The sequence below is a fragment of the Prionailurus viverrinus genome, chromosome B3, assembly GCF_022837055.1.
Source record: "Prionailurus viverrinus isolate Anna chromosome B3, UM_Priviv_1.0, whole genome shotgun sequence".
Classification (NCBI taxonomy): domain Eukaryota; kingdom Metazoa; phylum Chordata; class Mammalia; order Carnivora; family Felidae; genus Prionailurus; species Prionailurus viverrinus.
The window spans coordinates 70,236,684-70,290,442 of NC_062566.1; the positions used below are offsets into that span (position 1 = coordinate 70,236,684).

Genomic DNA, 53,759 nt, shown 5'->3' on the forward strand with positions numbered 1-53,759 from the left:
CCATTTGTGGAAAGGCCAGGGTTTCTCCTAGGGTTCCATCTTCTCTTCTCTCTCCTCCATGACGAGTTCTAGATGCCACTCCCTCTAGTCAGACCCCTATCCAAACATCTGTTCCCAGTGGGGCCTTACTCAGGAGTTAATACCTTTTCACCTCCCACATTAGCCCCATCTCCTTCTGTTCTTGTTCTGCTGTGAAGACCATGTGCCCCTGAGATCTCTCTGAGTCGTTTCCAGAGCAGTGAGTGAGAAATGAGTTAAGGTTTGCCTTCCTGTGTCCTCTGCCAGTGCTGGCTGGAGTGTGTGTGTGTGTGTGTGTGTGTGTGTGAGAGAGAGAGAGAGAGAGAGAGAGAGAGGAAGGGAGAGGTACACACATAGAGAAACACACACAGAGATTAACTAGCCTTTTGTCAGGCTGAAGGGAAATGTTCATCATGAGCAACAGCTCTTGCACCACCAGAGGCCTCACTAGGCCAGAGCCAGAAGTCCTGTTTCCTCTCCTCTCAAAGGGAGGGCCACCGTCTGCAGACTGTCATCAGTGTTCCAGTCCTGACTGTAAAATGGCCATCAGGAGGCTTTTCCTGGGTTTGCTTTTCCCCCTGGCCAACAGTGTAGCAAATAGATACAAGCAGGAAAAGCCACACCAAGTCAGGTGACAAAATGGTCCTCCTATCTCATGGCCGGGTCATGGCTTACTAAACAGGAGATCTGAAACCCTTAATGGTGTATGAAGAACTTATGAAGGCTTATCTGGTCAGCAGGGACTGAACGGGAAGATGATTAATGGGACATACTTCCAGAGAAAAAGAAGGAGACGGATGGGCAGATGAGAGTTGAAGTGGCCCTGTATGTGAGGAAGACATGAACAATCTTAAAGCAAAAGCTTATATACGGTCTCTGGGAGGAGATCACATTCTCACGGGATTCTCAAAATCACATTCACACATAATAAAATGCCGATTTTATGACACGGCACATTCTTGCGGTTGCTGTAGAAGGCAGATCACCGCCAGATGAACACAGATTATTTATTCACTGGCCTGCTAGAACTATTTGGCACCCTTTTGGGGAACTCTTGAGTGAGTGGGTGAGGGGGTGAGAAGCAAAGCATGTTTTTATTGTTCAAGATGTACTGGATGAAACAGTCAAGGGTGAATGGAAAACAGCAGAGTTCTGGCCACTGTGGATCACCTGACCAGTTCGAAGAGTAAAGAGAGAGGCTGGTGGGGCGCCTGGGTGGCGCAGTCGGTTAAGCATCCGACTTCAGCCAGGTCACGATCTTGCAGTCCGTGAGTTCGAGCCCCGCGTCAGGCTCTGGGCTGATGGCTCAGAGCCTGGAGCCTGTTTGCGATTCTGTGTCTCCCTCTCTCTCTGCCCCTCCCCCGTTCATGCTCTGTCTCTCTCTGTCCCAAAAATAAATAAACGTTGAAAAAAAAAATAAATAAAGAGAGAGGCTGGAGCAGCTGTCAGTTTATTTTCATTTTAAAAAATGTTTTACTTATTTTTGAGAGAGAGATAGAGAGACAGAGCATGAGTGGGGGAGGGGCAGAGAGAGAAGGAGACACAAAATCCAAAGCAGGCTCCAGGCTTTGAGCTGTCAGCACAGAGCCCGACATGGGGCTCAAACCCACAAACCCTGAGATTATGACCTGAGTTGAAGTCGGATGTTTAACCGACTGAGTCACCCAGGTGCCTCTGGAGCAGCTGTTAGTTTAATACGGACTGTACTGCTTGAGAAAGGCTGGAACATGGTTTGTTAGGGTGGAATTGGAGGTGATGTCTTTACCTTGGGTGTGGAACTAGACTGCGGTATAAGCCAGGCCATGTGTAAGCCATACTTTCTTTAGTAATAGTGTTTGTGCCCAATTAAGTCCAACATTTTTGTGGGAGAACAGAGATCACACATAAAACAGGAAAATTAGTTAATGAATAATTGCAAGGTAAAATATTAAAAGGCAACAACCCTGTAAGTTAAGAAATAAGATGTCTGGATTAATGTTTCCAGGCATTAAAAAAAAAAAAAATCCTCATTGGTGGTTAACCAGCATCGTAAAAGAGGCTTCTATGGGTAAAAATCTGCCTTTAAAACATATGGTCAAATTGGCTGGGTGAGGAGAAAGGGAGCTCACTGAATAGCAAGAGTTTTATCTATCTATCTATCTATAGATATATATAGAGTGGGTATATATATAAATATATATAAAATAGAAATATATTAAATATATATTTAAATAGAAATATATATATTTAAATATGTATTTAAGTTCATTTATTTATTTTTGAGAGAGAGCAGAGAGACAGGGAGAGGGAGAATCCTAATCAGGGGCCGCTCTGTCAGCACGGAGCTCAATCTCAGGATCCATGAGATCAACCTGAACCAAAATCAAAAGTCCGATGCTTAGCCAATTGAGCCACCCAGGTGCCCCAGCAAGAGTTAGATATTAACTAGTAATAAGGTAACCGAAACACTGAGAGGGACTGAGAACCAACTTAACAACAACAACAAAAATTCAAACTTTTAACTGCAGTGGGTAACACTACTGTAACTCAGTGAGTTATCACAGAGTGAGCGCGTCTCTGTAACCACTACCCCAGTCAGGAATAGAACATTACCAGCTCTCCAGAAGGCCCTCATTCCCCAACCATGTGCCTTTTCCTAATTCTTTTTTTTTTTTTTAATAATTTAACTTTATTTTTTATTTTTTTAAATTTACATCCCAATTAGTTAGTTTATAGTGAAGCAATGATTTCAGGAGTAGATTCCTTAATGCCCTTTACCCATTTAGCCCATCCCCCCTCCCACAACCCCTCCAGCAACCCTCAGTTTGTTCTCCATATTTATGAGTCTCTTTTGTTTTGTCCCCCTCCCTGTTTTTATATTATTTTTGTTTCCCTTCCCTTATGTTCATCTGTTTTGTCTCTTAAAGTCCTCATATGAGTGAAATCATATGATTTTTGTCTTTCTCTGACTAATTTCACTTAGCATAACACCCTCCAGTTCCATCCACATAGTTGCAAATGGCAAGATTTCATTCTTTTTGATTGCCGAGTAATACTCCATTGTATATGTATATACCACATCTTCTTTATCCATTCATCCATCGATGGACATTTGGGCTCTTTGCATACTTCGGCTATTGTTGAGAGTACTGCTATAAAAATGGGGGTGCATGTGTCCCTTTGAAACAGCACACCTGTATCCCTTGGATAAATGCCTAGTAGTGCAATTGCTGAGTCATAAAAAACTGAGTCATAGTCATAAAAAAAAACAAACCTATTTTTAGTTTTTTGATGAACCTCCATACTGTTTCCAGAGTGGCTGCACCAGCTTGCATTCCCACCAAAAATGCCAAAGAGATCCTCTTTCTCCGCATCCTCGCCAACATCTGCTGTTGCCTGAGTTGTTAATGTTAGCCATTCTGACAGGGTAAGGTGGTATCTCATTGTGGTTTTGATTTGTATTTCCCTGATGATGAGTGATGTGGAGCATTTTTTCATGTGTCAGTTGGTCATCTGGATGTCTTCTTTGGAGAAGTGTCTATTCATGTGTTTTGCCCATTTCTTCACTGGATTATTTGTTTTTTGGGTGCTGAGTTTGGTAAGTTCTTTGTAGATTTTGGATACTAACCCTTTATCTGATGTGTCATTTGCAAATATCTTCTCCCATTCTGTCAGTTGCCTTTTAGTTTTGCTGATTGTTTCCTTCGCTGTGCAGAAGTTTTTTTATTTTGATGAGGTCCCAGTAGTTCATTTTTGCTTTTGTTTCCCTTGCCTCCAGAGACGTGTTGAGTAAGAAGTTGCTGCAGCCAAGATCAAAGAGGTTTTTGCCTGCTTTCTCCTCGAGGATTTTGATGGCTTCCTGTCTTACATTGAGGTCTTTCAGCCACTTTGAGTTCATTTTTGTGTCTGGTGTAAGAAAGTGGTCCAGGTTGATTCTTCTGCATGTTGCTGTCCAGTTTTCCTAGCACCAGTTGCTGAAGAGCCTGTCTTTATTCCTTTGGATACTCTTTCCTGCTTTGTCAAATACTAGTTGCCCATACGTTTGTGGGTCCATTTCTGGGTTCTCTCTTCTATTCCATTGATTTGAGTGTCTGTTCTTGTGCCAGTACCATACTGTCTTGATGATTACATCTTTGTAGTATAGCTTGAAGTCTGGGAGTGTAATTCCTCTAGCTTTGGCTTTCTTGTTCAAGATTGTTTTGGCTATTTGGGGTCTTTTCTGGTTCCATACAAATTTTAGGGTTATTTGTTCTAGCTCTGTGAAGAATGCTGGTGTTACTTTGGTAGGGATTTCATTGAATATGTAGATTGCTTTGGGTAGTATCGACATTTTAACAATATTTGTTCTTCCTATCCAGGAGCATGGAATCTTTTTCCATTTATTGGTGTCGTCTTCAATTTCTTTCATCAGCTTTCTATAGTTTTCAGTGTATAGATTTTTCACCTCTTTGGTTAGATTTATTCCTAGGTATTTTATGTTTTTTTTGTGCAACTGTAAATGGGATGGATTCCTTGATTTCTCTTTCTGTTGCTTCATTGTTGGTGTATAGGAATGCAACCGATTTCTGTGCGTTGATTTTATATCCTGCGACTTTGCTGAATTCATGGATCAGTTCTAGCAGTTTTTTGGTGGAATCTTTAGGGTTTTCCATGTAGAGTATCATGTCATCTGCAAAGAATGAAGGTTTGACCTCCTCCTGGCCGATTTGGCTGCCTTTTGTTTGTGTTGTCTGATTGCAGAGGCTAAGACTTCCAATACTATGTTGAATAACAGTGGTGACAGTGGACATCCCTGTCTTGTTCCTGACCTTAGGGGGAAAGCTGTCAGGTTTTCCCCATTGAGGATGATATTAGCGTTGGGTCGCTCGTATATGGCTTTTATCATCTCGAGGTATGCTCCTTTTATCCCTACTTTCTTGAGGGTTTTTATCAAGAGAGGATGCTGTATTTTGTCAAATGCTTTCTCTGCATCTATTGAGAGGATCATATGGTTCTTGTCCTTTCTTTTATTGATGTGATGAATCACGTTAATTGTTTTGAGGATATTGAACCAGCCCTGTATCCCAGGTATAAATCCCACTTGGTCGTGGTGAATATTTTTTTTAATGTATTGTTGGATCCGATTGGCTAATATCTTGTTGAGGATTTTTGCATCCATGTTCATCAGGGAAATTGGTCTATAGTTCTCCTTTTTAGTGGGGTCTCTGTCTGGTTTTGGAATCAAGGTAATGCTGGCTTCATAGAAAGAGTTTGGAAGTTTTCCTTCCATTTCTATTTTTTTGGAACAGTTTCAAGAGAATAGGTGTTAACTCTTCCTTAAATGTTTGGTAGAATTCCCCTGGAAAGCCATCTGGCCTGAACTCTTGTTTTTTGGGAGATTTTTGATTACTAATTTGATTTCCTTACTGGCTATGGGTCTGTTCAAATTTTCTATTTCTTCCTGTTTCAGTTTTGGTAGTGTGTATGTTTCTAGGAATTTGTCCATTTCTTCCAGGTTGCCCATTTCATTGGCATATAATTGCTCATAATATTCTCTATTATTGTTTTTATTTCTGCTGTGTTGGTTGTGATCTCTCCTCTTTCATTCTTGATTTTTCTTATTTGGGTCCTTTCCTTTTTCTTTTTGATCAGACTGGCTAGTGGTTTATCAATTTTGTTAATTCTTTCAAAGAACCAGCTTCTGGTTTTATTGATCTGTTCTACTGGTTTTGTTTTGTTTTGTTTTGTTTTTTTGGTTTCAATAGCATTAATTTCTGCTGTAATCTTTATTATTTCCTGTGTTCTGCTGGTTTTGGGTTTTATTTTCTGTTCTTTTTCCAGCTCCTTAAGGTGTAAAGTTAGGTTGTGTATCTGAGATCTTCTTCCTTCTTTAGGAAGGCTTGAATTGCTGTATACTTTCCTCTTATGACCACCTTTGCTGTGTCCAAGAGGTTTTGGGTTGTGGTGTTATCATTTTCATTGGCTTCCACATACTTTTTAATTTCTTCTTTAACTTCTTGGTTAGCCCATTCATTCTTTAGTAGGATGTTCTTCAGTCTCCAAGTATTTGTTACCTTTCCAAATTTTTTCTTGTGGTTCATTTCGAGTTTCATACCGTTGGGGTCTGAAAATATGCACGTATGATCTTGATCTTTTTGTACTTACTTGGGGCTGATTTGTGTCCCAGTATATGGTCTATTCTGGAGAACGTTCCATGTGCACTGGAGAAGAATGTATATTCTGCTGCTTTAGGATGAAATGTTCTGAATATATCTGTTAAGTCTATCTGGTCCAGGGTGTCATTCAAAGCCATTGTTCCTTGTTGATTTTTTGATTAGATGATCTGTCCATTGCTGTGAGTGGGGTGTTGAAATCTCCTACTATTATGGTATTACTATTGATGAGTTTCTTTATGTTTGTGATTAATTGATTTATATATTTGGGTGCTCTCACATTTGGCACATAAATGTTTACAATTGTTAGGTCTTCTTAGTCTATAGACCCCTTGATTATGATATAATGCCTTTCTGCATCTCTTGATACAGTCTTTATTTTATTTTATTATTATTATTTTTTTAATTTTTTTTTTCAACGTTTATTTATTTTTGGGACAGAGAGAGACAGAGCATGAACGGGGGAGGGGCAGAGAGAGAGGGAGACACAGAATCGGAAACAGGCTCCAGGCCCTGAGCCATCAGCCCAGAGCCTGACGCGGGGCTCGAACTCACGGACCGCGAGATCGTGACCTGGCTGAAGTCGGACGCTTAACCGACTGCACCACCCAGGCGCCCTGATACAGTCTTTATTTTAAAGTCTAGATTGTCTGATATAAGTATGGCTACTGTGGCTTTCTTTTGTTGGGCATTAGCATGATAGATGGTTCTCCATCCCCTTATTTTCAATCTGTAGGTGTCTTTAGGTCTAAAGTGGGTCTCTTTTAAACAGCATATAGATGGGTCTTGTTTTCTTATCCATTCTGTTATCCTATATCTTTTGATTGGAGCATTGAGTCCATTGATGTTTAGAGTGAGTACTGAAAGATATGAATTTATTGTCATTATGATGCCTGTAGAGTTGGAGTTTCTGGTGGTGTTCTCTGGTCCTTTCTAATCTTTTTTTGCTTTTGGTATATATATATATATATATATCTTTTCTCCCCCCAGAGAGTCCCCCTTAAAATCTTGTGGGTCTGGTTTAGTGGTCACAAACTTCTTTAATTTTTGTTTGTCTGGGAAACTTTTTATCTCTCCTTCTATTTTGAATGACAGCCTTGCTGGGGAAAGAATTCTTGGCTGCCTATTTTCCTGATTCAGCACACTGAATATATCCTGCCACTCCTTTCTGGCCTGCCAAGTTTCTGTGGATAGGTCTGCTGCAAACCTGATCTGTCTTCCCTTGTAGGTTAGGGACTTTTTTTCCTTTGCTGCTTTCATGATTCTCTCCTTGCCTGAATATTTTGTGAATTTGACTATGATATGCCTTGTTGATGGTCGGTTTTTGTTGAATCTAATGGGGGTCCTCTGTGCTTCCTGGATTTTGATGTCTGTGTCTTTCCCCAGGTTAGGAAAGTTTTCCACTATGATATGCTTTCATAACCCTTCTATCCCTATTTCTCTCTCTTCCTCCTCTGGGACCCCTATGATTCTGATGTTGTTCCTTTTTTATGAGTCCCTGATTTCTCTAATTCTTAAATCGTGTTCTTTTGCCTTCATCTCCCTCTTTTTTTCTTCTTCATTATTCTCTATAAGTTTGTCTTCTATATCGCTGATTCTCTGTTCTGCCTTGTCCATCCTTGCCGCTGCTGCATCCATCCGTGATTGCAGTTCAGTTATAGCATTTTTAATTTCATTTTGATTATTTTTTACTTCTTTTATCTCTGCAGCAAGGGATTCTAATCTATTTTCGACTCAAGCTAGTATTCTTATCATTGTGATTCTAAATTCTGTTTCAGACATCTTGCTTGTGTCTGTGTTGGTTAGATCCCTGGCTGTCGTTTCTTTGTGTCCTTTCTTTTGGGATGAATTCAGTCGTTTTGTCATCTTGAAGGGAGAAAAGGAATTAATGAGGTAGAAAAATTGATATTAAAAAAATTAAAGTTAAAAAATATTAAAATTAAAAATTAAAACACACACCCACACAAATCGAATAGATGATGCTAGATCCTAGGTGTGTTTTGGTCTGTGTGTAGAAAGTGGTTTGACAGATTAGAGAAACAAACAAACAACCACAAAAAAACAAAAATAAAAAACAAAAAAGGGGGGAGACAAAAAAAAGGAAATCATTTGAGAATTTGAAAAAATGAGTACACTAAAGTAGACTAAAATACACAAAAGTAGAGAATATAGTAGAAAAAATTATAGAAAAGTATTTTTAATAAAAATTAAAAATAAATATGAATTTTTTTCACTTTCCATGTTTAAGAAAAAAGAAAAGAAATGAAAAAGAGAAAAAAGATAAAAAAAGAAAAAAGAAAAGACAAAAAAAAGAAATTGTTTGAAAATTTGAAAAAGTGAATACACTGTAGTAGACTGAAATAAAATGATGGGAGTAAGATAGAATTTGAAAAAATTTACATAAAGTAAAAAATATAGTAATAAAAATTAAATAAAAATATTTTAAAAACAAATTGAAAGTAAAAATGAAGTTTTTCTCTTTCTGCATTCAAGAAAAAGAAATGAAAAAGAGAAAAAAAGAAAAAGAAAGAAAAAAGGAAATTGTTTGAAAATTTGAAAAGGTGAGTACACTGAAGTAGACTAAAATAAAATGATGGGAGTAAAGTAGAATTTGAAAAAATTTACACAAAAGTAAAAAATATAGTAATAAAAATTAAAGACAGATTTTTTTTTTTAATTTTTTTTTTTAACATTTATTTATTTTTGAGACAGAGAGAGACAGAGCATGAACGGGGGAGGGGCAGAGAGAGAGGGAGACACAGAATCAGAAACAGGCTCCAGGCTCTGAGCCATCAGCCCAGAGCCCGACGCGGGGCTCGAACTCCCGGACCGCGAGATCGTGACCTGGCTGAAGTCGGACGCTTAACCGTCTGCGCCACCCAGGCGCCCCAAGACAGATATTTTTAATAAAAATTGAAAATAAAAATGAGTTTTTCTCTTTCTGTATTCAAGAAAAAGAAAAGAATTGTAAAAGAGAAAAAGGAAAAAGAGAGACAAAAAAAAAATTGAATAGATGAACCTGCTAACAGATTGAAGTAGGACTGAAATTGCTTCATTTTCCCCTAGAGGTCAGTTCAGGTAGCTCTTTGTAGTCCATAAATTAAGCCAGGGGTGAGGTTTGTGTTCTTGAAGAGTGAAGTTAGCCCAGTTGGGCAGGGCTCGGTGTAACAGCTCTGCTCTCCCGTAGATGGCGCTGCTAGCCTACTGGGCGGATTGTTGCGGTGCTCATCGGTGTGCATGCGCATGCGTGGGAGCGGTGAAAAATGGCACCTCCCAGCCACCCTGTCTGTTCTCCCGGATCAGCAATCACGCACCAGTCCTCCGTCTTCAGCTCTCATCCACCCCCTGCTTTTCCACTTTCCGTGACCAGGCCCCAGGCAGTACCTCTCTCCCAAGTTTTGTCTCAGATGCAGCTGTTTTCCCTGGCCCCTTACTTCCGAAGGACTGCGGTTTTGACCCGCTCTGCCCCTCTGTGGGAGGTTCTCACCGAGCAATGGCTGAATGAGCAGTGGCCGAATGTCGACTGCACCCAGGAACGCCCACTGGACCCTGCTGTTGCTGGTGCCCCGAGACTGCGGCCAGGTGCCAGCCCACCCCCAAAAAAGATTGTGAGACAGTGTAGCCTCAGCATTTCAGGGACCATGGAAAATCGCAACACACATCTGGCATCAGGCTTCACCCTTAACGACCTTGTTCCAGCACCAGCGAATGTGGCTGTTTTCTGGGGTCTGCTGGGACCAGGTGGCTTCAACCGTCTCTACCAAATGTCCTTCCATCAGTGGAACCGCTTTTCCCCGTGTGGCCCGTGAGAACCTCCTGGACCCCACTCTGTTCCTGGGGATTCGCCCTTCCCACCAGAGCACCACCAGGTATGGAGATGCGGAGTTGCAGCCTTTGCGCTCCCCTTGTTTACAGTCTTAATGGAATTTAAACCCTTTCCTTTCTCCTTTCTCCCTTTTTAATTTAGTCCCTGTGGCTGTTTCCAATTTTCCACGTTCTCTCCAGCTGTTTTTGGGGAAGGGTGCTTTTCCCGTATGTTCCCCCCCTCCCCAGTCTCCATCCTCTCTCGCCCACAAAAGGGTTACCTACCTTTTGGGGCTTCTTGCTCCCCAAGTTCAGCTCTTCGTGTCGCATACCTGCTGTATTCTGTGGTTCAGGTTGTGCAGATTGTTGTGTTAACCTTGTTGTGTTTTCTAGGTGTGTAGGATGGTTTAGTGTCGTTCTGGCTGTATTTCATGGACATGAGACACAAAAAGCTTCCGTGCTGTTTTGCCATCTTGGCCTCCTTTTCCTAATTCTTGTACCTCCATCCTCACCAAAGGTAACTGCTATCTCGACTTTTAACACATAGATTGGTTTTGTTTCTGAACTTTATATAAATAGGCTAACACAATGGGTCTTCTTTTAAGGTCGGTTTTTTTTTTCCTCCTTCTCAATATTATGTTTGTGAGATTCATCCACGTTCTTGTATGTAACAGCAGGTACTTTTCATTGCAGGGTAGTATCCCATGTAATGTTACCATACCACAATTATATTTATTCATTCTGCTGTTAATGGACTTTTGGATTGTTTCCAAGTATCATGTTGCTATGAGCATTCTTGTTCATGCTTTATGATGCGGGTATTTCTTTTGGGTGTATCCCTAGAAGTGAAATTGATAGGTCAGAAGATGTGCCTATTTTTATTTTGTCAACTGATGCTGTCAAAGTGGTTGAGTGAGTTTACATGCCCTCCGCACTGTAGGAATGTTCCTGTTGCCCTCCTTTCTGGTATTGATATTATCAGTCCTTATTTTTAGTCATTCTGGTGAGTTTGTAGTGGTATTGTGTTGTGGTTTTAATTTGGATTTTCCTGATTGCAATTGAGGTTGGGTGCCTTTTATACGTTTATTGGCCATTTGGATATCTTATTTTGTGAATTTCCTTTTCCAGTCTCTGGTCTGTGTTTCTCTTGGATGGTCTGATTTTTTTCTTATTGCTTTATAGGCATTATTTATAAATTCTGCATGTGAGGCCTTAGTTGGTGTATGTAGTACAAGGATCTTTCTCCACTTGGTGGCTTGCTTTTTCACTCTCTTAAAGGTGTTTTTTGATCAATGGAGGTCCTTCTTGTAGTCCAATATATCAATTTCCTTTGAGGCAATAGTTCTTAACGGATGTGATTGTCAGATACAGGACATCTAGTTAAACCTGAATACCAGATAACAATAAAATAAATAAACAACAAAATAAATAAACAATAAAAAAATTGAATGTAAGTACTTCCCAGGTAATATTTGTGACACATACAATTTTGTTGTTGTTTATCTGAGATTCAAACTTAACTGGGTGTTCTGTTTTTTTCGCCTAAATCTGGCAGCTGTACCCATAGGGGACATTTAACAATGTCTTTGAGGCATTTTTGATTGGCATAACTGGGGTAGTATTGGCAGAGGTACTGGCATCTATTGGGAAGCCAGGGATGATGTTAAACATCTTATAATGCACAGGACAGCCCCCATAACAAAAATTTATCCAGTTCAAAATGTCAGTAGTGCAAGGTTGAGAAACTTGGTTTTAAGTTAGTGATTTTTGTGTGCCTTGAAGAAATCTTTCTAAACCCCAAAGTGAAGAGATACTGTCTTGTCAAATTGTCTACAAGTTTTATTGTTTTACCTGTCATGTATGGATCACCTGGAACTGACTGTTGTTGTTGTTGTTGTTTTTTTAAGTTTATTTATTTATTTTTGAGAGAGAGAGAGAGAAAGAGAGCATGGCAGCAGAGCAAGAGAGAGAGGGAGACAGAGAATCCCAAGCAGGCTCTGTAATGTTGGCACAGAGCCCGACGTGGGGCTTGAACTCATGAACCATGAGATCATGACCTGAGCCAAAATCAGGAGTAAGACACTTGGGGCTCCTGGGGTGGCTCATTCGGTTAAACGTCTGACCTCGGCTCAGGTCATGATCTCACGATTTTTGAGTTTGAACCCTGCATGGGGCTTTGTGCTGACAGCTCAGATCCTGGAGCCTGCTTTGGATTCTGTGTCTCCCTCTCTGTCTGCCCCTCCCCTGATAGTACTCTGTCTCTGTCTCTGTCTCTCTCAAAAATAAATAAAAAACATTAAAAGCTTATTTTGAGAGACAGAAAGAGAGAGAAAGGCAGAGAGAGAGGGAGAGAACTCCAAGCAGGCTCTGCTCTGGCAGTGCAGAGCCCAATGTGGGGCTTAATCCCATGACCTGAGTCCAAACCAAGAGTCAGGTGCTTAACCGACTGAGTCACCCAGGTGCCCCCTTGGAATTGATGTTTGTGTGTTTGTGAGATAGGGGTCAAATTTCATTTTCCCCGTTGATCTTCACCTGGCCCAGCAATAAAAGGACAAAGGACTGTCCTTTCCCACTGCCCTGAATTTCCTCCTTTGCCAGGAAATGTGTCCCTGGAGTTATAGAATGTGTTAATGAGCAGATCACTGCTGTGGACACCTGGAGCTTCATGTCACCAGGGACTTTTGGGAGATGGTGTAAGACACACCTCAGACTTGTCTCCCCAGTAGAGTGATGACACTGGGTTAATCACTCACCAATTCCCATCCCTTTTGCGTTGAGGCCACTTTAGGGGCCACTTCTGGTCTCCTGTGAGCACTGGCTGAGCATGCTTCTCCACCAGAGCAAGCCTTTAGGGAAAGAGTTGTGATGAGCTGGATAAGAAGCCTTGAGTGGAAGCTCCCTTCAGTGAGCAGTTACAGAGTAGGGACACTGTCAGCCACTCTCCTCCTTCTGAAATGGCCGGGTCCACTGCTGCCCCACATTCAGGTCATTTCATCTTGTCATTGATTCTTCAAGGTAGTGGCTCTTTCTTTCTTTCTTTCTTTCTTTCTTTCTCTTTCTTTCTTTCTTTCTTTCTCTTTCTTTCTTTCTTTCTTTCTCTTTCTTTCTTTCTTTCTTTCTCTTTCTTTCTTTCTCTCTTTCTTTCTTTCTCTTTCTTTCTCTATCTATCTATCTATCTATCTATCTATCCTGGCATCTACCTATCTATAAGAGATATTTATTTTAAGGAATTGGCTCACGCCACTGTGGGAGCTGGCAGGTTTGAAATCTGTAGGGCATGTCAGCAGGCTGGGAATTCAGGTAAGGGTTGACATTGCAGTGTTGAGTCTGAACTCCTCAGGGCAGCCATCTGGAGACTAAGACAGGCTTTCTATGTTGTAGTCTTTTTTTTTTTTTTTTAATGTTTATTTATTTTTGAGAGAGAGAGAGGAAGAGAGTGAGTGGGGGAGGAGCAGAGAGAGAGGGACAGAAGATCTGAAGTGGGCTTCACCCTGACAGCAGCCAGCCTGATGTGGGGGTTGAACTCAAGAACCACAAGATCACGACCCGAGAGCCAAAGTTGGACGCTCAACGACTGAGCCACCCAGGCGCCCCTCTATGTTGCAGTCCTGAAGAGAGTTTCTTTTATGTCGGGAAACCTCAGTCTTTGTTCATAAGGCCTTCACCTGATTGGATGGAGCCCACCTGCGGGTGGAGGACGTCAACTTCTGCTGATTTAGATGTTAATCACTTTATAAGGATAACCTACAGTCCCTGCCAGTTGCAGTTGGTCCTGGGGCCATTAATACTAGTTGTTGCCTTCCTCCTCTGGCACCCATTCCCCGCCTCCCTCCTGCTCCACCACATGGCAAGCTCTTCTGTTGGTTTAAATTGTTTACTCAGTAGGGTAACCCAGACCTTTATCTCAGAGGTTACTGTGCTTTTTTTTTTTAAGGGAAGGGTTGCTGCAATTACCTGATAACCAGGTTTTAGTTATCACTGGGCATAAAAGCACCAAAGAGTACCTCATACTCCTCCCTGCCCTTATTACATGACAACTCTATCTTTGCATGATAATAAGGGCGAGTTATTTATGGTAGTGAGGTAAATTCACTGTTGCCTAGAGATTCACTCATTATCAAGACAGGCTTGGCATGACAGCTGGCAGCCATAACTTTAGATTTAGTGGAACCCTTACTATACCCTCAGCCCCGGCGGGAGCAAATCCCCTGGTCTATTTCTGGGAATAGGGCCCTGAATTCAGTAGGTCTGATCACAGACACTTGATGTCCCAAGATCAGATACTCAGTGTCTGTTAGGGTCCAGTAGCTTCCCAGGAGCTACTTTTTGTATGATAAATAACTCTGTGCTAAAGATGGCATGGCTTTACTACAGAACCTTCGAGGTCTGTTCTGTAAATCAGGGCTTGTCAGTCACTTTGTAGGGTCCCCACTCTTATCTATCGGGGGTACCTATAACACCCATGGGTTCTTCTGGGGTTCTTTGAGTTCTGCCTGAACCTGCTACAGATTGCTCTCTTGCCTTGGAAGACTTTCTCTTGAAACTGTCATCAGATTTCTGAGACATCTATTAAATGGGCCAGAACAATATTCTCAAGTGTTTATATGCTGTCTCCAAAATCCAAAGAGGCCTACCATGCACTATTCCTCTCAGTGGCCCATGCCATCACTATAGCGGACCAGTTTTATGTTCTGGGCAATGTCCAGACATAAAGGCCTCTTTGGGCTCATCCTGTAAGAGAACTGGAGAGTTGCCATAATCTTGAGACAAGATGGTGAATGCAGACTGCTTTCCTTCTCCGGTGAATGCAAAGTGCTCTGACCTTTCTGCCTGGTGCAGACTGAAAGAACACGTTTGCCTGATCCAAAGTCACATATAAAATGCTACAGGCTGTGTTGATCTGTTCTTGCAAACATATGACATACAAAATAGCAGCAGCAGTTGGGGCTACTACACGGTGAAGTTTATGGTGGTCCATTGCTGTTTGCCATGGTATATCTGGCTTTCCAGGATACTATCTCCTGCACCTTTAAATCTTAAAATAAATTTTGTTTTTAACGTTTATTTATTTTTGAGACAGAGAGAGACAGAGCATGAAAGGGGGAGGGGCAGAGAAAGAGGGAGACACAGAATCGGAAGCAGGCTCCAGGCTCCGAGCCATCAGCCCGGAGCCCGACACGCGGCTCACACTCACGGGCCGCGAGATTGTGACCTGAGTCGAAGTTGGACGCTTAACCGACCAAGCCACCCGGGCGCCCCTTAAATCTTTAAGAGTGCCACTACACTATGCCATTTCATCTGGGATGTTGTATTGTTTCTGATTTATCATTTTGGCCAGATGTGGGGATGCAGCTACACATGCTTCCTCTTAGCCTTTCTTTTTTTTTTTAATTTAAAATTAATTATTTATGTATTTATTAAAAAATTTTTAAGGTTGATTTATTTTTGAGAGAGAGAAACAGAATGTGAGTGGGGGAAGGGCAGAGAGAGAGGGAGACACAGAATCCTTAGCAGGTTCCAGGCTCTGAGCTGCCAGCACAGAGCCTGATGCGGGGCTTGAACTCACAGACCGTGAGATCATGACCTGAGCCAAAGTTGGATGCTTAACCGACTGAGCCACCCAGGTGTCCCCAAAAGATTTTATTTTTAAGTAGTCTCTACCCCCAATGTGGGGCTGGAACTCACATGCTCTATCCTCTGACTGGGCCAGCCAGGTGCCCTTCGTCTAAACCTTTCTTACCAAAATGGACCTTATTTCATAAATCAGGGAATCATTATGAGAGTTCTGTCAGCTTCTAAGTCCCGAATATACATGCCAAATATGCGCTCGGAGTTCAGGGAATTGACCATAGTGTGGGGTCAAGAACCTAAATGACCTACTGTGACACAGACACGAACGAGGACTTCATTTGTCACTTGGCACATAGTTCTCAGCTCTAACAGATGGGGCGCGGCTGCATATCAGGTTTTCAAGTATTACTCCCCACTCATATCCTATATGCAAGAGCCCTCAAACGTTCTGGACATTTTGTAGGTTTCCTTGGCCAAGGATGAGAAGATATCTCCTGAAGTTCAGATCAAGGGTGGTAGGAGGACCTGAGGTCAGCAGCTCTCTCAGATGCAGCTGGGGCAGGGGGAGACTAGAGAAGCTGTTTATAAAATGCTGAACAAAGGGGGCAAAACACAAGGCAGAAGAGACAGCAAACACTCTGTTCTCCTGAAGCTGTTAGCTGAGTTTCCTTTGGTGGTCCCTCATGTTTCCCAGCATGAGAGTGTGTCCCCTTTTTGGGATGGAGTGGTGGGATCTAGGTTATATCCCTGTCTGTAGGAGCCAGTTATAGCCCTTCATTGTTACCCAGTGATGGAAAGGTGTCTCTCTGGCTCCTACAATGGCTTTGCCCTGTTGGTGGCCTCTGTCACCTAGGTGCCAGAAGTCTCCCTCTTGAAGGGTTGCCTTAAAAAAAAGTAGCGGTCCCTGCCTCTCACATAGAAATGAATCACAAAGGTATCCCTCCTGGGCCGGCTACCTCTCCTGCACCTGAAACTACTTTAGCACAGGCTTGAGGCTATGTATGGCTCAGTGATGTGATCTTTGCCTTTTCTTCTGTCAAGCAAGAGGAAGAGTTAGGGAGGATGCTGGGAATAGAATAGGGTGTGGCTTGAGAACTTTGAACCTGGAGTAGTTTGGTGGCATCTGACTCTTGATTTTGGCTCAGGTCATGATCCCAGGGTCAGGGGATGGAGCCCTGTGGGCTCTGGGCTGACAGCACAGAGACTGCTTGGGATTCTCTTTCTCCCTCTCTTTCTGCCCCTCTCCTACACACTCTCTCTCTCTCTCTCTCTCTCAAAATAAATAAATAAATTTAGGATAAAAGGATTGGCCAATGGGAGCACGGTCAGGAATTCAGGAGCAGAAGGAGAGTGATACAGTAGGATCTGTTCACACACTCCTTTCCTGGGAAACCACTTAGAATCAGTTGGCTGTGGGTCCTTCCATGGCCCACAGCTCCTGTCCTGCAGCTACAGCTAGAGCAAGTGGAGGTGGAGCTCCAGCTGTCTTTCTGGGTTCCAATAACCACTCCTTACCCAACCCCCTTCATGCCAAAGGGACGGTGGTGGCTCCGTACTCTTGCCACCTCTGGGATGTGTCACCACACCCTATTGGTTTCCTGTTCCCTTTGCACATAGATAGATCCTCCATCGAACTTTTCCTAAATTATCCTGTGTGATTGTGCCATCTGCCAATACTGGGACCTGACAGACAGACCCTTTGAGGATAAAGGCCCAAAGAATACACGGATGTGGCTGTTTCACAGCCCAGAGGTGGGGCTGGCAATGGAAAATCATGCTGCACTTTTCAGAGCCCGCAAGCCCAGCACAGATAAGCGCATACGTGAGATGAAAATCAGAGAAGATGGTCATCAGGAAAACCATCACAGAAACTAGCAAAGATCTCTGCTTCTTGGCTACCATGGCCTGATAATGCAATCGTTTCCTGATTGATGAGGAAATGAACTCAGACGAATGCAGCCAAATCCTCTTCTGGGGAGCTGGTGGTGTTTCACAGCCCTAAAGCCACGTAACAAAAACACAAACACAAAACTCCAAACACTTTTAAACTATCCAAATAAACTGAAAGTACCAAAAAGTTGAGTAGGGACAGAAGCCTTTCAACATTTAATAAAAAACATAGACTCAGAAAATAATGCCCCAAATGTCACAAATCACATAATCCAGGCAAAGATCTGTTAGCGTCTTCTTAATCCCTCGTGGCCCGGTGGAGGGACATTCAGTCAAGGGGTATTTCACAGTGGGAAGAGGAAGAGTCCAGGGTCTTCCCAGGAAAAACAAATCCTGCATTACATTACATTGAAGTTTGGCATTTTCCCACATGACTGAATATTTTTGAAAACAAATTTTTAACGAATTCAAAATATTCAATAAAAAAATATTCAATCATTTGAATTTACCATTTTTTTCAATTTTTTAAAATGTTTGTTTATTTTTGACAGAGAGACAGAGCATGAGTTGGGGAGGGGCAGAGAGAGAGGGAGACATAGAATCTGAAACAGGTTCCAGGCTCCAAGCTGTCAGTACAGAGCCTGACATGGGGTTCCAACTCACGGGCAGCAAGATCATGACCTGAGCTGAAGTCGGACGCTCAACCGACTGAGCCACCCAGGCGACCCTGAATTTACCATTTAAACTTTGTTCCATGACTGGGATTCCAGGTTTTCCATTATTAACAATGCTGAGATTAAAATCCTTGTTCATGAATCTTTGTGTAAGACGTAATCAGAGACATAATCTCTGATTATGTTTTTCAGGCAAATTGCTAGAAAGAGTTCGCTCGAGGCAGCGATTCACCATACCCTCAGAAGCCAGGAGGGCTATAATCCTCAGGCTCCTGTTGTGCCTGTCTCCTGTCCTTCTGACCTGTTTTCTCTTCTCTAGCCAGTCTCTCAGCTGGCAAGACTTTGTGTTGAGCAGGCTGTAGGTTTTTGACTTCCTACTGGTTTGGGTACGGCCCTTGTGGCTGGGAGTTGCTCATGCAGAACTGTGATGCTATCCCCCCCTTATCTGCTCCAGCTCTCTGTTCTGCATCAGGGAGTGAGAGACAATCTTCTCTGCATCTCAGATTGAAGCCCCGCAGATGGTAGATCTCCTCTTATCGAGGTGGACTGAGAGGAGGGCCCTATGTGGAACCAACTGTCTTCCCTGCATCACGTATCTAAACCGGTGGTTCTCACTGAGGATGATTCCTGCTCCCCTGCCCCTTGGAGAACACTTGGCAATGCCCTGAGACATGTCTGGTTGGCACAACTTAGTGGAGGGGCGCTATTCCTGGGACCTGGTGGGGAGAGATCAGGGATGCCCTAAATATCCTACATCTTTGCCTGTGATTCACAATGTTCTTAGTGATTCTGGATATTACTAAAGATAAATTCGAATCAGTATAGAGGTGATGATTATAGCAAGGATCTGGCATAACATCTTGTTTAAGTTGGAAATAAGGATCCTGTCTCTCCAGGGATTCCCTTTCTCTTCTTTCTTTCCCTAATTTTTCTTCATTATTTCCTCTCTGTATCTCACACTCACACCCTCCCCCCCCAGGCGCCCCCCACCTGCTCCCACACACCCCGACCCTTTCCAAAGCTTGTAGGCTGCCTAGGCTGGAGGCCAGTTGCATTGTGCCAAGAGAAGAGAGCATCAGAGAGAAGACACATCCTCACGTCTGAAAGCTGGGTCTTTATTGAGGTTTACTGAGGATTCTGTGCCCTGGAGGGGCCCTTGTGGGTCTGAGGGATGCGGCAGGGCCTCAGCAGAGATCAGAGGCAGCTTGAAAGTGAGTGGCACAGAAAGCCTGCTCAGGTCTGGTTCCAGATTTCCCCTCAGGCTGGCCCAGGCTCCATCGAGGCTTAATTCTGCTTCAGGACCTCATTGATCCAGGGCCGGTAGTGGGAGATCCGGGTGAAGACAGCAGGGGGCTTTGCATTCTTCCGTCCATAGGAGACAATGCCCTGAGCCACCCCAGCACACAGAAGAGGGCCCCCTGAATCTCCCTGTGGGGCAGAGAGAGAGAGAGAGAGAGCGAGCGAGAGAGAGAGAGAACACAGAAGGTGAGCTGGGAAGTCATCTACTCCCAGTGAGACCTGGGGTCAGACCCAGCAGCCCTGGTTCCTCATGGGGTTATACATCTCGGTGTGATGCCCCTTTTCTGTTTCCTTCTGGCCACCTCATGTGCCCTGTGCAGCAGCCTGGGAGGGGTGCCCAGAGATTGCACGGGGCCATGGGTGGGGGAGGAGCAGGGAACGGATCTGCAGAGGGGTGATTCCAGTTCCTTAGGCCCATGATCTGAAACCCTGTCGCTGGCTGACAACCTTCCCACCCCATCTCCTTTCACAAGACGTCTGGACCCCGAACAGTGACTTGTAGAAAAGAACCCTTGTCTGAGGCTCACCTCAAATGCAGATTTTGTCTTCCTGGGATTGCCAACACACAATTGGAAGTTGTGGTTGAAAGTTCTGTAGTGTCTGCAGGCTTGGGGATTCATGAGCCTCTGCTTCACCTCTCGCAGAGTATCAGAGCCTGGTTCATTCACTTGTGTTCTTCCCCAGCCAGCCACCCGGCACATTCTCCCGGGTGGGATGACGTTGAACTGGGGCGGAAGGGGGAGCATCCCCACGGCCAGGGTCAGGTTAGCTTTCTCCTTCAACTGTGGAGGGCATGAGGGGCTGTCAGTGCTAGAAATGGGTGACAGGGCAGTTGGAGGAAATCAGGGAAGGACAGGGCAAACTGTTTTGCATTAGAACTACATCCGGTGGCACGAGTCAGTGGGGTTGGAGTCCAGAGGCAGGTTGTGGACATTTTAGGGCAATGGAGACCTGAAGGAGAAAACTAAGAGAACAGAAAGTGGGAAATGTGGAGAAAAAGTTATTACCTTCAGTAACATGATGTCATGGAGAAAAGCACTGTCATCATATTTTGGGTGAGGAAATTGTTTTATGACCTCAAGCTTCTGCCATGTATCTTCTTTCTTTTGTATGTTATGGGCTCCAAGTGTGACCATTATGGACCTATTGTGAGGGAGAAGAAAGGACCAGGAGAAACTGTGATGGTCTCAGGTTTCTCCTGCGATGTTCCCATTCTGAGAAAAGAAGACTAGAGTCTATCACAGGGGTCACTGGACTCTAATCACCCCTCTTTCTCTGGACCACTTGTAGTATTTGGGGTGGGGGCTCCTATTTTACTCAGGGAATAGCTTTCTCAGGGAACATGGACAATTTCCAGGACGCTCAGGAATTCCTGGAGACTGAGTAGGCCATGGAGGACCCAGGGGACAGGATTAGCACTTCCTAATTTAGGGAGCCCTGTGTGAGGGCCAGAGATATCAGAGGAAAGGGGGAGTTGAAGTGGTGGGATCCCTGGTGGACCCTGTTGTCTGCCTCCCCTGGAAAGATGGCTCAAGTCCCTGAGAATTAAAGGCCAGTATTCTTGGAAAGGGCATAGAGGAAGTGGCCTAGAAAACTGGGTGGGGTTAGGAGAGGGAAGCTACTTTTAGAGGAGGGACTTTTGGATAGGGCCTCCTTTTCCTCTCTGTAGGGGAGCCGAGCTCACAGTGATTGAAGATCAGGGCATCTCATCAATTATGGGACCAAGTTCCATAAGTTCAAGTCTTGCCTGTCCCAGCCCCAGGAGCCTCCCCTCAGACCGCCAAAGGGTACGTCCTTGGCTGCCACCCTAGCTGTTAATCTCCAGAAGGGAGATAAATGGGACCCTGCTGTGTCACCTTCCTGCACAGTGAGCAGCCGTCAGCACAAAGTTCCGTCTTATCAGGAAACCACCGCAAAATAACAGTCTATTCTGGAGAGTGACAATTTCCAGGTGGGCCATGTACGGGCGGGAGTGTGGCTTGCACTCTGTGCCACCGATGATCTCTCCTGAAACAGAGATCCCCAGGGCTTGAACACAGAGAATGCATAGGCTGAGCTAAAGTTGAGAGGGGCTTCTCTCTAATCTCATCCTCACTGTGTACTCTGCCTGTTGCCCCCTCAGGAGGCTCGGGTATCTGGTGTCCCCACCCACAACCTCTCACATAAATTCTCACTCCTTCTTCCAGGGACAACAGCCAATCTGGGCTCAGATGCCATTCAGGCATTTTTCACCTCGGATTTCCCCCACTGCCATTGTGCCTGGGACCTCAATGCTCCTCTTCCACTGGGCAGGGCCAGTTCTCCAGGTCCTGGTCTCAACCTGCTCCAAACCTTGAGGGCAGTGTCAGAGAATGGCCACATTACGAGGTAAAGTGTAGCCCCAAAGCTCAGAAGATGAAGAGAACATAGGACCTCCTACCCAACATCTCACCTTAAGTCATGAGAAGATGCCCCCTCTTCCTCCCACCTGTTCGGGCTTTCCCCTAGTCAGTGGGGTTCCTTGTCCCTGGGAACTACCATAGGCTGCAGAGACTGGGGGGTGGGGGAGGCATATCCCAAGTGGAACTTCACTCTGGATTCCTGCAGAGAGACCCTGTGATCTTGTTTAAGAGTCAGCTATATTCAGACTAAACTGTGTTGGGGCTGATACTGCAGCTTCCAGAGGGAAGGACTCACCAGCTTCAGCTCTGGAGCAGAGGAGAAGGAGCGGCAGGGCAAGAGGAAGAAAATGCATCTTCTCAGAGAGGCTGCCCTGGGCAGATGCTGCTTCTGTTTTCCGGCTTGGGTTTTATAACTCCAGCGATGAGCGAAGGGCTGGGCTGGTAACCACAGGAACTGTGTGGTCATGTTTTCTTCTCCCATCCTAAACTGGTGATCTTTCTGATCAGAAGTTTCCCCCAAGTTACCCTCTGTTTTGCTGGAGGTGAAGTGGAGGTCTGACCCCCAAGTTTTGGCTTCCAGGATGAGCTTTCAACCATGGTGCCTTATCTCGTGAGGGGAGGTGGAGGGATTGTGTCTTTCGCAGTCAGGGCAGCTGGTTTCAGGCTCATCAGAAACATGGGTGGGGAGAGTCCTTACACAGAGCATCCAGAAACACATGCACTTTTATGGCCCACAATAGGAAGTGCATTTTGCAAAGGGACCCAGTAGCCATATATATGCATGTGTGACTACACGAGCACAAACACACATGTACAAATGAATCAAAAGTTTTGGGAAACAATATTTATCCTTGTCATGTGCAATGCTTTCAGTTTCCATTCATTCCATTCCACTCTGTATTTTTAATTTTTTATTTAAAAAATTTTAAATGCTTATTTATTTTGAGAGAGAGAGAGAGAGCGAGAGAGCGAGCGAGCAGGGGAGAGGCAGAGAGAGGGAGAGAGAACCCAAGCAGGCTCTACACTGACAGTGCAGAGCCTGATGTGGGGCTTGATCCCACGAACCTCGAGATCATGACGTGAGCTGAAATCAAGAGTTGGACACTCAACTCACTGAGCCACCCAGGTGCCCCATCTACTCCATATTAAAATATGGACAGCACCCCACTTAAAGGGTGACCACCTACAATTTGAACACCATTGATCTGGTCTGTCTCATCCTCTGAACCAGATGTTCATAGGCAGAAGAAAGATCTATGGAGCGTAGATGGGGGAAGGGAACATACCCGATGGTAGGGTTTTATACACATTATCACAAGAGCAAGTGGGATTGGAATTAGCATTTTTTGAGAGCCTATGCATCATTTATTGTCCCAACTCTTGATATATTTGCATAACAACCCTGTGAAGTATGTATTATTAGCTCAGTTTTATGGATTGGCTATTGAGGCTTCTAGTTTAGAAATAGATTTTCCTTATTCCAAATCAAGGGCCCTCTCTGCCCTACCACCAAAGAGCAACAGAGAAATAGAGTCCCACCAATGGGGATGTAGATGTAGAAGAATGGTTTGCCCTGGGAGCCTGGGGTTTCCTACTCTCTCATTATTATTCAAACTTGTTTTGCTGAAATAGAATGTACACAGAGGTCAGTATCTGAGGTTTTACTCTTTTTATTCTTCAGAAAATACCATTACTGTCACTTTACAGATGTAGGACTGAGGCTCAGACACATTAACATGACCAAGATCACACAACTCATAACTACCATAACCAAGTTTCAAGTACATACTTGCTGTTTTCCCCAGACTTGGAGAAGCAGGGAGTCCAGGGAAGAGTTGGGTAATGGGGTGGAGTGTCATTTCTCTTGGAGACTGAGAAGCCATTTAATTCAGAGATGGGTAAGCACAGGGGAAAAATATCTTCCCCAAATCATTCTACCATGCCCTTGGTCTCAGCTTGGGTTTGTGACTGGAGTGGTTCATTCCTTAGGAAATATTGGTTAGGTCCTCAGTTGCCCTCAGCTCTGACCCTCTCTAGAATAATTACACCTACACGTATTTCTAGTCCCTGTACAATTTTTTTTGTAAAATTTTTTGATGAGTCCCTGTACTAATTTTTTCTCACTCTCTTTATCTGCCAGATAAAATACAGAATGCACAGTTAAATTTGTATTTCAGATGAATAACAAATCATTTTTTAAGTATATCTCAATATCAAATGAGGCATACTTATACTAAAATAAATTGTCAATCTGAAATTCAAATGTATCTGGGAGTCCTGCATTTTTATTTGCTAAAGATGGCAAACTTACTCTGGGCATTCTACCATCAGCAGAACAGAGGCGAATCTGGACCTGGAAAAGTCTTGTCCTTTGGCCCTGCACCAGTTGGACCCAAAATCCGAGAGGTAAGCAAATGAAACATTTCTATTTTTCACTCATGTAATGAGAAGTTGAGGGGTAGGTAGTCCAGGACTTGTGTGATAGTTCCACAGCATCAGTAAAGACCTGGTTCACCAACATTTAATTTTTGTTTCACCTGTACTGGCTGAGGGCAAGAGAATGGAATAGGTATAAGCTCTGGTCAAGTGCCAATTTCAGAAATAAAGTTGGCACTATCTGCCCATATTTTCCATATTTTCTTCCTTGTGCTGTCATGTGTGTTTGCATGTTTGAACTGATTTCCTTTTTCTCTCTTCTCTGCCCTCCTTCTGCTATTTTGTATATAGTATGTTGTTGGTGGTGAACCTTCGGCTTAGTCCACGGTTTGTAGAATATCACTTTGGGAGTCTGACTAGATTAGAGGTGGCATGGGTATCACCTAGAAATGCTGTACTTGGAGTTGAAAGCAGTAACTGATGAGACTGGATTATATCAGTTCTGGGGAGAGTCAAGCCTCATTTTTCTTTGTACGAGAGATAGAGAGGATTACGTTCAATGAGAGCACTTTTGTTTTAGGGAGGTTAGGTACAGAGAAGGAGTGTGTGGCAGCTACGTGATGGCTTGTAGGAGACATTTGCCATGTATGGTGGGTCCTTAGTGTCTTTTGAACACCCTTCCCATATTAGAGGAATTCCCAGCTATGATTCTTGCTTTCCTAAGGTGGAATCCATAAACTTCCTTTCTCAGGTTCCTTTGCATGTAGGCCTCAATCTTGTGACTTAGACTCTACCAATCAGTTGAGTAGGTATAAAACTTGATTTAGAAAGGTGTAATCAGAGGGAGCAGGCATCATGTGGAATTAATTTTTCCAGTGAGGGTGAGTGGCCGAGGGGTCTGGTTTTTGGGGAAAAATGAGTTGTGGGTCAGCTGTCTGGTGCTGCCTGAGGGCCAAGCCAATGGGCTGTGACACCTTTGCTGAACAGTCCTGTGCTGTAGTTCAACGTCGTTTCCCTGGCTACATCGCCTCTATATCTGATTCCACAGCATGTGAGGAAGATGGTGACTCTGCAAAAGGAAGAATTTGCTAATAATCTGTTGTTACAACACGAATGTGTGGGGAGGGGAGGCAAGTGATTTCCCCATTGCCTGAGATATTAAAGTAGAGGTTGGACAGAGTCTTGTTTAAGATTCACAGTGAGTGGGAAGGAAAAGGTTGGGCTGACTATAAAAACACTGGCATTTAGTGACGGCAATGTTCCTGGGCCACTAAAATGCAGAGGGATCATCCCTCCTCTGAGTTCCTGAAGCATTTATCATCAGTGCCATTATTCACTTTGACATTCGAGGCACATGGCCGGCTTTGCAGTTAGATGGGAGAACTTGAATCCTTCTTCTGCCGCTTAGCTATCTGTCTGACCTTAGCAAAATTCCTTAAGTTCTCAGCTTTAGTAACTACCTTTGTAAAATACAAAGAATGACATGAAACAGTGTTTTTGGAGAATTAAATATGGTGCTAAATGAAAAATGCCACACGGTTGGTCTTTAATAAACACTGATTTGGTCCCCTTGTGTTATATCTTGCGTGGTCATATAACGGTTTGATGGGCAAATTGTGTATATGTCCTCCTGGAAGCTGTTTATCTTTCCCTCTAAATTCTCCTAAACGTATTACGGATTAATCAGATTTACCAGACTTGAGTCATGTCCTGCTTTGTACACCATCTTGTTTTATTTGTTGAACTTAAGTTGCCAGGGTGTTTCTTAACCTTGTTCTCTGAGTAATAGCTGTGTCTTTTTGGATTGAGCATGTGACTGAAGTGGGTTTAACCCTCAAACTGCCATGCAGGACTAGAACAGCTGTAAACGTTGACACATGTTGCAAGAAGAAATATTCTTGTAAGAAATACTATGGAGAGGGACACCTGATGGCACGGGCTTGTGCTTTCTTGCCTCCGATTGAGACAGCAGTGCAATGGAGAAGGGACAGTAAGTACATTCTTTATGACATTGGCCACATTTTCCTGAAGCAGGCTGGAGCTCACTCTGTGCTTGCCCTTGCAATAGCTGATGTTTGCGAATGACCAAGTTTTTCTGAATTTAACTGCTACTGGTTTACATTCAATATCTGCCAAGTAATTTGCAAGGATATAAGCTGATACAGGTTCCTATACCTGGGCCTGTAGCCCTACCACACTAGTTCCTTTTTTAAAAAATTTTATTTTTAATTTATTAAAATTTACATCCAAATTAGTTAGCATATAGTGCAACAATGATTTCAGGAGTAGATTGCTTAGTGCCCCTTACTCATTTAGCCCATTCCCTCTCCCACAACACCTCCAGTAACCCTCAGTTTGTTCTCCATATTTATGAGTCTCTTATGCTTTGTCCCCCTCCCTGTTTTTATATTATTTTTGTTTCCCTTCCCTTATGTTCATCTGTTTTGTCTCTTAAAGTCCTCATATGAGTGAAATCATATGATTTTTGTCTTTCTCTGACTGACTGATTTCACTTGGCATAATACCCTCCAGTTCCATCCACATAGTTGCAAATGGCAAGATTTCATTCTTTTTTGATTGCCAAGTAATACTCCATTGTATATATATACCACATCTTTATCCATTCATCCATCGATGGACATTTGGGCTCTTTCCATTCTTTGGCTATTGTTGATAGTGCTGCTATAAACATGGGGGTGCAAGTGTCCCTTCGAAACAGCACACCTGTATCCCTTGGATAAATGCCTAGCAGTGCAATTACTGGGTCGTAGGGTAGTTCTATTTTTAGTTTTTTGAGGAAAGTCCATATTGTTTTCCAGAGTGGCTGCACCAGCTTGCATTCCCACCACCAATGCAAAAGAGATCCTCTTTCTCTGCATCCTCGCCAACATCTGTTGTTGCCTGAATTGTTAATGTTAGCCATTCTGACAGGTGTGAGGTGGTATCTCACGGTGGTTCTGATTTGTATTTCCCTGATGATGAGTGATGTGGAGCATTTTTTCATGTGTCGGTTGGCCATATGGATGTCTTCTTTGGAGAAGTGTCTATTCATGTCTTTTGCCCATTTTTTTCATGGGGTTATTTGTTTTTTGGGTGTTGAGTTTGATCAGTTCTTTATAGATTTTGGATACTAACCCTTTATCTGACGTGTCATTTGCAAATATCTTCTCCCATTCTGTCGGTTGCCTTTTAGTTTTGCTGATTGTTTCCTTTGCTGTGCAGAAGCTTTTTATTTTGATGAGGTCCCAGTAGTTCATTTTTGCTTTTGTTTCCCTTGCCTCTGGAGACGTGTTGAGTAAGAAGTTGCTGTGGCCAAGGTCAGAGATGTTTTTGCCTGTTTTCTTCTCGAGGATTTTGAAGGCTTCCTGTCTTACATTGAGGTCTTTCATCCATTTTGAGTTTATTTTTGTGTCTGGTGTAAGAAAGTGGTCCAGGTTGATTCTTCTGCATGTCGCTGTCCAGTTTTCCCAGCACCACTTGCTGAAGAGACTGACTTTGTTCTACTGGATATTCTTTCCTGATTTGTCAAAGATTAGCCAGCTATACGTTTGTGGGTTCATTTCTGGGTTCTCTATTCTGTTCCACTGATCTGAGTGTCTGTTCTTATGCTAGTACCATACTGTCTTGATGATTACAGTTTTGTAGTATAGCTTGAAGTCTGGGATTGTGATGCCTCCTGCTTTGGTTTTCTTTTTCAAGATTGCTTTGGCTATTCGGGGTCTTTTCTGGTTCCATACAAATTTTAGGATTGTTTGTTCTAGCTCTGAGAAGAATGCTGTTGTTATTTTGATAGAGATTGCGCTGAATATGTAGATTGCTTTGGGTAGTATCAACCTTTTAACAATATTTGTTCTTCCTATCCAGGAGCATGGAATCTTTTTCCATTTTTTGGTGTTGTCTTCAATTTCTTTCATAAGCTTTCTATAGTTTTCAGTGTATAGATTTTTCACCTCTTTGGTTAGATTTATTCCTAGGTATTTTATGGCTTTTTGTGTAACTGTCAATGGGATCAATTCCTTGATTTCTCTTTCTGTTGCTTCATTTTTGGTGAATAGGAATGCAACTGATTTCTGTGCGTTGATTTTATATCCTGCACTTTGTTGAATTCATGAATCAGTTCTAGCAGTTTTTTGGTGGAATAAATAAAAATTTATAAAATAAAAAATTTAATAAAATAATTTTTTAATAATTTAAAAATACATATATAGTTACATATGTATGTGTGTGTATATATATAATATATATAAATATATATAATATATATAAATATATATAAATATATATAATATATAATATATATAAATATATATAATATATATAAATATATATAAATATATATATATTTAAAAATACACACACAAAAAAGCGAATAAATGATGCTAGATCCTAGGTGTGTTTTTGTCTGGGTGTTGAAAGTGGTTTGACAGATTAGAGAAAAAAAGGGGGGGGGGAAGGAAATCATTTGAGAATTTGAAAAAATGAATACACTGAAGTAGACTAAAATGAGATGATGGGAGTAATATAGAATTTGAAAAAATTTACACAAAAGTAAAGAATATAGTAGAAAAAAATTAAAGAAAAATATTTTTAATAAAAATTAAAAATAAAATTAATTTTTTTCTTTTTTTGTATTGAAGAAAAAGAAAAGAAATGAAAAAGAAAAAAGAGAGAAAGAAAAAAGAAGGAAATTGTTTTAAAATTTGAAAAAGTGAATCCACTGAAGTATACTAAAATAAAATGATGGAAGTAAAATAGAATTTGAAAAAATTTACACAAAGGTAAAAAATATAGTAAAAAATTAAAGAAAAATATTTTTTTAAAAAAAAAATTTTTTTTTTCAACGTTTATTTATTTTTGGGACAGAGAGAGACAGAGCATGAATGGGGGAAGGGCAGAGAGAGAGGGAGACACAGAATCGGAAACAGGCTCCAGGCTCTGAGCCATCAGCCCAGAGCCCGACGCGGGGCTCGAACTCACGGACCGCGAGATCGTGACCTGGCTGAAGTCGGACGCTTAACCGACTGCGCCACCCAGGTGCCCCTAAAGAAAAATATTTTTAATAAAAATTGAAAATAAAAATAAATTTTTTTCTCTTTCTGTTTTCAAGAAAAAGAAAAGAAGTGAAAAAGAAAAAAAAAAGAAAGAAAATTGAATAGATGGATCTGCTAACAGATTGCAATAGGACTGAAATTACTTAGTTTTCCCCTAGAAGTCAGACTATGAAGCGCTTTATAGTCCATAAACTAAGTAGGTGGTGAGACCTGTGTTCTTGAAGAGCGAGGTTGGCGAGGTTGGTGGGGCTTAGTGTAATGGCTCTGCTCTCCACTAGATGGCACTGCTAGCCTACTGGGGTGGAATGTTATGGTGCTCGCAGGTCCGCAGGTCCGTGTGAATATGCGCATGTGTGGGAGCGGTGAAAATGGCGTCACCCAGCTACCTGGTCTAGTATCGGAAGTCTTTTCTCCCCAGTCAGCAATCTCACACCTGTCCTTTGTCTTCGGTTTTCTTCCACTCCCCGCTTTTTCACTCTCCGTGACCAAGCCCCAGGCAGTACCTCTCTCCCGAGTTTTGTCTCAGATGCAGCTGTTTTCCCTGGCCCCTTACTTCTAAAGGAACTGCGGCTTTGACCCGCTCCGCCCCTCTGCAGGAGGGTCTCACAGAGCAATGGCTGAATGTCAGCTGCACCCAGGAACGCTTGCTGGACCCTGCTGCTGCTGGTGCCCCAAGACTGCAGCCAGGTGCCAGCCCACCCCAGGAAAAGGTTCGTGAGATAGTTTAGCAGCAGCTTTTCAGGGATTATGGAAAATCACAACACACATCTGGCACCAGGCTTCACCCTTAACGGCCTTGTTCCAGCACCAGTGAATGTGGCTGTTTTCTGGGGTCTGCTGGGACCAGGTGGCTTTAACCGTCTCTACCAAATGTCCTTGCATCAGTGGAACAGCTTTTTCCCGTGTGCCCCAACAACCTCCCAGACCCCACTCTGCTCCTGGGGATTCGCCCTTCCCACCAGAGCACCACCAGGTATCGAGCTGCAGAGTTGTAGCCTTTGCGCTCCCCTTGTTTACAGTCTTAATGGAACTTAAACCCTCTCCTTTCTCCTTTCTCCCTTTTTAGTTTTGTCCCTGTGGCTGTTTCCAATTTTCTGCTTTCTCTCCAACTGCTTTTGGGGATGGGTGCTTTTCCTGTATTCTCCCCTCCCCTGCCCCCATCTCCATCCTCTCTCCACCTGCAAAAGCACCTCCCTTCCTGCAGCTTCTCGCTCCCCAAGTTCACCTCTCCGTGCCGCGTACCTGCTGGGTTCTGTGGTTCAGGTTGTGCAGATTGTTGTGTTAATTCTCCAATCAGTTTTCTAGGTGTGCAGGATGGTTTAGTGTAGGTCTGGCTGTATTTCATGGACGCGAGACACACAAAAAACTTCCATGCTGTTCCGCCATCTTGGCTCCTCCCCCCCACACTAGTTCCTTTTGAATGACTTCCCTCAGCATGATTGTTCCAGTGGACAGATTATCCAGGAGAATGACAGATGAAGAGGTCCTGGGAGCTGACTCCAAGTTTTGGATTGGGAGGAATAGGTCTCATGCCCTCACACAGGCTCTTCAGCAAGAACCACCCCCCACCCATGGGTGCTTTTTTGGATTTCTTCCTGCTAGGTCTTTTTTCCATTTACCATTCTTGCGATAGGCTGGTGTTTGAGCAGGGAAAGTCCTATGGTGCCCCTTCTCATGAGTTTGGGCAAGCCCTTTGCCCTGAGCAGTTTCTCCTCTGGACCCTGTGATGCTATCACCCCCCATCACTCTCAGGATCGGTCAGGCAGGCCCTCCTCTTCTGCACCTCAGAATTAACATGGCACCGAGTGGCCGTGGTGGCCTTATGTTTTCTGGGTGTGGTGTGGGAGAGACTGGTGAGGCAACAGCTGTGGTTTCCCTTCCAGGGGTCTACGCCATGCTCGTTTAATCTGTGGTTGTCGTCAATGACAGAGTCAACGCCTGGAGGCTCAGCCCATGGTGTCCCCGGCTGCTTCCTGTGGGCCATACTGTCAGGGTATCACTCCTGGATTTGGACCCACTTGTGTTCTAGACAGTCCTAGAATGGGCTGGTATCCTCCTTCTACTGGGATTGCTATTCCGTGTTGAGGCCTCATACGGGTGTCTCATTTGACTTGTTTTTTTCTCCATGTCTTATGTTTTTAGTTGCAAGGAGATTCCTTTGTTCCTTGAGTGGTGAATGCTCCCAGGTGCAGGTAGATTCCAGTAAGCCTGTTGGGACAGCTTGAGGAGAAGTTATGTGAGATATCAGAGGCAGGGGGTGTACAGAACCCTCAGCACGGGGGCGAGGCAGCCATCTAGGCGTCACTGAGAGTTTTCCCCGGTGTTTCTGATGAAAGACATTTGGGTTGTTTCCAGGTTTTTGTAATTATGAATAGAGCTGCTTTAAACATTTGGGTACAGGTTTTTGTGTGAACTTAAGTTTTCATTTCTGTAAGGTAAACAGCCAGGGGTAGGATTCTAGGTCATACAGTAGGTGTATATTTAATTTTCTAAGAAACTGCCAACCTCTTTTCTAAAGTGGCTGTACCACTTTGCACTCCCCTAGCAACGGATGAAAGTTATGCAAGCCCTGTCAGTCCTTTGGGGTCCAATTCAGCCTGCAGACAGTCCAGATCTCTGTGGTCTCGACAGGCCCCAGTACTTCTTGGAGGCCAGGCTGGCAGGGTAGGCTGACCACTCTGTCCACGTCTCTGGTTGTCCAGCTTCCCGGGAAGAAAAGCTTCCGTCTAAATGTGCTGTCCCAAGTGGTCAGGAGTGTGTGGGGTCTTAGCAGCAATTCAGTGTGTGCTCTGGTCTCCTAAGCAGACATCACACATAATGTCCTGTTCCTTGTATTTCATGTTTAAAACTACTTAATTATACAAATATAAAATGAGATTTAGGGCTAAAAGAAAAAAACACATCTTTTAATTATCATTGTAGCATAAGTTCTTTCATTTTTGAGATCTTTCTGATTTTTTCTCTTAAAAATTTGTCAGACGGGGTCCTGGGTGGCTCAGTCGGTAAAGCATCTGACTTCAACTCAGGTCATGATCTCACAGTTGGTGGGTTTGAACCCGATGGGCTTTGTGCTGATAGTGCAGAGCTTGCTTGGGATTCTGTGTCTCGCTCTCTCTCTGCCCCTCCCCCACTTGTGCTTGCGCTCTCTCTCAAAAATATATAAACACACACACACCCAAAAAAACCTAAAAAAAACTAAAAAAAAATTTCAGACTTATGCCTGTTTTTTTCTTCCTTTAATGGTAATTTAGGGGTGGCTGGGTGGCTCAGTCGGTTAAGTGTCTGACTCTTGATCTCAGCTCAAATCTTGATCTCAGGGTCATGAGATCCAGTCCTGTGTTGGGCTCTGCACTGGACATGAAGCCTACTAAAAAAAAATGGTAATTAAAAATTTTTTTCACAATCATGTTTTATTTGCATCACAAGTATATATCACAAACTGTATTTTATACATTGTGTGGGCATTAACATAGATCTATTTTTTTTTTAATTTCTTTTTAACGTTTATTTATTTTTGAGACAGAGAGAGACAGAGCATGAACAGGGGAGGGTCAGAGAGAGGGAGACACAGAATCTGAAACAGGCTCCAGGCTCTGAGCTGTCAGCACAGAGCCCGACACGGGGCTCGAACTCACGGACTGCGAGATCATGACCTGAGCCGAAGTTGGCCGCTTAACTGACTGAGCCACCCAGGAGCCCCAGATCTATTTTTTAAATAAAATTTTCTTTTAAATTATAAAAATTATAATATTTGCTATTGCTTTTATATTTTGTATTTAGAGTGATTTTCACCAGGTCCTTTTTATTTCTTCCTATATCTTCAACTTTCTGTCTATTGTCCTATTTTTATTGTTCATTATTTACTGAAAAATGTTTATTCATTTATTTTGAGAGAGGGAGGTTTGGGGAGGGGCAGAGAGAGAGAGGGAGAAAGCGAGAATCCCAAGCAGGTCTTATGCTGTCAGCACAGAGCCCAACATGGGGCTTGATCTCATGAACCATGAGATCGTGACCTGAGCCAAAGTCAAGAGTTGGATGCTTAACCGACTGAGCCACCCATGCATCCTATTTTTTACTTTTCTTATTTCTTTGTAAAAGTGTTTATTAATTTTGAGAGAGTTGGGCTGCTTCCATACCTTGGCTATTGTAAACAATGCTGCAATAAACATAAGGGTGCATGTATCTTTTCAAATTAGTGTTTTCATTTTCTTTGGGTAAATACCCGGTAGTGGGTAGTGAAATTACTGCATCTTATGGTATTTCTGTTTTTAAGTTTCTGAGGAATCTCCATACTGTTTTCCACAGCGGCTGTACCAATTTACCCACTTACACTTGTTTTACACATAGAGTTAATTACCAGTCTTGTATATTATGCTTGCTTTTTTTTTTTTTTTTACACCTGTACTGACCAGTGGCAAAGCTGGAAGCCATGAACTGTGGGCTGGCAGGCTATAGGAGGATGGAGGTGCTGGGTTCCCTGTGGGCAGCAACGGCAGCTCTTTCCTGCCTGAGGCCAGGCTTGCCTTCTCAGGCCTTTTAGGGACTGTAGTGGGACCTGTTTGGAGGTCCTTGAATTGCAGGTTCCTGAGAGTTAGTTGGAGTTCATGCCCTGTTTCCCTGCATTGGGGTAGGTGCGGCTGTGTGTTTGCTCAGCTCAGAGTGTTGCAGGTCACTTGGAGGAGGAAATGTTGGAGAACTTGGCCCAACTCAGATATCCTTCTGGAAGACCTGAAACGTCGTGTCATTTCTGGAGGAAGATGACAGTTGAATTTGGGTGGCTCTGATGTAGTTCACAGACTGGGCTGACACTGATGGTTTGGGGGCTCTCCCCTCAGCTAGAATGGTCCTGCCCCACCTACAACTTTGTTTTGACGGCTGTAACAGACGGACCCATTTGGAGGACTTCTAGGTGTCATCTCTCCCGCTCCCTCCTGAGCTCTTGTGCTTGGGAAGTTTTATCCTCCCCACTTTTCCATCTTGGCACGTGATTCCCTGGCTGCAGACCCAATATTGAGAGAGATGATAATGATGAGGTAGAAGTGGGTGTAGGGACTCGAGATAACAACAGCCTAGGCCTGGGGTCATGTCTGGAAACAGTCATGGGGAGTTTGCTATGGTGCATCTCTGCTCTGAACTGCAGTGGCTGAGACACAGGTTTTGAGGGAAGAGTAATATTGAGAGGAGGAGGAGGAAGAAAAGGAGGCAGTGGGGGAAGAAGGTAAATTACTTTGGATTTTAAAGTGCCAACATTACTTTGGATGTTAAATCCAAAGTGTGCAGATCAAATTTTTTTTCTTCAATAATCCATAATACCACACAGTACACAGGGAGATAAGTAGGCAAGATTATTAATCTGGTAAGAAAGGAGCCCAGAACAATTATTCATTCAAGCCATAGAAGGATATCTGGACTCCTCCATCAGAGCAGACCAGCTCTGTGGGAGAGAGAAGAGTCTCACGCACATACGTATGCTGAAGGCAGCATTTTTATTGAAGTTTGCTGGGGATACAATCAGTAGGGGCTTTGTGTGCCTCTGAGAGCCTCCGTGGGCTCAGGCTGGGGTCAGGTTCTATGGAACCCAGGGCTACTCAGGGAGACCTCGGGCTTTGGGATTCTCACGTAGGCTGGTCAGGCTTCTGTGGCTACTGTTTCTTTAAGATTTTATTAATCCAAGGCACATATGGGGAGATTCGAGTGAAGACAGCAGGGGGTTTTGCATCTGTACGTCCACAAGACACAATACCTTGGGCCACCCCTGCACAAAAAAGGGGGCCCCCAGAATCCCCCTGTGGGTTAGAGAAAGCAGATCATGAACAGGGAACGTCCTTTTCACCCTACTGTCACTTCATCTGGGTTCTATCAGCAACCTGGCTAGTGCCAAGATACCCTAGAGTCAGATCAGGAATCCTGGCTCCTCATGGAGTCATAAGTTAGGGGTTTAATGTCTCTGGCATGGAACCATAAGCCTAGATCCTGTTCTCTCCATCTCTTCCTTTCTCTCCTGAAGACCTGTCAGCCAGGTCTTCAACTGGATGAGAGGGTCAGAGGCAGGACTTGGGTATGTGAGGATGGAACCCAGAAGGAGGATTCTAGTTCCCATGGTGCTAGAAACCCACAAACTCAGACACCAGTCACTGTACTAGGGGACTTCGTGACCCCACATCCTCCCAGGAGGATGCTGTCTCCCAGGGACCGTTGTGAGGAGAAAGTGTAGGTGTGTGGTCACCTTGTATGCCGATCTTGTCTTCCTGGGATTGCCCACACAGATTTGTAATTTATGGCTGTAAAACGTATAGTGGTTGCAGGCCTTGGCATCCATGAGTCTCAACTTCACCTCCCTCAGAGTATCTGACACCGGCTCCATCACTCCTGTTCTTCCCCAGCCAGCTGCCCTGCACATTCTCCCAGGTGGAATGAAGGTAGACCAGTGGGCAGGGAGATTGTCCCCATGGCGTGGGTCAGCTTGGCTCTCGTTTGTAGCTGTGAGGGAGGGAGAGTAGATGGACCTCCAGTCCCAGAGAAAGTGGGGGGTGTGCTGTGGTAGAGGCTCCCTGGGCAGGGCCAAGAGTTTCTCCCCAGTGGGATGGTGATGACATGGAGTGGGATGAGGGTGGGCCCCAAGGACGTGGATTGGACAAGGGAGAATGAGAAATGCACAGGTTAGGAGAAAAGTTCAAGAAGGGGGAATGGGAAAGTGCTGGAAGGCTAATGGCACCTTCAGTAACATGATGCCATTAAGGTTGGTAAAAAAGTTGTAATTTGGGTGAACTATTTGTTCTGAGACTTCCAGCTTCTGCCATGTGGATTCTTCCTGTTTTATGTCATGAGGTCCCAGAGTGACAGTAATTTTCCTGTTGAGAAGGAGGAGAGAGGCAGGAAAAGGTGCTGGTCTTCTGAAAAGGGTTCATTCTGAGCAAGGAGACATCAGGCTCTCTTCTTTCCCAGTACAAGGCAAGACCTGAGGAACTCAGGTCTTAACTGAGGACAGAAGTCCCCCCTCCCACCCTGGGATCATAGTCGGTTCAGGAAGGGCCAGGCCCTGGCAGCTGCATGGGACTGAGCGAGCTCAGCTGGCTGGCATCAGGACAGAAAGGCAGTGTTAGCTTGCTGTGACCTGGCTGGTCTTTGGAGGTGGAGACAGCAAATGAAAATGGGCTGGTCCCTCCCAATATGCATTGCTGATCATCTTGAGATGAGCAGGACACAAGAATTTCTCCTTAGGCCACTTTGAAGTTGTGTGTAACTCTGGCACCTACAGCTCCTCACATGAAAAGAGAGTAGGTCAAAGTTTTCTTACCTTCCTTTACAATGAGCGGCTGTCATCACAAATTCTTGACTTACGAGAAACCCACCACAGCTGGCAACATAACCCTGGTCAGTGATGATTTCCAGATAGGCCATGTAGGGGCAGGGGTGTGGCTTGGACTCAATGCCACTGATGATTTCCACTGAAACAGAGAACCCCAGGTCCCTAAACGCAGGCTCCTTTTCCTTGGGATAGAGCACTGGATGAGGGAAAGGAGGTGGAAGCTGAGGACCCACATAGCTTTTACCTTACTTCTAATGGAGCTCAGACCTCTGTGTGTCCTTTTTGCTGGTTTCTTGACCCTAATCCGCCTTGTCAACTGACCCTCACCCTACTTTCAGAACATGATGGTTAGTCTTGATTCTGAGCTGTCATTTAAACGTTTCTTCAGGTCTCTATCCTGACCTCTTCCACTTGAGAGCAAGCACCAAGAAGGACCATGAATCAGAATTGTGGCTATTTTCAGGAAAGTGGGTTAGGAGGAACTTCCAAAGACAGTTTTCTGATTCTTTCTCCACCCAAGTCTTCTCATCCCAGGGAAACTGTCATCAACTGCAGGGAAAGAGTCTGACCCTTCCAGGTGGAGATTTCCCCCTAGAATACTTGTCATGGAACTTGTAGCCTGACTTAAGGGCTTCTTTGACAGGGGTTACACCCTAGACTCACCACCTTCAGCTTCAGGAGGCAAAAGAAAGGCCAACAAAAGGAGTAGGACCTGCATTTTCCCAGTGACAGTGTCCATGGTGAGCTTCTTCTGTCCCTGCCCTCCCTTGCCCCTGCTTTTATAACCCCAGAAGTAGAAGGAAGAGGAGGACTGGAAACCACAGAAACCACCTAGTCACATTTTTGTCTTTCACTTTGGCCTGGCTAGCTTCCTCATCAGAAAGTCTTATGACCCTTCTCTCTGCTCTGCTGGTGTCGAGGCTATGGTCAGAGCCCAAGAGTTCTGTTTACTGGGACGAGGCATGCACCTTTCTCATCTAATGCAGTTCTCTTGAGGCAGCATAGTAACACAGATGAAGGGGTTTTAATTTTTTAAAATTGTATTTATTTTATTATTGAAGTATAGTTGCCATATCCTGTTATGTTAGGTTTCAGGCATACAACACAGTGACTCAACAATTCTATACGTTACTCAGTGCTCCCCATGATAAGTGTACTCACCATCCATCACCATACAGTATTATCACAATCTTATTGACAATATTCCCTATGCTGTACTTTCTCTCTTCAGGACTGATTTATTTCACAAAATATAAATAAGAATGTATAAATATATGTAAAATTTATTTATAAAATATAAGGATGTATAAATAAAATATATTTATAAAATATAAATATAAATTTTATAAATAAGGAGGTTTATACTTCTTAACCCCCTTCACCTGTTTTGCCCATTCCCCACTGACTTCTTTTCTGGCAACCACCAATTTGTTCTCTGTATTTAAGAGTCTGTTTTTGGGGCACCTGGATGGCTCAGTTGGTCAGGCTTCTGACTCTTGATATTAGTTCAGGTCATGATCTCACAGTTCCTGAGATAGAGATCCAAAATACGTCAGATCTGAAACTCGTACTTTTTCCATCCCACTAATCTGAACAACAAGGAATGTGGGATGAAGGGTTAGTCTAGTAAATGGAGAAAGGAATGGAATGTATCAAGAAGAACACTTGTGTTCTCTAGAGGCTGTTTGGGGTTTCCCCTTGTGTCATACTTGGTTTGGTAACAAAATGATATCTCAGTTGTCATTATTTGAGATATTACTCTAGGCTTTCATTCTTTTATGTGCCTTGAGAAAGAAAAAAGTTGTTCTTGATTAATAACATGCCATTGGTTACAAGATTCATTCTTATTGTAAAGGGGTTAAAATGTAGAATATTGGGTATCTTGGAATCAATGAAATATGGTATATTCCAAGCACCTCCTTCACCCTGACACCAATCCTGAGAACTATTATTGTTTCCATTTAATAGATGAGGAAACTGAGGCTCATAGAATTTGAGTCACTTGACAAGATGTCAAAGCCAATACATATCAGAACTAGGTGTCAAACTCCATATCTTCCATATATGGATATATCTTTCCATATATCACCCTGCTTTCCTAGACCGTAAAAACAAAACAACAACAATGAGAAGGATCTAGAGAGGCTTTCTTCACCAATATCCACAGTTTTAGAAGATGCAGTCCTTTTAAGAAATCCCTTATTTTACATTATTCATAGTGGCTCTGCTTTCCTTAATTGAACTCTAAATAATAGAGATGTTGGCACTGGAAGTGAGTAGGAACCTAACCTACACTTAGGTTCTGAAACTTGGCCTGGGTTATATATTACAGGTTTTCTAAATTGAATATCTATCTATCTATCTATCTATCTATTTATATCTATATATAGATATTTTTAAAAGTTCATTTATGTATTTTTGAGAGGGGGAGAGAGAGAGTCAGTGGGAAAAGGGCAGAGAGAGATGGAGAGAGAGAATCCCAAGCAGGCTCCACACTGTCAGCATAGAACCTGATGCTGGGCTCGATCCCATGAACCGTGAGATTATGACCTGAGCCAAAATCAAGAGTTGGACACTTAACTGACCAAAGCCACTCAGGTGCCCCTCTAATCTGAATATATTTGAAGACATTGCTTACCCTATTGTAAGTAGTAAAAGATATTAGTTGTAAGTTGTAAGTAACCATTAATGCATACAGTAGCAAACCTATTAAAATATCACTTGTACATACCTTTAATTCCAGGCAAGACTTTAGGTGACTAAGTATTTGCTGACATAAAACATATTAGCAGAAATAAGGAATATTACGGGGTTGGTTGGTTGCTTCTAGGTGCACTAAAGAACTTAGGAGAAGTAAGTGATGAGCTTTGGGCTCCAAGCTTATGATCTAAGTAAAGATCCAGAAATCTATGCCATAAAGGAAACCGTATATCATGGAATCTCCTGTCTGAGATTTCTAAATATTAAACCAATGTCTAATACTGTGGGTGGTTTGAACATATTTTGAATCACCAAACTGGTAGGGTCTCTTATATAAAGTTACAGTGTTCACTGAGACTCTGAAGATTGGATTGGGAATACATTTGGACATATTCTGATGAAGCTGGCATTTTAATCCCTGAATTCCTCCAATCTTCCTTTGCCTGTCAACAGCAGCCCATCTTTTCTGGTCTGAGGAGGTTAATCTTCCCTCAGCTGAAGAATCTGTAATGAGATTCCCTGAGGTAGTTACTTTGCAGCAGACTGCTGACCACCTTCTCCTACCACCTTTAGTGCTTCTAGATCTATAACCAGATTCAACTCCCAGTAAATCCCAGATGTGTGACACATAAGGAATTGAAATATACACCAAAGCAATTGTAAGATTTTTGCTAATTTATATCAAGAGAAACATGGGAAGGGGAAGGGGTGGTGTTGAGGGTGTTGGTGTAGGTGTTGGGCCACGCTGACTTTGTTGATGGGATGAACTCAATACAGATTCCCATGTCAGCATATTAGATCAAGCATATCAAGGTAGTTCTAGCTATTTGACTAGTTGGTTGGATTGAGCTATGGATCCAAAGGTGGCCTATAACAAGTGAAGTTGAGATGCCAGACTTCTTTGATATAGAGAAAATATTCAAAGCTTTGAGGAAATTAGAAGGTAGAGTAGATTTATTATTGTGAGACTGGTTTACTCACCCCCTAAGTGTGTCTTAGGAGAGTACAGAGAACATTATTTCCACCAAACTGTCAAAAATACTTCAGGGAGTGGGAGGCACTGGCATCTCTGGGGAGTGCTGTAGTGGCTATTTGCTGCAGGCTTAGAATGGCAGTGGGAATTGGTGCTATGATCCTGAGAGGTCAGGATCCCTGAGTTTCAAGGAGATAATGGGACCCCAGGGTGGGACAAGCCAAACTACAGAGATGCCATAGGCTTGGTTACCATAATGGGCATTAGAATTGAAGCAGAGGTCAAGATAGAGGCCCATGACTTTGACTAATTGATCATGGTGTTCCCAGAACTGAAATAGATAGGCAGCCTACTAAGGTCTTAGTTGATTTGTGTAAGTGGAAGCGTTCTGGGTCTGGTGAACAGAGCTTTTGAATATCACAAGGCACATCAACTAGTTCTTGGACTTGAACCAGGTCATTGACCCTTGAATGAAGAGGATGGACTACCTTTGAGGAAGGTCCTTGCTACATAGCCAAAAAGTTGTACTGTACATTTTCCTCTTTGTCTTCTTCAAAGCTACCTGTGGCCATTAGCAAAGTGACTATGAATTAGAGAAAAAAAAACTGAGACATTTTCATGCCCTTGTTTGTTTGTTTTTTGTTGCTGGGCCCTGGCTCTGAACTGATACAAATTCCCAAAGACCTAAAATTCCTGTGTGAATCACAGCCACATGAGAGGCTTGTGGACTGATCAACAAAGTTTTGGCATGTGTCCATCTCATAGTGGGTCCAGTGGGTTCCCAAATCAACCTTTGACTATTTCCCAAACTCCAGAATGCAGAGGTAGAATAGATGTATTAAAAAGAATCTCCATAATGGTTGCCTGATTCATGGAGTGAGGGCTAATGTGGTAGAAAAAGGCAAAACGGAGCCACCAGAACTGCCTCTCCCTACCCAAATAGTAAACCAAGAGCAACATTATATTCATGGAGACATTCAGAGATTAGTGCAACCACCAAATTATAGAAGGATGCAAGAGTGATGATTCCTACCACATCTCCATTCAGATCACCTATTTGGTCTACTTAGTTTTTAGTTATAGGACTTCTGGGATCTCTGTCTTACGCCTGAGGAACTCTCAATGTTTTTTTAAAGGCCTATCTATCTATCTATCTATCTATCTATCTATCGGGAGAGAGAGAATCCCAAGCAGGCCCCACACTATCAGTGCAGAGCCCAATGTGGGGCTTGAACCCATGAACGGTGAGATCATGACCTAAGCTGAAACCAAGAGTCGGATGCTTAACCGACTGAACCACCCGGGCGCCCCTCAATTTTTTTTAAATTGTGTTGGTGCTTGAAGGTGTTAGAGAACAAAGAAGCCAGGAGATAATAGGTTGAGGGGATGTGGATTGTAATGTCTCAGGGAGAGAACTCCCTCTGGGGTGAAAGATGGCAGGAGAGCTTGTTTTATTTGTTTTCCTTTCTCACTTCTGTTGTAGGCTCATTGCAGAGCTGAGAACAGTTGGCTTTGCATTGTTTCCTGTTCTTTCTTTCTTTCTTTCTTTTCTTAAAAATTTTTAATGTTTATTTTTAAGAGAGACAGAGACAGAGTATAAGTGGGGGAGGGGACCTTAAGAGAGAGGAAGACACAGAATCTGAAGCAGGCTCCAGGCTCTGAGCTGTCAGCTCAGAGCCCAGTGTGGGGTTCGAACTCATGAACTGTGAGATCATGACCTGAGCTGAAGTTGGACACTTAACTGTCTGAGCCACCCAGGTGCCCCTGTCTCATCTCCTTTCAATAGCTTCTAAATTTATGGACATGCTAGGCAGTCCTCAGGCCGTCCCCTTCCCAAGGGTTTGAGTAGTCCCTTAAATCTTGGATACTTCTTTCATAAACCATGTGATGCTGCCAGTCTGTCAGCAATCAGCATTGGTCAGGCCAGCAAGAGACAGCTCTCTGCATCTTAGAATAAAATCTATCAATGGCAATCTTCCCATTATCTGGTGAGCTGTTGGAGGAGATCTGTTTGCACCATCTGTCTTTTTCATTTGCCTGCTTGAAGTTTGATCTGTGGTTGCTGCAAGGAATGAGATGGGGCAGCTTCTAGGAGCCAGCACAGCAGCAAGGGTCAGGGACATAGTCTCAAGGTGTCTTTTATGCTCTCCCATCTGTGGGTTCAATTAACTGAAGGGGTGCTACTCAGAACTCTCCATTTAACTTTCCAGGATGTTTTCTCATGTAATGATTCTTGCAATTCCTTATCTCTTTATAGAACCATCCAGGAATAACTTTCTCCTTCCCTTAGATACCACATATGATTGATAAACTTTTGAGCTTTTGGCTGGTCTGTGGATACTGCTATGGTGGAGGGACCCAAGCACTAAGATCTCCTGTGAAGGCTGACTTTTTAATGCTTGTAAGAGGATTGTCATATGGAGAAGAGAGGAGTGCATCTCTTAGGGCAAACATCTCTCATTTGAATATAAAGATCACACTGTCAAGGCTTGGGAAGGGGTTATCCTTTTCTTATAGAAGCCTTGTTCAGACCATGCATTTGGGAGCTAGGTGAAGTAAGTGCATAGTTAAGAGCTCTGGAATCAGACTGTGGAATCCTGGTAGTGTCCTTTACTAGCTTTGTGATTTGGGATAAGTTTCTTCAACTCTTAGCCTCTCCCACCCAATAATTCATCTTCATAAGATGGTGAAGATTAGGGGTGCCTGGGTGGCTCAGTCAGTTAAACGTCTGACTTCAGGTCGTGATCTCATGGCTTGTGGGTTTGAGCCCCACGTCTGGCTCTGTGCTGACAGCTTGGAGCCTGGAGCCTGCCTTGGACTCTGTGTCTCTGCCTCTCTCTGTCCCTCCCTTGCTCTGTCTCTCAAAATATATAAACATAAAACTATTAAAAAAAAAGAATGGTGAAGATTAAAGGGGAGCCTTGGTGGCTCTGTCAGTTAAGCATCCAACTTCAGCTCAGGTCATGATCTCATGGTTCGTGAGTTTGAGCCCCACATCAGGCTCTTTGCTGTCAGCACAGAGCCTGCTTTGGATCCTCTGTCCTCCTCTCTCTCCTCCCCTTCCCCACTCGTGCTCTCTCTCTCTCAAAAATAAGTAAACATTAAAAAAGTGGTGAAGATTAAATAATAGAATTTATTTGTGTAAAGTAGCAGGTAAAGTAAGTACTCAAAGTTAATTACTAGTATTAGCATTATGAGCCCCCAAGATCACAAACCTCTTCCAAGAGTTTGTGAACCAGAATTGTCTTCCTCTACGTTGTGCCAGGACTCTAAAAAGCCAATGGAAGTAAAAAGCACCTTCTAGCACTTGGAACCATCTTCTATCTGCCCCAAACCTATGACTGTATCTGAGTGAGTCTGGGACCCTCCATTCTGTTCTCAGGGGAGTGGTGGCTCTGTGCCCTGGGGTTTCCCAGCCCTGTGGGAATGCTATCCTGCTTTTCATGTTAAACTGTGGGAGCTGAGTGCTGGAGCAGCTGGTTCCATCTCCGTTTTGTGTTCTGGGACCTCCTAGACCATATTTCTGTGGATTCTTTTTTTTTTTTTTAATTTTTTTAAATGTTTATTTATTTTTGAGACAGAGAGAGACAGAGCATGGATGGGGGAGGGGCAGAGAGAGAGAGGGAGACACAGAATTGGAAGCAGGCTCCAGGCTCTGAGCCATCAGCCCAGAGCCTGACGTGGGGCTCGAACTCACGAACCATGAGATCGTGACCTGAGCTGAAGTCAGACGCTCAACCGACTGAGCCACCCAGGCGCCCCTCTGTGGATTCTTTAAGCTGCTCATCTCCTTCCTAATTTCATGGCCTTTTCCACCCAGTCTTTTTTTTTTTTTTAATTTAATTTAATTTTTAAATTTACATCCAAATTAATTAGCATACAGTGCAACAATGATTTCAGGAGTAGATTCCTTAATGCCTTACCCATTTAGCCCATCTCCCCCACCCCCTCCAGTAACCCTCTGTTTATTCTCCATATTTATGAGTCTCTTATGCTTTGTCCCCTCCCTGTTTTTATATTAATTTTGTTTCCCTTCCCTTATGTTCATCTGTTTTGTCTCTTAAGCTCCTCATATGAGTGAAGTCATATGATATTTGTCTTTCTCTGACTGACTAATTTCACTTAGCATAATACCCTCCAGTTCCATCCATGTAGTTGCAAATGGAAAGATTTCATTCTTTTTGATTGCTGAGTAATACTTCATTGTATATATATATGCACCACATCTTCTTTATCCATTCCATTGATGGACATTTGGGCTCTTTCCATTCTTTGGCTATTGTTGAGAGTGCTGCTTTAAACATTGGGGTGCACATGTCCCTTCGAAACAGCATACCTGTATCCCTTGGATAAATACCTAGCAGTGCAATTGCTGGGTCATAGGGTAGTTGTATTTTTAGTTTTTTGAGGAACCTCCATGCTGTTTTCCAGAGTGGCTGCACCAGCTTGCATTCCCACTAACAATGCAAAAGAGATCCTCTTTCTCTGCATCCTCATCACCTGTTGTTGCCTGAGTTGTTAATGTTAGCCATTCTGACAGGTGTAAGGTGGTATCTCACGGTGGTTTTGATTTGTATTTCCCTGACGATGAGTGGTGTTGAGCATTTCTTCATGTATTGGTTGGCCATCTGGATGTCTTCTTTGGAGAAGTGTCTATTCATGTCTTTTGCCCATTTCTTCACTGGATTATTTGTTTTTTGGGTGTTGAGTTTGATCAGTTCTTTATAGATTTTGGATACTAACCCTTTATCTGAAATGTCGTTTGAAAATTCTTCTCCCATTCTGTCAATTGCCTTTTAGTTTTGCTGATTGTTTCCTTCTATTATGGTATTATGATCAATGAGTTTATGTTTGTGATTAATATATTTGGGTGCTGCCACATTTGGCGCATAAATGTTTACAATTGTTAGGTCTTCTTGGTGGATAGACCCCTTGATTATGATATAATGCCCTTCTGCATCTCTTGATACAGTCTTTATTTTAAAGTCTAGATTGTCTGATATAAGTATGGCTACTCCAGCTTTTTTTTGATGACCATTAGCATGATAGATGGTTTTCCATCCCCTTACTTTCAATCTGAAGGTGTCTTTAGGTCTAAAGTGGGTCGCTTGTAAACAGCATGTAGATGGATCTTATTTTCTTATTCATTCTGTTACCCTATGTCTTTTGATTGGTGCATTGAGTCCATTGATGTTTAGAGTGAGTACTGAAAGGTATGAATTTATTGCCATTATGATGCTTGTGGAGTTGGAGTTTCTGGTGGTGTTCTCTGGTCCTTTCTAATCTTTGTTGCTTTTGGTCTTTTCTTTTTTCTTTCTTTCTTTCTTTCTTTCTTTCTTTCTTTCCTTTTTTCTCTCTTTCTATTTTCATCTATTCTCCCCTCAGAGAGTCCCCCTTAAAATTTCTTGTAGGGCTGGTTTAGTGGTTACAAACTCCTTTAATTTTTGTTTGTCTGGGAAACTTTTTATCTCTCCTTCTATTTTGAATGACAGCCTTGCTGGATAAAGAATTCTTGGCTGCATATTTTTCTGATTCAGCACATTGAATATATCCTGCCACTCCTTTCTGGCCTGCCAAATTTCTGTGGATAGGTCTCTTGTGAACCTGATATGTCTTCCCTTTTAGGTTAAGGACTTTTTTTTTTTCCTTTGCTGCCTTCATGATTCTCTCCTGCCTGAGTATTTTGTGAATTTGACTATGATATGCCTTGTTGATCATCAGTTTATGTTGAATCTAATGGGAGTCCTCTGTGCTTCCTGGATTTTGATGTCTGTGTCTTTCCCCAGGTTAGGAAAGTTTTCCACTATGATTTGCTCCCATAACCCTTCTAAGCCAATTTCTCTCTCTTCCTCTTCTGGGACCCTTATGATTCTCGTGTTTCTTTTTTAATGAGTTACTGATTTTTCTAATTTTTTTTTTTTGTTTATTTGTTTTTGAGAAAGAGACATGGAGCGCGAGCAGGGGAGGGACAGAGAGAGAGAGGGAGACACAGAATTCGAAGCAGGCTCCAGGCTCTGAGCTGTCAGCACAGAGCCTGATGCGGGGCTCCAGCTCACCAACTGCGAGATCATGACCTGAGCCGAAGTTGGACACTTAACCAACTGAGGCACCCAGGTGCCCCTGATTTCTCTAATTCTTTTTTTTTTAATTTTTTTTAACGTTTATTTATTTTTGAGACAGAGAGACAGAGCATGAACAGCAGAGGGGCAGAGAGAGAGGGAGACACAGAATCTGAAACAGGCTTCAGGCTCTGAGCTGTCAGCACAGAGCCCGCTGTGGGGCTCAAACTCATGGAGCGTGAGATCATGACCTGAGCCGAAGTCGGACGCTTAACCGACCGAGCCACCCAGGCGCCCCTGATTTCTCTAATTCTTAAATTGTGCTCTTTTGCCTAAATCTCCCTCTTTTTTTCTGCTTTGTTATTCCCCATAAGTTTGTCCGCTATATTGCTGATTCTCTGTTCTACCTCATCCATCCTTGCCACTGTGGCAACCATTCGTGATCGCAGCTCAGTTATAGCATTTTTTATTTTATCCTGACTAGTTTTTACTTCTTTTATCTCTGCAGAAAGGGATTCTAACCTTTTTTGACTCCAGCTAGTATTATTATCGTGATTCTAAATTCTGGTTCAGACATCTTGCTTGTATCTGTGTTGGTCAAGTCCCTGGCTATCGTTTCTTCCTGCTCTTTCTTTTGGGGTGAGTTCCTTTGTTTCATCATTTTGAAGGGAGAAAAGGAATTAATGAGGCAGAAAAAATTAAAATTAAAAAAATAAAATTAAAAAAATTAAAATTTGGGGCCCTGGGTGGCGCAGTCGGTTAAGCGTCTGACTTCAGCCAGGTCACGATCTCGCGGTCTGGGAGTTCAAGCCCCGCGTCAGGCTCTGGGCTGATGGCTCAGAGCCTGGAGCCTGTTTCGGATTCTGTGTCTCCCTCTCTCTCTGCCCCTCCCCCGTTCATGCTCTGTCTGTCTCCCCAAAATAAATAAACGTTGAAAAAAAAAATTAAAAAAAAAAAAAGAAAAAAAAAATTAAAAAAATATTAAAATTAAAAAATTAAAAATACACACACACACAAAATCGAATAAATGATGCTAGATCCTAGGTGTGTTTTGGTCGGAGTGTTGAAAGTGGCTTGATTGGGGTGCCTGGGTGGCTCGGTCAGTTGGGCATCCGACTTTGGCTCAGGTCACAATCTCGCGGTCCGTGAGTTCGAGCCCCACGTCGGGTTCTGTGCTGACAGCTCAGAGTCTGGATCCTGTTTCAGATTCTGTGTCTCCCTCTCTCTCTGACCTTCCCCCATTCATGCTCTGTCTCTCTCTGTCTCAAAAATGAATAAACGTTAAAAAAAAATTAAAAAAAAGTGGCTTGATTAGAGAAAAAAGGGGAAAGAAGAAAAAAAGAGGAAATCGTTTGAAAATTTGAAAAAATGAATACACTGAAGTAGACTAAAATGAAATGATGGAAGTAAACTAGAATTTGAAAAAACTTACGCAAAGGGGGGCGCCTGGGTGGCACAGTCGGTTAAGCGTCCGACTTCAGCTAGGTCACGATCTCGTGGTCTGTGAGTTCGAGCCCCGCATCGGGCTCTGGGCTGATGGCTCAGAGCCTGGAGCCTGTTTCTGATTCTGTGTCTCCCTCTCTCTCTGCGCCTCCCCCATTCATGCTCTGTCTCTCTCTGTCCCAAAAATAAATAAACGTTGAAAAAAAAAATTAAAACTTACGCAAAGGTAAAAATATAGTAGAAAAAAATTAAAGAAAAATTTTTTTTTTTTTTTTTTTAAATTTTTTTTTCCAACGTTTTTTATTTATTTTTGGGACAGAGAGAGACAGAGCATGAACGGGGGAGGGGCAGAGAGAGAGGGAGACACAGAATCAGAAACAGGCTCCAGGCTCCGAGCCATCAGCCCAGAGCCTGATGCGGGGCTCGAACTCACGGACCGCGAGATCGTGACCTGGCTGAAGTCGGACGCTTAACCGACTGCGCCACCCAGGCGCCCCAAAGAAAAATATTTTTAATACAAATTAAAAATAAAGATGAATCTTTTCTCTTTCTGTATTCAAGAAAAAGAAACGAAAAAGAGAAAAATGAAAGTAAAAAAAAAAAAGGAAATCGTTTGAAAATTTGAAAAAATGAATACACTGAAGTAGAGGAAAATAAAATGATGGAAGTAAAATAGAATTTCAAAAAATTTACACAAAAGTAAAAAATATGGTAAAAAAATTAAAAAAAATATTTTTAATAAAAATTGAAAATAAAAATGAATTTTTTCTTTCTGTATTCAAGAAAAAGAAAAGAAATGAAAAAGAGAAAAAAAAGAAAAAAAAAAGGGAAAGAAAATTGAATAGATGGACCTACTGACAGACTAAATACGGCTGAAATTACTTCGCTTCCCCCTAGAAGTCAGACTATGAAGCGGTTTATAGTCCATAAACTAAGCAGGCAGTGAGACTTTTGTTCTTGAAGAGCGAGGTTGGCCCAGTTGGGTGGGGTTTAGTGTAACGGCTCCGTTCTCCACTAGATGGTGCTGCTAGCCTCCTGGGGTAGATTATTGTGGTGCTCACAGGTGTGTATGTGCATGTGTGGGAGCGGTGAAAATGGAATCACCCAGGTATCCAGTCTCTAGTATCAGAACTCTGTTCTCCCTGATCAGCAACTGCGCACCCGTCCTTTGTCTTCAGCTTTCGTCCGTGACCAAACCCCAGGTAGTATCTCTCTCCTGAGTTTTGTCTCAGATGGGGTTGTTTTTCCTGACCCCTTGCTTCTGAAGGACCGTGGCTTTGACCCGTTCTGCCTCTCTGTGGAGGGTCTCACCGAGCAATGGCTGGGTGCCAGCTACACCCAGGAAAGTTCATGGGATAGTGTAGTAGCAGTGTCAGGGATTATAGAAAATCACAACACACATCCGGCACCAGGCTTCACACTTAACGACCTTATTCCAGCACCAGTGAATGTGGCCGTTCTCTGGGGTCTGCTGGGACCAGGTGGCTTCAACAGTCTCTACCAAACGTCCTTTCAGCAGTGGAACTGCTTCTCCCCATGTGGCTTGAGAACCTCCTGGGCCCCAGTCTGCGTTTGAGGATTCGCCCTTCCCACCAGAGCACTGCCAGGTATTGTACTGAGGAATTTCCGACTCTGTGCTCCCCTTGTTTACAGTCTTAATGGAATTTAAGCCCTCTCCTTTCTCCTTTCTCCCTTTTTAGTTCAGCTCCTGTGGCTGTTTCCAATTTTTCACTTTCTCTCTAGCTGCTTTTCAGGAGGGGTGCTTTTCTGTATTCTCCCCCCTGACTCCGTCCTCTCTTTGCACGCAAAAACACTTCCCTGCTTTCCGTGGCTCCTCTCTCCCCAAGTTAACCTCTCTGTGCAGTGTACCTGCTGAATTCTATGGTTCAGGTTGTGCAGATTGTTGTGTTAATCAGATCAGTTTTGTAGGTGTGCAGGATGGTTTAGTGTTGGTCTGGCTGTATCTCATGAATGCGAGACACACAGAAAACTTCTGTGCTGTTCTGCCATCTTGGCTCCCCCCACTTCCACTCAGTCTTAATCCCTTGATGATCACATGACACATAATTGGCACTATCTCCTTTATCCTGACCTTCCATTTATCTTCTCTTGCTAACATATGAGTTCTTTCAGTGACAATGTTAGTGTCAGCCTGATATCACAATTCTCCATTCCTCTCAGGCTCTGGGTTTCTGATAAAATGCCACTCACTTACTCACTTTATCGTTCAAAAATGTTTGATGGGCACTTACCAGGTGCCAGACCCTGATGAGTGTGCCATCTCATCATCGCAGTGCAAACAGCACAGTGCAAATAGCACAGTGCTGTAATGGACAGATGTAGAGACACTGTGGGTGGTAAGAGAAGCTGTCCAGGCCATCCTGGGAAGGCAGCGGCAGCTTCATTCTGTCTGAGATCAGAAGGATACGTTATATTTTGTCACTGGACAAATTGAGACAGGTCCTTCTCAGCAGAAGTAGCAACATATCTAAAAAGGGCAAGAGAAAGGCTGCGTGATTGGAGAAACTACAAGTCCCTCAGTATTACTGAGGCATAATGTTAATGAAACAAGGGCAGGAATGGTGGAAGATGAGGCCAGCTAGATAGGAGCCAGTTTAGGGATGGCTTGTCTGCTGTAGAAGTGTGGAGTTTGTCCTATAGGTCAGCGGTTACAATATGGTGGTAAAAACACATTAACATAAAACTTACCATCTTCACTATTTCTGAGTATGCAGAACACTGGTGTTAACCTTATGCACATTATTGTGCAATAAAAATGTTTATTTATTTTGAGAGAGAGAGAGAGAGAGAGAGAGAGAGAGAGAGCGCGCAAGTGGAGGGGAGAGGGGCAGAGAGAATCCCAAGCAGGATCTGCATTGTCAGCACAAAGACCTGATGCAGGGCTCGAACTCACAAACCATCAGATCATGACCTGAGCTGAAATCAAGAGTCTGACACTTAACTGACTGAGCCACCCAGGCGCCCCACTAGGATTTTTTCATCTTGTAAAACAGAAACTCTGTACCCATTGGACAACAGCTGCCCTTTTCTCCTTCCCACAATTTTTGGGAAATCACCGTTCTAGTTGTTTCTTTTTTATTATTTATTTGTTTATTTATTGAGAGAGTGCACACAAGTGAAGGAGAGGGACAGAGGGAGAGAGAAAGAATCTTAAGAAGGCTGCATGCTGGGGCGCTTACGTGGCACAGTTGGTTGAGCATCCAACTTCAGCTCAGGTCATGATCTCACAGTTTGTGAGTTCGAGCCCCACATTGGGCTCTGTGCTGACAGCTCAGAGTTTGGAGCCTGCTTCAGTTTCTGTGTCTCCCTCTCTCTGCTCCTCCCCTGCTTGCTCTGTGTCTCTCGAAAATAAATAAACCTTAAAAAAAAATAAGGCTCCATGCTGAGCGGGGCTTGGTCCCATGATCCTGGGATCATGACCTGAGCCAAAATCAAGAGTTGGATACTCAACAGATTGAACCATTCAGGTGCCCTACGTTCTATTTGTTTCTAAGAGTTTGACTACTTTAGATACTTCATATTAGTGGAGTATTTGTCTTTTTAAGACCGGTTACTTAGTATAGTGTCCTCAAGTTTCATCCACGTTGTAACATATGACAGGATTTCCTTCCTTTTTAGGGTTAAATGATATTCCATTATATGTATCTATCACATTTTTTTTAACTTAAAATTTTTTTAGTATTTATTTTATTTTTGAGAGAGAGAGAGAGTGCGAGTGGGGGAGGTGCAGACAGGGAGGGAGACACAGGATCTGAAGCAGGCTCCACACTCTGAGCTTTCAGCATGGAGCCCCACGTGGGGCTCAAACTCACAGACCGTGAGATTATGACTCGAGCCGAAGTTGGTGCTCAACTGACTGAACCACCCAGGCACTCCTTCCTTTTTTTTTTTTTTTTTAAGTTTTGTTTATTTATTTTGAGAGAGACAGAGAGAGTATGAGTGGGGGAGAGGCAGAGAGAGAGGGAGACAGAGGATCTGAAGCAGGCTCTATGCTGACAGCAGAGAGCCCTATGTGGAACTTGAATTCATGAACCGTGAGATCATGACCTGATCCGAAGTCTGACGCTTAACCTACTGAGCCACCCAGGTGCCCCATAACTTGTATCTTTCATTTAAAATTATGTTTGTGGGATTTGTTCATGTGTCATTGTTTCTGTTGTATGAATACATCATAATTTATATATCCATTTTACAGGTGATGGACACCTTTTTTTTCTAGTTTTTGATTATTAGGGATAATGCCAGTGAAAACATTCTTAAACACATACCCAGTGCACATTTGCATGAATTTCTTTATGGCTGTAACTAGGAATGTAATCATTCGGTCAAAGCATATGCATTCCTTTAACTCTGATAGGAAATGCCAAACTGTTTCCAGAATCATTTTGCAAATTTGTGCTCTCATCAGCAACTTACAAGACTCCTTTTTGCTCCATATTTGCACTAGCATATAGTATTTTCAGATTTTTTTAAAGTCTATTTTTATTTATTTTGAGAGAGTGGTAAAGAGCAAGCGGGGAAAGGGGCAGACAGAGAGGGAGACAGAATCCCGAGCAGGTTCCGCACTATCAGCGCAGAGCCTGATGCAGGGCTTGAACTCGTGAACTGTGAGATCATGACCTGATCTGAAGTCAAGAATCAGCCACCTAGGCACCCCTCAGATATTTTTATTTGAGAGAGAGAGAGAGAGAGCGCGAGAGGACGTGGGCCAGCGGGGGAGGGGCAGAAGGAGGCAGGGATAGAGAGAATTGTAAGCAGGCTTCATGCTCAATGTAGAGCCTGACTTGGGGTCCATCCCATGACCCTGGAATCATGATCTGAGCCAAAATCAAGAGTAGGAAAAATCAACCAAAATCAACCAACTGAGCCATCCAGGCACTCCTTCAGATATTTTTTAAGTAAATTTTTTTTTGAAGAATTACACATATCAAAGTATACAAATCTTGTGCTGGAAGTCCTTGCTAGATTAATTTGGCAAGAGAAAGACACAAAAGGCATCCAAATTAGAAAGGAAGAAGCACAATTGATATTTGCAGGTGATATGACCTTATATGTAGAAAACCCTAAAGTCTCAATCAAAACTCTATTGGAACTAATCAAGGAATTCAGTAAATTTGTAGGATATAAAATCAACATACATAAATCAGTTACATTTCTAAATACTAACAATAAAATACCTGAAAAAGAAATGAGGAAAGCTATTCTATTCACCAGGAGATCATGGTGCTGTGAATCTGGGTGTTTTCTAACAGTATGATAAAGAAGACTTGCTCGCCTCTCCTGTCAAAGAAAGAATAGTTTTGGCAGGGGAGAAGTGGGGGAAAAAAAAAAGCAATTTGCATTTTTCTTTTTTTTAAAAAAAAATTTTTTTTTTCAACGTTTATTTATTTTTTTTTGGGACAGAGAGAGACAGAGCATGAACGGGGGAGGGGCAGAGAGAGAGGGAGACACAGAATCCGAAACAGGCTCCAGGCTCTGAGCCATCAGCGCATAGCCTGACGCGGGGCTCGAACTCACGGGCCGCGAGATTGTGACCTGGCTGAAGTCGGACGCTTAACCGACTGCACCACCCAGGCGCCCCTGCATTTTTCATTTGTATTGTGAAATGTGAAAATAAAATTGTCAACTGTTTTAGTTAAAGACAACAACAACAACAACATCCTCCTGGGGCACCTGAGTGACTCAGTTGGTTAAGTGTCCTACTCTTGATTTCAGCTCAGGTCATGATCTCATGCGGTTCATGGGACTGAGCCCCGTGTCGGGCTCTGGGCTGACAGCGTGGAGCCTGTTTGGGATTCTCTCTCTCTCTCTCTCTCTCTCTCTCTCTCTCTCTCTGCTCCCTGCCCCCAAAATAAATCAATAAACTTATATACATATGTATATATATACACACATGCATATATACTCCCGATAAACTATCATAAAGTGGCACACTCATGAAACTATAGCCTAGATCAGAAAATAGACTATTGCCAGCACCCCAGAAGCTCCTCTCTGCCCTTGCCAGTCAATCTCTTTCTTTTCCCTAAATGTAACCTCTATCCTGACTTTCATCACCA

General features: G+C 43.2%; 2 protein-coding genes and 1 long non-coding RNA gene across 4 annotated transcripts; 1 reads left to right on the forward strand and 2 right to left on the reverse strand.

The window, feature by feature from the left end:
• Positions 1-10,349: 10,349 nt before the first annotated feature.
• On the forward strand, positions 10,350-24,173 carry LOC125168546 (uncharacterized). The gene is made up of 3 exons (XR_007153197.1): positions 10,350-10,470; positions 21,574-21,754; positions 24,103-24,173. It is a non-coding gene; the product is annotated as an uncharacterized LOC125168546 (long non-coding RNA).
• Positions 19,183-22,185, reverse strand: LOC125168543 (chymase). Of its 2 annotated transcripts, XM_047863664.1 has the most exons (6): positions 22,064-22,136; positions 21,620-21,718; positions 21,244-21,394; positions 20,395-20,530; positions 19,915-20,169; positions 19,183-19,516 (listed from the first exon to the last, which is right to left on the reverse strand). In XM_047863664.1, the coding sequence occupies exons 1-6, from the start codon at positions 22,119-22,121 to the stop codon at positions 19,373-19,375; spliced, it is 843 nt and encodes a 280-aa protein (XP_047719620.1). In that variant the 5' UTR covers positions 22,122-22,136; the 3' UTR covers positions 19,183-19,372. The 2 variants fall into 2 exon arrangements, with proteins under 2 accessions (XP_047719620.1, XP_047719619.1); XM_047863663.1 differs by lacking the exon at positions 21,620-21,718 and having other exon boundaries at positions 22,064-22,185.
• A 10,589-nt stretch (positions 24,174-34,762) lies between the features above and the next one.
• LOC125168545 (mast cell protease 4-like) lies at positions 34,763-37,222 on the reverse strand. The gene is given in 6 exon segments (XM_047863665.1): positions 34,763-34,981; positions 35,422-35,621; positions 35,624-35,675; positions 35,911-36,046; positions 36,493-36,643; positions 37,168-37,222. Coding segments are annotated over 6 exon segments (738 nt in total). The 3' UTR covers positions 34,763-34,837.
• Positions 37,223-53,759: the final 16,537 nt, after the last annotated feature.

What these genes read in the sequence shown, in the direction of transcription:
- LOC125168543 (XM_047863664.1), bottom strand. Translation starts at nt 22,121, where the DNA reads ATGCATTTTCTTCCTCTTGCCCTGCCGCTCCTTCTCCTCTGCTCCAGA. An exon ending in GCTGCTCACTGTGCAGGAAG is followed by an intron (nt 20,531 to 21,243) that starts GTGACACAGCAG and finishes CCCTCACAATAG; the next exon opens with GTCCATAATGGTCACACTTG. An exon ending in AGACAAAATCTGCATTTGAG is followed by an intron (nt 19,517 to 19,914) that starts GTGAGCCTCAGA and finishes TCTGCCCCACAG; the next exon opens with GGAGATTCAGGGGGCCCTCT.